This window comes from Lithobates pipiens, unplaced genomic scaffold (genome assembly GCF_037356315.1).
Source record: "Lithobates pipiens isolate NorthernLeopardFrog02 unplaced genomic scaffold, aLitPip1_a1.2 Scaffold_10, whole genome shotgun sequence".
Taxonomy (NCBI): domain Eukaryota; kingdom Metazoa; phylum Chordata; class Amphibia; order Anura; family Ranidae; genus Lithobates; species Lithobates pipiens.
In genome coordinates, this window is record NW_027507686.1 from 33,400,724 (window position 1) to 33,471,718 (window position 70,995).

Below are 70,995 nucleotides of genomic sequence, written 5' to 3' on the forward strand. Positions count from 1 at the left end.
AGTTTGTGTTATCATTCATTTTCTCTGAAAAATGGCCAAGAAATCATACATTTTGCCAGGGTATGTAAACTTATGAGCACTGTATAGATCACATTTCCTGCACATGTTCTCTTGCACTTGTTTCTTTTATCGTACATTTTCTTTTGTGTGTATTTCTATTATGTGTGCAGAAATCAAAATAAAGATTATACTGTATATAAAAAAAAACACCGGACCGTCCCCCATCAGCCAGTGCCAGAACCAGGTACTGATGTTGAATGAGAAACCTTGGCCGATTAGTGTTCAGTAAGGTTGTGGTCAGAGCTCTCTGCAGGACACTTGAGTTCCTCCACACCAAACTGGTCAAATATCTTTTGCAGCTGTAGCTGGCTTCACCTCTGGGAGGACTTTCCCCAATATTTTGAAGTCAGGTACCGATGTGGTATGATCACAATTGGCGTTCCAATTCATTCCAAAGGTTTTCAGTAGGGTTGAGGTTGGGGCTCTGTGTAGGACACGCCAGTCCTCGCTCTTTTCCTTCTTCACTGTTTAGTGCTTCCAGGACACACCAGAGCAATTCATTATGCAGGTACCGGCCAATCAGAATTGCTCTGATCTGTCCTGGAAGCACTGCACAGAGAAGATGGAGCAGAGCAGGGATTTTAAAATCCCTGGACTGGCAACATTGGCACAGACAGCTCAGCATCCCTAGAGGTTAGTACAGCAGAGACGTTGGGCGTGTGTATGACATTTGGTTTACCTTTTTACATTTTTTTTCTATAAAGGTGAACACTTTAAGTGTGCCATGAGCCCAGATCCTGTATACAACCACTGTACATACAAGATATATTTCATATCTTCCCATCGGCCAAGCAAAATGGAGCGGGTTAATCTTTTGTACAGGGTGTCCGAGAACAGCTTAATCTGTGTTATGTACAGTATGTTATTCCTGGATTCAGGTTCTACCTCGAGTTGTTTACCTGAATGATGACAGCTGGTCCCCTCCATCCACTGCACAAGCTGCCCTTTGTAAGCCGCCGTCTCCTCCTTGTACTGCAGATTTGTGACGTACGACCCTTCCTGACCCCCCCCCCCCCCCAGCCTCTTCCTACAGCTAGCTGTGTGGCCCTACACAAGCCCAGCTTGGCCCCCTAGCTGTTATAGATTTGCTCCCTATATGAAGTTATGCCATACCCTGGCAGCAGCGGTGTTTTTATGTGTGGTTATGCCATACCTGCTCTGCCAGCAGACGTTCCATAAACACCCCAACCGACGGCAACAGACACATTTCTCTAGCACAGTAAACATGTTTATTTCTAGAAGAGACATCAGTACATGCAGAGCTCAGCTAATTGGTTCTATTAACTCTTAAAATGTGTGTTTTCTTTAGTTTCTGATAGCATTGGGAAGGGTTATGCCCCATACACACGATCGGAAATTCCGCCAGCAAAAGTCGGATGTGAGCTTTTGGTTGGAAATTCTGACCGTGTGTATACTCCATCGGACTTTTGCTGGCGGAATTCCCGCCAGAAAAAGATTGAAAGCAGGTTCTCAATTTTTCGGTCGGAAAAATTTCCGATCAGAAAAAGTTCAGATCGGAAAATCCGATTGTCTGTATCAATTCTGACGTGCACAATTCCTGCGCATGCTTGGAAACAATTTGACACATGCTCGGAAGCTTTGAACTTAATTTTTCTTGGCTCGTTGTAGTGTTGTACGTCACAGCGTTCCTGACGGTCGAAAGTTCAGAGAACTTTTGTGTGACCGTGTGTATGCAAGCCAAGCTTGAGCGCAATTCCATCGGAAAAACCATCCAAGTTTTTTCCGACTAAAAATCCGATCTTGTGTACCGGGCATAAGACTCAACTTTTTACTACTCTGGTGCATAGATTTCACCCTCTCCGTTTCCTGGTGCCACCAGGACAGGAAGTGATATGAAATCCAAAATGTTACAGAACTCACCCGAACAGGAACAGAAGGGAAATCCTCTAGTGGAGGCAGCTTTTATTTTTTACTTGCATTGGAAAGATTTCCTCTGACTTCCTGTTATGTCTCTGGGACAGGAAGTGTAGGGAAGTCACCCCTATGGTGCACACAGCACAGATGGAATGAGAGCACCTCAAAGGGTTGTAACTCTTCCCTACATAATCGAAAAAATAATGTTTTGGCAATGCGTACACTTGAAAGTAGATCATATAGTCAAACATATACCGTATTTATCGGCGTATAACACGCACTTTTTTCCCCTTAAAATCAGGGGAAAATTGTGGGTGTGTGTTATACGCCAATCCCCTGCCATTTCTCAGCTTCTCTGACGTTCTCGGCGGCTTTTGGCTATTTTTGGCCGTTCTCGGCTGCACTCGGTGGCTTTCGGAAAGCTGCCGAGAATGGCTGAGTGGCCGAAAATAGTTGAGAGTGGCTGAGCGCAGCCGAGATACACAGGACATCCGCTCTGTATCTCGGCGGCACCATTTTTAAACGGCAAGCCGGGAAAGACGCAGACAAGGCTGCAACTGACTGACAAGGCTGCAATGGAAGGCTGGAAATGACACTGACAAGGCTGCATTAATGGACATTTAAATGTAAGTTTTTGTTTTTTTTTCCTTAAACTTCCCTCCTAAAAGTTTTTTTCTTTAAAATTCCTTCCTAAACTTGGGGTGCATGTTATACGCCTATAAATACATTACGTTCTTGTACATGTATATTAAAAAAAAACTTTCATATTTCTAAATGAATGCTACATAATAAAACACTCATCTATAAGCCCCTAATGTGAAATGATGTTATTTGTGCATAGACTGATCTCGTCTCACAAGAGAAGGAAAATTTTATTTTGCTGGGGAAAAAAAATATCTCTAAACTACATCCCTGTTTATAGAGGCTGAAACGATGGGCATTACCTATCTAGAGAGGCTGAAATAATAAGTGTACCCTATTTACAGAGAATAAAAAATAGCTGAGTCTATTCTGCAGATATTTTCCCTTTCTTCATCAAACATTGTGTAGATCATTTATTTTCACGTTTACTGTAACAGTAAGTAGTTTGGGCCAAACTGGTCCAACCAACTGTTTCCATTGCTAACTGATCCGGCTGCTGTCTGTTATACTATAATAGCATCCGCCACATACAGTATGTGGTGCTGTGTTCTGAACAGAAATAGAGATTCAGAAATAATCGCAACGTCATATTTGCTGCCAGAACTACATTGATTCGGGGCTTAGCGCTTCTCCCTCCCTCCCATTTACAGGTGAAATTTGGGATGTTAGCCACGTGCCTCTCTACCTCAGAGAAAGCCTTGTATTCACTGATTATATATTATAATATATATATATATATATATATATATAAGAGAGAGATATAAAAATACAAGGCTTCTACTGAATGGAAAAGAAACATTCAGGCTGGGTTCACACTAGTGTGAATTGGATGCGGATTTATCTGCATCCAATTCGCCTTAACAGGAGAGCGTGACCGGCTCTCTAGGTAGCCGGTTCACATATCTCTGGAGCAGCTTGCACAGGAGGTCCTGTGCATCTTTGGCTCAGTTTCAGGCAAAAATTCAGCCCTGATTTGTCCGTGAAATGGAGAACAGGGATGCACCAGACCCCCTGCTGCGATCCGCGGCCGTCTGCAGTGTGAATCCAGCTTCAGGCCAACTCAACTCATTTGTGGCAGCAGATGGAACACAGTACCGTATACTAGAGATGCACCAAAATTTCAGCGGCTGAAAGTTGTGTTTTTGGCCTTTTTGCCGATAGAGAAAAGGATGCCGAAAACTCGTGCAGTTTTACTGTACTGTTTTTCATAGGTCATGTGACTCAAAAACCGAACACAGGAGCGTTATTGATGTGTTCTTGCTGCATTTTCAGTGTATTTAAAAGGGAAGGTGAGTTTTGTTTAACTGACCAAAAATGCAGTAAGCAGAAGTGCAGCAAAACAGTGTGAAGACATACATAGAATTTAAAGGGATGCTTCATTTAATTTTATGATATGAATTAAAAAGTCAAATCTGATACAATTATTTATTTATTATATATATATAATTGTATTTTTTTTAACATACAACACTGTACCCAAATAAATTTTTTATACATTTTTTTACACACAAATAGAGCTTTCTTTTGGTGGTATCTAATCACTGCTGCGGTTTTTATTTTTTGCTAAACAAACCAAAAAAGATGGAAAATTGTGAAAAAAACAAAAATGTTTTTTATAGTTTGTTTTACAATTTTGCAAACAGGTAATTTTTCTCCTTCATTGATGTGTGCTTATGAGGTTGCACTGGTGATGAGGCACTGGTGGGCACAGATCACTCAGCGGTGGCTGTTCCCGTGATCGGGACTGATGTCCCTCTGACAGCTGCCAAGATCAGCTTTTCCCCTCTTTACGCTAGAAAAATATAGCCAATTACCGGCTCTGTTTACATCACATGATCAGCTGTCATTGGCTGACAGCTGATCACGTGCTAAGGGGTTGGGATCCGAACTTTCATTAGCTGAGTCTCAGACCTGATCGCAGATCGCGCGGGCCGCTCAAGCACAGGAGGATTTCATATAACGGCCTCCCAGCAAAGTAGCTCCCTGCTGCAGCCGTAAATTGGCTACAGCATGGAAGGGAAGGGATTAAAAAAAAAAACCCTGTCATTTTTGGTTTTGGCCAAGTGTATCCTGAATTTTCGGTACCAAAATTTTAATTTGGTGCACCTCTACCATATACTCTATGCAGCTGAAACTACTACAGTCCATTTTAGTACACACAGCGTGCTTATTAGTTGGTGATGAAAACAGTTTGTTTAACCACTTAAGCCCCGGAACAATTTGCAGCCAAAGGACCAGGCCCCTTTTTGCGATTCGGCACTGCGTCAATTTAACTGACAATTGGGCTGTCATGCGATGTGGCTCGCAAACAAAATTGGCGTCATTTTTTTCCCACAAATAGAGATTTCTTTTGGTAGTATTTGATCACCTCTGCGGTTTTTATTTTTTGCACTATAAACAAAAATAGAGAGACAATTTTGAAAAAAATGCAATATTTTTTTACTTTTTGCTATAATAAATATCCCCAAAATATATATAAAAAAAATTTTTTCCTCAGTTTAGGCCGATATGGATTCTTCTACATATTTTTGGTAAAAAAAAAAAACGCAATTAGCGATTATTGATTGGTTTGTGCAAAAGTTATAGCGTTTACAAAATAGGGGATAGTTTTATAGCTTTTTTTTTTTTTTACTAGTAATGGCGGCGATCAGCACGAAATTTTAAAGTCTAGCGATGCAAACAAAATTATCCTTCCTGTTCTTATTCAGTCCTTCATCCACCCCGCACCCTTCTGCCTGTAACTAGGTGATCCCGGAACGCACCTGTTGGAACACCTACTATTTGCTTCAGTCTAATTCTCACATGCAGAAAGCCTTAAAGTGGAACTTTAGTATTAGGAGCAATACTGGAGGCAGTTTACAACACACACTAATCTGGTAGATTATTAATGTGGAATGTATGTTCCTTGCTAAAGAACATTATTCAATTTTTTATTTTTATCAAGTTCTTATGGGTAAAGTTCCGCTTTAAAAAAATGGCACCAAGTTGTTCCTTTCTGCCACCACATTCAAACTTGAACTTACCGTAGTATATTTTGTATGTGAAAGCAGAGAGCGCCTACAGAGCACAGCCTCCAGGAAGTACTGGCCTTCTACTGACCCTGTGCGGTGGTCTGAAAATACCTGCTTATAAATGGGGGCTTGTCACTGGTGTATTGCAACCACAACACGCCCTGCTAAGACCGCTATTCACATTCTGCTCCAAGAAAACAAAACCCATCAACACAGTGATCTGCCAGCACATTGTTATAGAAGATCTGCCAATGTAACAAAGAAGGAAAAGCACTAGGACTTTTGCGTATAAAGTGAAGCAGAAAGCTCCCACCTGACCTCGTCCGCAGTGCCTATAATACTGCAGAGTGCGGATCACCCCTCTCCTCACCAGAGTCTAGAATGGGTACTGAGATACAAACAGAGTGATGGTAAAGATGTGCCTCCCGAGAAACCCCTGCCCAGACATTTCCGCCATCTCCACGTCCACCTGTATCTCAGCCGGTCCAGTCAGTTGTTTGGTCAGGATCAGTTCTCCCCGGTGTCTGCCAGCTTGCCGCACCTCCAGGCCACGCTGACCTTTGCCTCTTGTGATGGTGAAGCGTTGGCCATCTCCTGGAGACCGTGGTGCCGTCATGGTAAACAGGACTCGAGGAACCGGCAGCTGGGACTGTATGCCAATGTAGTGAAAGGAGATAGAATGGGGGGCTTCCAGGCATGCGGCACTGCCCACGTGGCATGGCATCCGTTCACACTGACTGCAGAAACAGGAGGAGACCGGGTGAGAGGACTGAGCAGATACAAGATGGAGGAGCACAGGCCACATACATTTATAATGTGATGTAATCACCCAGCCCCCTCCACCTTGTCCAATCAAAGAATGTCTTGTATTCATTGAGAAAAATGTGAATGGTGCCTGTGCTGTGCAAGTGACTCCTCTGTGTATATTATGCAGCTGCTCAGCATGGGACACAGAAGATAGTGGCCACTTTAACAGCAGTCCCAAAGGAATGTAATTTGCATATTTACATTCTAGAGGAGCATCACTCCCCCCTCTTTTTTTTTTTCTTTTTAACTCCCGGTTAGTTCTAGATTCACATACTCACCTGCCCAGTGAATCCAGGGTTGTCCTGCTGCAATCCTCTGCTCTGTTGCCACAGCCCAGGTCCTGTGCATCTTCTTCTGTGATGTCATTGGGAGTCGGCTGCCTCTTCTGAGTTCAGGCAGACAGTCCCTGATGTTGCACCCCAGCTCCACACACCGGCCACTGTGTGTCCCTACTGCTGCAGCCTTCAGGAATATGTTATGTGCCTATTCCAGGGGGCTACAGAGAGAAGGAGATGTAATACCTGCCTCCGCAAAAATGGTGGCAGGTGGGCAGGACTGGCTTAACAAGAACCCATATAGGTATAGGAATGCAATAAAACTTTGTGTATCTATTGAGTAAAAGTTTGCTTTTACCAGCCCTTTTAAAAACAATGCCCTCCCTGTGTCACAGATATCCTATCGCAACAGTTGTTAGGAGACAGGGTTATTGTTTTGAGCCCTGAGAGCTCCACCTAGAGGCCAATCCACAAATTTCTATTATTGTCATTATCACATCATATTCTCTGGCATTTCACAGCTAAACCACTATTCCTCTAAAGCGGGGATATGCAATTAGCGGACCTCCAGCTGTTGCAAAACTACAAGTCCCATCATGCCTCTGCCTCTGGGTGTCATGCTTGTGGCTATCAGAGTCTTTCTAGGCCTCATGGGACTTGTAGTTCAGCAACAGCTGGAGGTCCGCTAATTGCATATCGCTGCTCTAAAGGATTCCCCTTTCTAAACCCATCGTAAAATCTTTTTCTACAGCTACTCTACGTGCCCCTGTCCTTCGAGCCAAGGAATTCATTTATTTGGTTTCCTCCTGAAGATTTTCTAAGTCTTCCATTATCTGTAGACCTTGAGGAGAAAATCATACTCACTATGCGGAGGTCTTCATGTAGGTTGTGTTGTGTTTGGGTTTGGGGCACTCTGGGCGGACGCACGTGAAGCCGCCATACAGATTGACGCAGGTCTGTCCTCCAGCACAGGCGCTCTGCTCTGACACGCACTCATCGATATCTGAGAGGAAAGGAATCGGATGGTGAGGCGGTCATGTAATACCGGTCTGGGTATTTGTGTCATAGATGGAGAGACTTACCCTGGCAGCTGTTCAGTGAAGAATCCAATAGATACCCCTGTGGGCAGACACATTGGTACGATCCAGGAGTATTGACACATTCGTGGACACAAATCTTCACAAGTGCACTTCCACGAAACAAACTGCATTCATCGATATCTGTGGGGGGATAGAGGAGAAAAACGAATTTTAAAAACTTACGTTAATCCTATTATACCACAAAGTGTGTTGTTTGGGATTCACTGGGGGAATTTTGTTGAGCTTTGCTAAAACATACATAAAGCCAAAAGGTCCTTTATCTTTTGGATAGAATAGGTCTAAATGGTTATTTTGCTACCTATGTCCCATTTGGGAGATTTCTCTTTACTTCCTTGTAGGCACAATAGGAAGTGATGCATACTGTCACCAGGACAGGCATTTCCATTGGAAAGTGTCCCTCACCTCCAGTTTCATTGATAGACATACCATTTTAGATTGCCTATCAGTTTTTGTCAACAGAACAAGGTAGAGGGGCTCCCCAGTGGGAACACAGGCAGCAGTGAAAATCTGATAGGAGTTCTGATCCTTCCACACTCCATCCAACACTAAATATATTTCTTGTATAGACATGTGGTTTAATAACCCATACACTCTTATGCCCCGTACACGCGATCAGATTTTCCGACAACAAATGTTGGATGTGAGTTTGGTGGCGGAAAGCCCAACCGTGTGTATGCTCCATCGGACATTTGTTTTCGGACTTTCCGCCAACTAATGTTGACAAGCAGGTTCTCAAATTTTCCACCAACAAATTTTTGTTGGCGGACTTTCCGATCGTGTGTACACAAGTCTGTCAGACAAAAGTGTAAACTAGCGTTTATAATGCAGAATTAACGTTCGGGACGTGGCAAATTCTGAAATCTCCAAGTGCAGCGCACAATTCTCTTCTTCTTTAATGGAACAATAATGAAGCTGCTTTGCTAGTGATACTGATGGAGTTATTGCAAACTAATTTTCAAAGGCTTTTTTTTTTCTATTGATATCAAGAATAATAATAATAGCGCTAAATGAAAAACGCAAAAGGAAAAGCGCAAATCTACACTCACCAAACTTCTACTAACACAAAATTAGCAGAAGGAGCCCAAAGTCTGTCCTTGGACTTGGTTTCCATAATGGACAAATGCTATTTTGCTTATGCCTTTATACGTTGTATTTGTTTACATATTATCTATTTATAGTATGAATGCCTGCATCTATTGATACACCGCTGAAGAAGGAAGCAATTTCTGAAACGCGTTGGGTGTGAAGCCTGCATTTTATATTGCATGGTCTCAGGACCCTTACAACATCTAGTCATGTTGTCATGTAATTGTATTAACAATACTTTTCACGGCAAGTATTTGTATGTCATGTGTTTTTTTAAATCCTTTATAGCATAATAAATTTCTATTTGTATTTTTTACGCACTTTTGTTTGTGGGTGTTATATCACCACTAGGGCCTTTAAAATCCCATAAGAGGGAACCCTGTTCTCTGTATCCTATAAATACATTGTGTAACCAGGTTAGTGTGGAAAAACTCAACTGTTCTGCACAGAACCCTGACCTCAACCCTACTGAATACGTTTGTGATTTACCGGAATGCTGATGGTGAGCCAGGTCTTCTCATCCAATATCAACAACTGACCTCACAAATTGGCACACATTTCTATAGTCACCCTCCAACGTTTTGTAAAAAGTCTTCCCAGAAGAGTGGAGGCTGCTACAACCACAAAGGGGCAACCCCATTTTACTGGCCATGGGGTTGGGGGGCAACCCCATTTTACTGGCCATGGGGTTGGGGACAACCCCATTTTACTGGCCATGGGGATGGGGGCAACCCCATTTTACTGGCCATGGGGATGGGGGCAACCCCATTTTACTGGCCATGGGGATGGGGGCAACCCCATTTTACTGGCCATGGGGATGGGGGCAACCCCATTTTACTGGCCATGGGGATGGGGGCAACCCCATTTTACTGGCCATGGTGTTGGGGACAACCCCATATTAATGGCCATGGAGATGGGGGCAACTCCACTTTACTGGCCGTGGAGATGGGTACAACTCCATATTAATTGTCATAGGGATTTGGCAACTCCATATTAATGGCCATAGAGGGATGGGACAACTCCATATTAATGGCCATTGTAGAATGGGAGCAACTCCACATTGATGGCCATGATTTTGGAAGAGGATGTCCAACAAGCTCATAGAGGTGTGATGGTCAGGTGTCCATAGACTTGGCCATGTAGTTTATAAAGCAGTCTATATGTGATGACTAGATGAAGAATGGAAAGTGCCTAATAGTGGAGTGTTTCTGTTCCTACAAAGACCATGCCTTCCAAACTGCACTGCAAACATGATAAGAACATAATTGCTGGTAAACAAAACTAGCTCTTCTGAAAAAAAAAACCCTTCAGATCCAGTAATATGCTCATTTGCAGGTTTTGTCCCTTTTATCCTCTTATCCACAGTCCTCAAACTCCTGGACTGTCAATGAGCTTCTGTTCTAGAAGCTTTGAAATCCATGGATGCCAACATACCACGCCTGGCACACCTCCCGTCACTAAGACCTGCTCCACAATCTCCACAGAGCTGGCACAATCCCTGTGGACTTCTGTAGGATTGGAAATAAGCACAGGAGGAGATTGTAGAGCAGTGCACAATGGAAAGAAGTCTGTAGACTGGTGCCAGAGAGGGTAGTGTCACTAACACCATTACACTCACAATGCTCATCGGTGGGGCCAACCATGTTCTTCCTTAAGGCTGGGTTGACACATAATACCGATGCAGCTGCCAGCGGGGGTCCTGTGCAAATTTTTGGCTTAATTCGACCTGAAATGGACTAAAAGACGCACAGGACTCCTGTGCAAATTCGCACTGGAGCCACAGCGGAGATATGTGAACCGGGTCCTTGGAGAGCCGGTCAAAATCTCCTGCTATTGTGAATTGGATGCAGGGAACCCACCTGACCCTTTCATTTACTAGGTTTATCTTGTGGCCTTTACCAAGGGCTGTCTGCATGTAAATGCAATCTTCCTAGGAACACCCATGTGCTACAAGAATAGGAGGAACCAAGGAAGGTAAAATATAAGCAAATTAAACTTCATCTTTAAAGTGCAACTGTCATATACAAAGATATATAAAGTATCTGGAAGTATGCATCACAAAAGATGCCAGCTGTGCATCCTAGAGGCCCCAAACCTGGGCTCTCTCAGGAGGATGTATTTTTCAGCTTACATAATTCAGTTAATTTTTAGCCCATTAATTACCTTTTAATTAAATAACTCAACTTTGAGTCCACGTTGAGGGTTAGATTCCCAGCAAACCATGCACTACATTCTGAAAATTGAAGACCTTCCCTCTAATGCCGCGTATACACGACCGGACTTTTCAACATCAAAGGTCCGACGGACCGATTCCGGCAGACCATTCGATCGTGTGTGGGCTGCAGCGGACTTTTGATTTGCAAAAGTCTGACAGACTTTAGAAATGGAACATGTTTCAAATTTTTCCGCCGGAACTCCACCGGACCCAGTTCCTACCGAGAAATCCGCTCGTGTGTGTGCTAGTCCGACAGACAAAAACCGACGCGAGAGCAGCTATTGGCTACTGGCTATGAACTTCCTTATTCTAGTCCGGTCGTACGTCATCACGTTCGAATCCGTCTGACTTTGGTGTGATTGTGTGTGGCCAAGTCCGTTCATTTGGAAAGTCCGTCAGAACTCTGTCAGAACTCCGTCAGAACTCCGTCGAAAGTCTGTTGGACCTTGTCCCTCGAAAAGTCCGCTCGTGTGTACGCGGCATTTAACACACATTCTGTTTTGGAACATTGTGAGGGCACAGTCCTCTCTCACGCAGATTTGGCAGTGCGACCAATACTCACACATTACCCCTTACCACCACATACCCCCCCCCCACCCCCTCTCTTCCCCCACTGGTTACCCTGACAGGCGCCTCCTGCCTGGATCACATAGCCATCATCGCAGGTACAGTGCTGAGTCCCATGAAAGGAAGAACACTTGGCGGGACGAAGAAGGGTTGTGTTGGTGGCAGACGGTGATTCTGTGGACAGAGAAACTTGCATTGACACAGGGCATGGTGAGATTGTGTTGCAGCTGAATCATTAACAAACCAGAGAGACAACACCAGATATCTGTATCAGGGTCAGTCTGATGATGCAGAGATCTCCAGATTCCAGAGCACAATGCCAGAATATAATCCATGGCTGTGTGCCTACAACAGGGATCAGATGGAAAGCTTGCATGTACAGCCCCAAGCTCTAATGTCACAAAGTTATATATGGCTACTCATACATTTGGGGAAATGTATGACTTTTAAGATCTCCAAACACAATGTTACTTATTTAATGGAATCCAACTGGATATGCTATTCCGTGGGACAGAGGACCAGTATGACAGGCATTTTTTTAGAAGGAGGTCAGCAATGGCAGCGTACATATTTCTTTAATGACATGTTCATCTTAAGGATGCTGTCATAATCTTTTTCTAAAGAAAAATAATTTAGGGTGAAAGTGAGCAAGTTTGTAAACTGAAACAGGTTTTAAGTGAACATGTTTGGATGGGACTTTTTAAGCATTCAGTGTATCACAAGTATAAATCTATATCATTCACATTGATTGTGTGCCTTTCTGCTACCAATTTAATACTGTAGATTACAGGTAGGGGGGTCTCTTTGGCTTGATACCCCAGGATGGGGCGATTGGAGCAAACCTCTCCTCTGATACTCACACATAAAGGTATGGTGTGGTCTCTTTTTGGGCCATATATACCTTGCCCTTTTTTTCTGCTTTGTAAGGTATTTATACACATATACAGGTGCATCTCATAAAATTAGAATCTCATCAAAAAGTTAAGTATTTTCAGTTATTCAATTCAAATTTTTTTATAGATGGGTTACACACAGTGATATATTTCAAGCATTTCTTTCTTTTAATTTTGATGATTATGGCTTACAGCTACTGAAAATCCAAAATTCAATATCTTAGAAAATTAGAAAATGACAAAAGACCAATAAAAAAATAAAATAAAATAAAATAAAAGGATTTTTAATACAGAAATGTTGGATTATTGAAAAGTATGTCCATGTACAGTATAATATGCACTCAAAACTTGGTCGGGGATCCTTGTGTATGAATTTCTCCATCAATGTGGCGTGGCATGGAGGCGATCAGCCTGTGGCACTGCTGAGGTGTTATGGAAGCCCAGGTTGCTTTGATAGCGGCTTTCAGCTCATCTACATTGTTGGGTCTGGTGTCTCATCATCCTCTTGACGATACCCCATATATTCTCTATGGGGTTTCAAGCACAGCGATTCCATGATCATTAAACCAGGTATTGATACTTTTGGCAGTGTGGGCAGGTGCCAAGTCCTGCTGGAAAATGAAATCAGCATCTCCATAAAGCTGGTCAGCAGAGGGAAGCATGAAGTGCTCTAGAATTTCCTGGTAGAGGGCTGCACTGACTTTGGACTTGATAAAGCACAGTGGACCAACACCAGCAGATGACATGGCTCCCCAAATCATCACGGACTGTGGAAAATTTAGCATTTCATTTGGAAATCAAGGTCCCAGAGTCTGGAGGAAGAGTGGAGTGGCACAGAATCTAAGGTGCATGAGGTACAGTGTGAAGTTTCCACAGTCAATGATGGGGAGACATGTCATATGTTGGTGTTGGTTCATTGTGAAATTTTAGAGCCCTTCATGCTTCCCTCTGCTGACCAGCTTTGTGGAAATGCGGATTTCATTTTCCAGCAGGACTTGGCATCTGCCCACATTGCCAACAGTACCAATACCTGGTTTAAGGTTCATGGTATCACTGTGCTTGATTGGCTATCAAATTCGCCTGACCTAAACCCGATAGAGAATCTGTGGGTAGTGTCAAGAAGAAGATGAGAGACACCAGACCCAACAATGCAGATGAGCTGAAGCCCACTATCAAAGCAATCTGGGCTTCCATAACACCTCAGCAGTGCCACAGGCTAATCACCTCCATGTCACGCCACATTTATGCCATAATTCACGCAAAAGGAGCCCCAACTAAGTATTGAGTGCATACTATACTGTATATGGACATACTTTTCAGTATTAAAAATCCTTTTTTATTGGTCTTATGTAATATTCAGATTTTCTGAGGTACTGAATTTTGGGTTTTCACTAGCTGTAAGCCATAATCATCAAAATTAAAAGAAAGAAATGCTTGAAATATATCACTCTGTGTATAATGAATCTATATAAAATATATGAGTTTCATTTTTAAATTGAATTACTGAAATAAATTAACTTTTTGATGATATTCTAATTTTATGAGATGCACCCGTATACAGTATTTGTATCTTTTTTACATTTGGATTTTTTTCAGCTTTCTTTTTCTAGAGCAATAATTCCCTTTGTGTGCTGCACCTGCTCTACTTGTTCGGGACTCCATTAGGACCTAGACTGTGTGGCTGAGGTATGATCTTTTTATAGTATTGATATGGGAACCAGGAACATCATTTATTGTGGACAACTATTGAAGCATTTGGTGGGGGTTCTGGCAGTTAAACACAGGGCAAGATTGATGACGTCTCTATGTAATATTTATGGATATTGGAGAGTTTATTTTTTTGTATCCTTTTAAATCCACTCAGTTTGTTATTTGGATTGATGTCCGTAAGTTCTTGTGATGGATTGGACTTTATTATTATCACAGCTTCCGGATCAGGCATTCATTTCGACCCTAGCACTCTGGCGGTGTGTTTGTTTCACACTAAGCAGATATGCGAGTCTTAGCCCTTGTACACACGGTCGGACAATCCGACGGAAAATGTCCGATCGGACTGTGTTGTCGGATAATCCGACCGTGTGTGGGCTCCATCGGACTTTTTCCGTCAGAATGTCCGACCAACAAAGTTTGAGAGCTGGATATAACATTTTCTGACAACATGATCCGATCGGACTTTGCCCGATCATTTGTAGAGAATTTCGATCGGACAAAGTGCCACGCATGCTCAGATCAAATTACGAGACCAAAGCTATTGGTTACTAGCCTGAACGTTGTCCCGTCGTAACGAATGAACGTCATCACGTTCCGAACGATCGGATTTTCCGACAACTTTGTCCGGCCGTGTGTATGCAACACCAGTTTCGGATAAAATCCGTCTGAAAAAATCTGACGGATTTTGTGGTCGGAATGTCCGACCCTATGTACAAGGGCTTACAGGGATGACTATTTTATCCTCCCTGTATTTATATTTTTTCTTTTCTAATTTTTGTCTATGAATGGTTGATTTTGATACACTTACCTCTCCTTATAGATGTATCTTGCATCCACCCCTGATGATTAGATAGATCCCATGAAACGTGTCAGGCTTAACCTAGATGCAACGCACACATACTTACATGGTCTTTGGATCCAGGTTACAGTGCTTTTTTATTATTGAGGACAATATTATTGTATGTTATATTCATGCTTTTAACATGTAAATGATTTGGATACATGATTTGTTATATTATGTGCCACTATTGCAAGTATTGTCTGCTATGTACCTACTCAATCGTGGCAAACAAATAAATACTTGTTCATGTTTTCACTTTGACTCCTTCGATTAGCTACCATATACACACCTCATTTAAAGTCCCGACCCTCTTTCTTTATGTAATTGAATGGAGATGCATGTTATCATACGTCTCATTCAAAGTCTCAAAAAACCCTTCTATTGTGGAGAGGACCTTGATACTTGCTGGGGGGGGGGGGGGGGGGGACTATAGCCATTTAACATATGAATTGTTTTTTATGGCACATACCTATGTGTTGCAAGTTCATTATGTTGACCTGTGCCTATTTTGTATGTTTTTCAGTGCGTAGGAATTCTCTTCTCACACAAAGGCTAAAGAATATTTTGAAACGTGCTGGAAATAGTTGGTATGTACAAATCTCTCTATGACTGTATATTTATTTTTTTAGCCGTTGGGAGTTCTCTAATTTGTGATACCAATTTTTAAGTATTTGTTAATACATTTTTTTTTTTTTTATGGATGTATACTTGAATGCCTAAAAAATACCATCCAAACATGTTTACTTGTTGCAGTTTTTTTAAGGGATGTTGGCAATCAGGTTCTGGGTGAAACCACTCCCAAATACAATGTGTAACAATGGTTGTTTTAATATATATATATATATATATATATATATATATATATATATATATATATATATATATATATATATATATATATATATATATAGATATAGTATTAAAAAAAGAAAAAGGATTCCCAGAGCACTATGAAATACCTAAAGAGGCGGCACAGCAGAAGCTGGCTGGCTTTGTATGACTGAAACCTCAGATGGAGCAGTATGGAGGGATGGGGCAAGTCACTGATCTGGAGGGGGTGGGGGAGTTGCAGAGACTGTTCTGAAATGGGAAAAAAGGAGATGGAGTCACTGGCTGCATAGTCTTGTTCAGCAGTAAAGTCTATGATTATATTGCACACTCCATGGATGTGCAGTATACTCTAAAGTCATGCAGTACTGTCTATGGTCAGTAAACATTATGGTCATGCAGTAAACTTTATTGCCATGCAGTACAGTCCAGTCTATGGTCCTGTAGCACAATCTATGGTCATGCAGTACAGTCTACAGTTGTGCAGCCAAGTCAATTCTATGGTCAAGCAGTACAGTCTACAGTCATGTAGCACAGTCCATGGATGTGCAGTATACTCTAAGGTCATGTATTACAGTCTATGGTCAGTACATTTTATGGTTATGCAAGTCTACAGTTATGCAGTGCAGTCCATACGCACAGTCCATATGGCAGTTTATGGTCATGTAATATCGTCTATGATCCTGCAGTACAGTCTATAGTCATGCAATGTACTCTACGGTCATGCAGCATTCTCCAAGATAATGCAGTACAGTTTATGGTCAGTACACTCTATGGCAGGGGTACGGAATTAAAATCGGAGGTCCGGTTGGTAACATTTTCTTTCTGCAAAGGTCCGAATCTCATTCTTGTTCTAGGACTCAGGTCCTTTACATCACTGCCTCCTTTACATTAGTGACCTTAGTCCCCTTTTTCACATCACATCCCCCTTTAACATCACAGCCCCCCCTCCCCTTGCATCTCAACCCCCTTTCACATCAGAGCTTCCCCTCCCTCACATCACAGCCCTCCAACATCATAGCCCCCTTTGCAATCACAGACCCCCCCTTACATCACAGAGCCCTTGCAATCACAACCCTCCACCTCACCCCCTACCCCCCCCCCTCCGACATCACAGCCCCCTTTCAATCACAATTTTCCTCACATCAGACTCAAACCCTTCATTTTACAGCACCTTCCTCTCATATCACAGCCCACGCCTCTCACATCACAGACCCCCATATTACAGCTCCCCCCTCTCATCACAGCCCTTTCCCATAATCTTCCCCCCTTCACAGTAATACCTTAACACAGATTTTCAGAGGGTGGGAGGAATGGCAGGGTGGGCTCCTTCTGTATGTACACTCCTGCCTGCTACCGCCACTGCTGTTCAACTCACAGCAGGGAAGAGGGTGGGAGGCACAAGAAAGGTCTGCAGGAGCTGCCCAACTCTTCTTGTTAAAAAGTGAGTGACCTGCTTGTTAATATGAAAGGTTGGGCAGCTTCTGCTCCCCTTGTAGTACTGCAGGGTCACTGATGTAAAGGAGGCTTTGATGTAAAGGATCTGAGTCATAGAACAAAAATGAGATTCAGACCTCTACAGAATTTTTTTTTTTTTTTACCAACCTCAGATTTTGAATTCAGTACCCCTGCTATAAAGTGTATTGAGCATAGACTGTACTGCTTGATCATGGAGACTACTGCATGTCCGTGGAGTGCATTGCATGACCATATACTGTACTGCAGGAGCATAGACCATATGGCGGAATGCAGTTCAGACACGGACCGAGTGACAATCTTGTCCATACTTCAGCTGCACCACTTAGCAGCCCGAGTGGAATCCTCTTCTTTCGCCACTGCAGCAGGTAAAAAAGTCAGACACAACATTGCAGAGGGTGGGAGGAATGGCAGGGTGGACTCCTCTTCTGTATATGCACACCTATCTGCTGCTGCTGTTAAACTCACAGCAGGGAAGAGGGTTGGAGGCACGAGAAAGGTCTGCAGGAGCTGCTCAACTCACTTTTTAACAAGAAGAGTTTGGCAGCTCCTGCAGACCTTTCTCATGCCTCCTGCCCTCTTCCCTGCTGTGAGTTTAACAGCAGCAGCGGTGGCAGTCAGGCAAGTACCTACAGAAGAGGAATCCACCCTGTCATGCTTCCCACCCTCTGCAATGTTGTGCCTGTGACTTTTAACGGCTGCAGCGGTGGCAGGAGAGGAGTCCTCCCAGGCTGCTAAGTGGTACTGACAGGACTGTCACTTGGTCCGTGTATGGACTGTGGTCCTCCATATAGTGACACCTGTTCTATGGTCATGAAATACAGTCTAGAGCAGGGATATGCAATTAGCGGACCTCCAGCTGTTGCAAAACTACAACTCCCATGATGCATAGCAAGACTCTGACAGCCACAAACATGACGCCCAGAGGCAGAGGCATGATGGGACTTGTAGTTTTGCAACATCTGGAGGTCCGCTAATTGCATATCCCTGGTCTAGAGTAATGTAGTGTGGTTCTGTCCTCCGCTGTGCAGTCCTGCCTATGATCCATCTGCAGTCAGAACACTCTATGGTCATTCAGTATAGTTTATGATCATGTATTACAGTCTATGGACATGTAATACCGTAAAGAACAGTCTGGGGTCATGAAGTTATTCCAGTTCTGAAGGAAAGGAGCATAAAGATCAGCTGTTCTCCTGGAAATGTATACTGTGTGTCTGGGCTTACACCTGTCCGCAGAAGAGAAGTGTCCAATTAAATTTCCTTGGTCATTACGGGACACACAGATGCTCATAAAACACTTTCTGTATCACATATGTGTGTGGGAGTGAACGCAGCTTCATACCTCCTGGGAGAACTGGACAATTTCACTTCCAGTATTCTCCGACTCCCCAGACATTGTGGTCCTGCAAGAGCCAGCACAGCCTGAACATAGTGGGAATGCTGGGATTTACAGTTCACCATTAGCTGGTAAGCCAGAGGTTGTTTGCCAATGTTAACAGTTGATGTGTAAATATTCACAGAACCCAAATCTGTAAAATGTAAAAATGCAACCAGCCAATCAGAAGTGAGCATGTGCTATGATCCATACCTGTGCAGCTGGCTGCTTGTCCGCTCCAGGTCTGGTTGTCCAGACAGGTTCTGGTCTCAGAGCCGAGCAGGTGGAACCCAAAATCACACAAGAAATGAACCTCATGTCCTACTTTCAGCTTTCGGCCCAGCATGCGTCCATGACGAGGAGGCTTCAGAAGAGGGCAGTTGTCTAGGGTTAGAGGAAAGCAGGGTGATGGGGATAAATTAATACCCCATAAGTAGGTTTATGAGTGAAAAGGAGGGTATCAAACAGGTGACAAATACTCACAATGACGTTGAGCAGGTCAGTCAGAGCTAAACTGGCCATACACTATATAAACCAATTGTACAATTCCCTTTAGATTTGATACAAAGTGGCCTGTTAAGGTCTGTCCTCATTTTACTTCAGGACTTCTCCAGAGCCTCTCCCATCCTCTGGAACTCCCTGCCCCAGTCTGTCCAATCAGCCCCTACCCTGTCCACCTTTAGGAGATCTCTGAAAACAAATTTATTCAGGGAAGCCTATCCCACACCCACTTAACAACTACTGTCCCTGAGCCATCCCCATCAAATCATTCTCTGCAGCTATTACCTTTTGTACCACCACCCCCTCCCTTTAGAATGTAAGCTCTAGGAGCAGGACCCTCCTGTATCTTTTGTATTGAACTGTACTGTAATTGTGTTGTCCCCCCCCTATACATTGTAAAGCGCTGTGTAAACTGTTGGCGCTATATAAATCCTGTATAATAATAATATTACTATAATATATTATAATAATAGTAATTTTACATTGTTTCCGTAAATTCAACCCTTTACAACAGTAAGGCCGCGTACACACGGGCGCACTGTTCGCCCAACTTTGTCCGCTGAACAGTGTTTGGGCGGACAGTCCGCTCGTGTGTGGGCTTTCAGCGGACAGTTTCAGCGGACAGTTTGACGAACAAGGTTTTACGGAATTTCCGAAAAACTGTCCGCTGAAACCTTGTTTCAGCGAACAGTCCGCTCGTGTGTAGGCTTGTTCGTCAAACTAAGTTCCGCGCATGCTCAGAAAGGATTTACACGCCGAAAGTTATAATGCAGTGTATAGGACGTCGTATTTTTCGTCCCGTCGTACGTGCCGTTCACGTCATCGCGCACGGTTTCAGCAAACTGTTCGTCCGTCGTGTGTGGCCATGTCCGTCCATGCTAATTTTGAGCGGACTGTTTGCCGAAACTGTTTGACGGACAAAGTTAGGCGAACAGTCCGCGTGTGTGTACGCGGCCTAATATGTATTTATTTGGCTGTAGGGCCAGTCTTGTTCTGGGGAGATCTGCTATCAGTGTCATGGTCAACAACCAGTAATCATTAGCCAATAGAATGAATGCTTAATGACATTGCCAATCACAATGGTCAGGAATCTTACTTGCTGGCCTCGGCTATAAAAGGTTTAAAAAAAAAGATTGTAAAATCAGACCGTACCATGTATGGCCAGGTAATGTAGGGGTGTAGGAAGTAAGATAGAGGGTCCTCAGAATTGCACCCACCTTTCCCGTCTTCCTTCTGCAGATGGGTCCTCAGCTGGTTCAGCCTTCGGCTTAGGGTCCTCATTCCTCGCAGGTAGGATGCCTCATGGTCAGTGAGCAGCTTCTGGACCTGACGCAGAGTTCGGAGGGCCTCTCGCTGCTCTGAGCAGGTCTGGGTGGGACAAACCATATACCAATCATCACAGAACTCCAACAGCCTGGAAACCCCCTCCATGTACAAGAAGGGGGTGTGTGTGTGTGTGTGTGTGTGTGTGTGTGTGTGTGTGTGTGTGTGTGTGAAGTGTGTGTGTGTGTGTGTGTGTGAAGTGTGTGTGTGTGTGTGTGTGTGTGTGTGTGTGTGTGTGTGTGTGTGTGTGTGTGTGTGTGTGTGTGTGTGTTGTTAGGGCTCACCTAACCTCAGTCAGTAAAACTTGAGGGCTTTGTGCTGGGAGAAAATGTATAAAGCAGCAGCAACAGGTCTGGTTACAGGTCTCCATTGTAGATCTGTCTATTAAAGGCCAGTAGTGGCTGGTACCTACAAATGGAGCCCCCCAGCAGACATGGCTCCCCTGATTTCCGGCGGTTTCCGTATTAACCCGGTCTTCTTTCCGGGTTCAAAATCTTTGGCCTTCTGACGAGAAGCCAGAAGTGAAGAAGTGGCGAATATTGATTTGCTAAAAATCAAAAGTGGGAGGGTTTGGGGCGCAGAGGACAAATGAAAACAAGCCAATTGGAGCCTCTGGCCTTTTTCACACAGTATTTAGCTTGAATAAGACCGGTGTGAACAGCAAGCTTTTGACAAAGCAATTACAGAGCTTTCTTGAAGCTGCAGTTTGTAAATGCTGAACACAGAATGGGAGTGCTGATTGCCGCCACTGCCCCCCCCCCCCATCTCAACCCAGCGATGTGCAATGAGTGCCTAAGCTCTGCTTCCTCAATTGGCTAAGACAGCAGCAGGTGCCATCCGCACCCATGGCTGTCAATCACAGCCACTGAGCCAATCAGGAGAGAGAGGGGGCGGGCGGAGCTGTGGCTCTGTGTGTGAATGGACATGCAGAGCCACAGCCTGGAAACAATGAAGCTTGGGTGTCCCAATTGCAAGCTGCTTGCTCTGGGGGCACTCATAGTAGGAAGAGGACAGGAGCGCCGGTGAGGGACCCGAGAAGAGGAAGATCGGAGCTGCTTTGCACAAAACCACAGCAGAGAGCAGGTAAGAATGAATTTTTTTTTTTTAAAGGAGACTTTAAAATCACTTTAAGCAAGCTGCTAGCAGGTTTTCAACAAGCTTCAAGTGCTGAAGTCTGCTAGTAGCTTGTTTAAAGTGGCAATCGGCACTCCCATTAGGATCTGTGTTAAAATTTAAATGCAGATCCTAATGCTGACGCCTGCTAGCAGCTTGTTTAAAGTGGCAATCAGCACTCCCATTAGGATCTGTGTCCAACATTTACAAACTGGAGTTGAATGGTACTTTAAAAGCTTCAAAAAAGCTTGCGGAAAGCTCTGCAAATGCTTTGTCAAAGCTTGCTGGTCCCACTGCTCTTATACAAGCTGAATCCTGTAAAACCAGCGAATCTCATCCCTGAACCGATTCAGAAAATGGAAAACCTGCAACATTGTACAGATCTCTGAGGAGAAGGAAACATTGTATATGGCAATTTCTTTCCAGATACATAATAAAATAATTTCATCAGCTTTTTATTTTTCAGGCAAGTTGCAGACCCTAGGACTGTCCTCCTGACCTGAAACAAGCATGAAACCAGAGAAATCAGAACACCTGACTCACCCATGCTTGTTACTATGTAGTAAAGGAAGTCAGCTTCGGAGTCCACATCCAACAATTCGGAAGAGTGGCAGTTCCCATATTCCTGAAATAACATTGAAGGGGAACCGCCCGCTGTGATCAAGGTGAGGTGTGCCTGCTGTGATCAAGGTGAGGTGTACTCGCTGTGATCAAGGTGAGGTGTACTCTCTGTGATCAAGGTGAGGTGTCCCCGCTGTGATCAAGGTGAGGTGTACTCGCTGTGATCAAGGTGAGGTGTACTCTCTGTGATCAAGGTGAGGTGTCCCCGCTGTGATCAAGGTGAGGTGTACTCGCTGTGATCAAGGTGAGGTGTCCCCGCTGTGATCAAGGTGAGGTGTCCCCGCTGTGATCAAGGTGAGGTGTACTCGCTGTGATCAAGGTGAGGTGTACTCGCTGTGATCAAGGTGAGGTGTACTCGCTGTGATCAAGGTGAGGTGCTCTCGCTGTGATCAAGGCGAGGTGTCCCAGCTGTGATCAAGGTGATGCGTACTTGCTGTGATCAAGGTGAGGTGTACTCGCTGTGATCAAGGTGAGCTGCGCCCGCTGTGATCAAGGTGAGGTGCGCCCGCTGTGATCAAGGTGAGGTGCGCCCGCTGTGATCAAGGTGAGGTGCGCCCGCTGTGATCAAGGTGAGGCATCCCCGCTGTGATCAAGGTGAGGCATCCCCGTTGTGATCAAGGTGAGATGTGCCCGCTGTAATCAAGGTGAGGCGTGCCCTCTGTGATCAAGGTGAGGTGTGGCTGCTGTAATCAAGGTGAGGTGTGCCCACTGTGATCAAGGTGAGGTGTACCCGCTGTGATCAAGGTGAGTTGTACCCGCTGTGATAACCCGCAGTGACTTGGACTCACCTGGCTAGAGGAGGGGCCCAAAAGATGTAGGGCAATGCAGAGCAGCAAAACCGCCTTCACCATGGTGACAACCTGCAGGGAGGAAAGCAGAGTCAGATAACGGGTGACATCTACCACCCTCCCTTCCCCCACATAGTATTGATACAATATTTCATCTTCATAGACAAATAAAGAAGAATTTGTATAAAATGTCACAAATTTTGGAAATCGGAGGATCTCGGCGGTTGGGTAAATGTTACAATTACAACACTGTATGTAGCTCTCTCCATCCATTGAATTCCGTCTGCTTTATATCATAAAAACATTTCAGAATATCCAGCGGGGACTTCCGCCTCCATCACTTTCATTTTGTTTCAGGAAATAAAAATAAAATTAATGAAATTAAATAAAAATCCAAAAATCCAAAAAGTGGAAGGGGTGCAACATGCCCAAAAATTTTTTTTATATAAAATATTAAGGAAAGAGGAAAGAAAATCTGCAGATCTGAGCAGAAATCCACTGACTGTCCGGAGATCTGCAGATTATTCCACCTACATAGATGGACACTCCTTGTGGGGTCCCCCCAGTTTGTAGTGTGGTTCTAGCTCCCCCCCCCACCACCAGACACTTACCGTATGATGAGCTCTGCGATGATCTGGCTACTATGTGACTGCGCAGGATGTGTGCCGTGCAGACCTCATTACCTCCACATTCCTCTCCGGCCACGAGTCGCCTCCCCGCACAGCAAACACAGCAACAGGTCTTGTTTGTGAGGGGCTGAGTCAGTCATTCCTGCAGAGCATCGCACCGCAACAAATTAAAGAACATCACACTTCATCATATATAGATGCAGAGCATTGCACCGCATCACAACAACTTACAGAACATCATAGCTCATCATATATAGATACAGAGCATTGCATCACAACAAATTACAGAACATCACACTTCATCATATATAGCCACAAAGCATTATGCCTCATCATATATAGCTGCAGATCATTACACCTCATCATATATAGCTGCAGAGAATTGCATCACAACAAATTACAGAACATCACACTTCAATCATATATAGATGCAGAGCATCGCACCACATCCCACGTTATATATATATATATATAGCTGCAGAGCATTACACCTCATCATATACTGTAGATGAAGAACATCACACACTATATATATATACATATATATACATATATATATATATATATATATATATATATATATATATATATATATATATACACACACACACATACATACATATACATACACACACATACAGTATCTCATAAAAGTGAGTACACCCCTCACATTTTTGTAAATTATTTATTATATATTTTCATGTGACAACACTGAAGAAATTATACTTTGCTACAATGTAAAGTAGTGAGTGTACAGCTTGTATAACAGTGTAAATTTGCTGTCCCCTCAAAATAACTCAACACACAGCCATTAATGTCTAAACCGCTGGCAACAAAAGTGAGTACACCCCTAACCTCCATCCTCTAGATAGGACGCTGAGCACGTGCACTCAACTTCTTCTGTTGAACTTCCAGTGACCAGTATGAGAGAAGTGAGACCCTTTTCACACTGCTGGCGTTTTTAAGGGGCATCAGCGCTAAAAATAACGCCTGCGTAGCGCTTGAATAAAGCGGCTCCATTCACTCCAGTGTGAAAGCCCGAGGGCTTTCACGCTGGAGCGGTGTGCTGGTAGGGCGTCACAAAAAGTCCTGCCAGCAGCTTCTTTGGAGTGGTGAACTGACCGCTCCTCCACCGCTGCTCCCCATTGAAATCAATGGGGCAGTGCTGCGATATCGGCGGTGTTTTGAAAGGCGGATGTAACCCCTTTTGGGGGGGGGGGGGTCAAAACCGCCATGCTAGCAGCTGAATAGAACTGCTAAAACAATAGTAAAGTGGTGCTACAAATAGTGCCGCTTTACCGCTGACGCCAGTGGCGGCTTGGTGTGAAAGGGGTCTGAGAGCGATAACACCAAATTTAACACACCTGCTCCCCATTCACACTTGAGCCCTTGGAACACTAATGAGTCAAATGACACCGGGGAGGGAAAATGGCTAATTGGGCCCAATTTGGACATTTTCATTTAGGGGTGTACTCACTTTTGTTGCCAGCAGTTTGGACATTAATGGCTGTGTGTTGTTATTTTGAGGGGACAGCAAATGTACACTGTTATACAAGCTGTACACTCACTACTTTACATTGTAGCAAAGTATAATTTCTTCAGTGTTGTCACATGAAAAGATATAATAAAATATTTACAAAAATGTGAGGGGTGTACTCACTTTTGTGAGATACTGTATATATACACAGACACAGTATACACAGTACATACAGTATAGGCAGAGCATCACAACGTATATAAAGCTGCAGGGAATTAAACCTTATTTATATATATATATATAAATAGGATGTAATGTTCGGTGGATATATATACATATATATATATATATATATATATATATATATCCACCGAACATTACATCCTATTATATATATATATATATATATATATATATATATATATATATATATATATACAGAGAAGCACACTTTATATAAACACGCAGAGCATTTCTCCTCATCAGAATTATTTGGTGAAGTGTGATGATCTGCATGCATATATAAGGTATGATGCTCATTATGTATATACCTGCAGAGCATTACAGCTTATGATATATATCTGAAGGGTATCACAACTTATATAGAGGGTAGGTGACAAGGTGTGGTGCTCTGGATATATATATATATTTTTATTTTTGGAGTATGGATTAAAGGTTTAGCTCTGTAAAATTCTTTATAATAGATAATTATACCCCCCCCCCCCCCCCCATATCACATACAGTACACCTGAGCATAACAGCTCAACAGATAAAGACTTCAGAACATCACCAGATACATATTACACATTACTGGGTGAAAATGCTTTATGAAAATAATTGAGAATTGTGGGCCCCTGTAGAGGGGAAGAGGTCATGTTGGGAGTTGTAGTTCTTCTATGGAGAGGGGAGGAGGTCATGTTGGGAGTTGTAGTTCTTCTAAGGAGAGGGGAGGAGGTCATGTTGGGAGTTGTAGTTCCTCTATGGAGAGGGGAGGAGGTCATCTTGGGAGTTGTAGTTCCTCTGTGGAGAGGGGAGGAGGTCATGTTGGGAGTTGTAGTTTCTCTGTGGAGAGGGGAGGAGGTCATGTTGGGAGTTGTAGTTTCTCTGTGGAGAGGGGAGGAGGTCTTGTTGGGAGTTGTAGTTCTTCTATGGAGATGGGAGAAGGTCATGTTGGGAGTTGTAGTTTCTCTGTGGAGAGGGGAGCAGGTCATATTGGGAGTTGTAGTTCTTCTATGGAGGGGGAGGAGGTCATGTTGGGAGTTGTAGTTCCTCTGTGGAGAGGGGAGGAGGTCATGTTGGGAGTTGTATTTCCCCTGTGGAGAGGGGAGGAGGTCATGTTGGGAGTTGTAGTTCCTCTGTGGAGAGGGGAGGAGGTCATGTTGGGAGTTGTAGTTTCTCTGTGGAGAGGGAAGGAGGTCATGTTGGGAGTTGTAGTTCTTCTATGGAGAGGGGAGGAGGTCATGTTGGGAGTTGTAGTTCCTCTATGGAGAGGGGAGGACGTCATGTTGGGAGTTGTAGTTCCTCTATGGAGAGGGGAGGAGGTCATGTTGGGAGTTGTAGTTTCTCTGTGGAGAGGGGAGGAGGTCATATTGGGAGTTGTAGTTCTTCTATGGAGGGAGAGGAGGTCATGTTGGGAGTTGTAGTTCCTCTGTGGAGAGGGGAGGAGGTCATGTTGGGAGTTGTAGTTCCTCTGTGGAGAGGGGAGGTGGTCATGTTGGGAGTTGTAGTTTCTCTGTGGAGAGGGGAGGAGGTCATGTTGGGAGTTGTCGTTCCTCTATGGAGAGGGGAGGAGGTCATGTTGGGAGTTGTAGTTCCTCTGTGGAGAGGGAAGGAGGTCATGTTGGGAGTTGTAGTTCCTCTGTGGAGAGGGGAGGAGGTCATGTTGGGAGTTGTAATTCCTCTGTGGAGAGGGAAGGAGGTCATGTTGGGAGTTATAGTTCCTCTGTGGAGAGGGGAGGAGGTCATGTTGGGAGTTGTAGTTCCTCTGTGGAGAAGGGAGGAGGTCATGTTGGGAGTTGTAGTTCCTCTGTGGAGAGGGGAGGACGTCATGTTGGGAGTTGTAGTTCCTCTGTGGAGAGGGGAGGAGGTCATGTTGGGAGTTGTAGTTCTTCTATGGAGAGGGGAGGAGGTCATGTTGGGAGTTGTAGTTCTTCTGTGGAGAGGGGAGGAGGTCATGTTGGGAGTTGTAGTTTCTCTGTGGAGAGGGGAGGAGGTCATGTTGGGAGTTGTAGTTCTTCTATGGAGATGGGAGAAGGTCATGTTGGGAGTTGTAGTTTCTCTGTGGAGAGGGGAGGAGGTCATGTTGGGAGTTGTAGTTCCTCTGTGGAGAGGGGAGGACGTCATGTTGGGAGTTGTAGTTCCTCTATGGAGAGGGGAGGAGGTCATGTTGGGAGTTGTCGTTCCTCTATGGAGAGGGGAGGAGGTCATGTTGGGAGTTGTCATTTTTCTATGGAGAGGGGAGGAGGTCATGTTGGGAGTTGTAGTTCTTCTATGGAGAGGGAAGGAGGTCATGTTGGGAGTTGTAGTTCCTCTGTGGAGAGGGGAGGAGGTCATGTTGGGAGTTGTAGTTCCTCTGTGGAGAAGGGAGGAGGTCATGTTGGGAGTTGTAGTTCCTCTGTGGAGAGGGGAAGACGTCATGTTGGGAGTTGTAGTTCCTCTGTGGAGAGGGGAGGAGGTCATGTTGGGAGTTGTAGTTCCTCTATGGAGAGAGGAGGTCATGTTGGGAGTTGTATTTCCTCTATGGAGAGGGGAGGAGGTCATGTTGGGAGTTGTAGTTCTTCTATGGAGAGGGGAGGAGGTCATGTTGGGAGTTGTAGTTCTTCTATAGAGAGGGGAGGAGGTCATGTTGGGAGTTGTAGTTTCTCTGTGGAGAGGGGAGGAGGTCATGTTGGGAGTTGTAGTTCTTCTATGGAGGGGGAGGAGGTCATGTTGGGAGTTGTAGTTTCTCTGTGGAGAGGGGAGGAGGTCATGTTGGGAGTTGTAGTTCCTCTGTGGAGAGGGGAGGTCATGTTGGGAGTTGTAGTTCCTCTATGGAGAGGGGAGGAGGTCATGTTGGGAGTTGTATTTCCCCTGTGGAGAGGGGAGGAGGTCATGTTGGGAGTTGTAGTTCCTCTGTGGAGAGGGGAGGAGGTCATGTTGGGAGTTGTAGTTTCTCTGTGGAGAGGGGAGGAGGTCATGTTGGGAGTTGTAGTTCCTCTATGGAGAGGGGAGGAGGTCATGTTGGGAGTTGTAGTTTCTCTGTGGGGAGGGGAGGAGGTCACATTGGGAGTTGTAGTTCTTCTATGGAGGGAGAGGAGGTCATGTTGGGAGTTGTAGTTCCTCTGTGGAGAGGGGAGGAGGTCATGTTGGGAGTTGTAGTTTCTCTGTGGAGAGGGGAGGAGGTCATGTTGGGAGTTGTAGTTCTTCTATGGAGAGGGGAGGAGGTCATGTTGGGAGTTGTAGTTCCTCTGTGGAGAGGGAAGGAGGTCATGTTGGGAGTTGTAGTTCCTCTGTGGAGAGGGGAGGAGGTCATGTTGGGAGTTGTAGTTCCTCTGTGGAGAGGGGAGGAGGTCATGTTGGGAGTTGTAGTTCCTCTGTGGAGAGGGGAGGACGTCATGTTGGGAGTTGTAGTTCCTCTATGGAGAGGGGAGGACGTCATGTTGGGAGTTGTAGTTCTTCTATGGAGAGGGGAGGAGGTCATGTTGGGAGTTGTAGTTCCTCTATGGAGAGAGGAGGTCATGTTGGGAGTTGTATTTCCTCTATGGAGAGGGGAGGAGGTCATGTTGTGAGTTGTAGTTCTTCTATGGAGAGGGGAGGAGGAAATGTTGGGAGTTGTAGTTCTTCTATGGAGAGGGGAGGAGGTCATGTTGGGAGTTGTAGTTCCTCTGTGGAGAGGGGAGGAGGTCATGTTGGGAGTTGTAGTTCTTCTATGGAGAGGGGAGGAGGTCATGTTGGGAGTTGTAGTTTCTCTGTGGAGAGGGGAGGAGGTCATGTTGGGAGTTGTAGTTCTTCTATGGAGAGGGGAGGAGGTCATGTTGGGAGTTGTAGTTTCTCTGTGGAGAGGGGAGGAGGTCATATTGGGAGTTGTAGTTCTTCTATGGAGGGGAGGAGGTCATGTTGGGAGTTGTAGTTCCTCTGTGGAGAGGGGAGGAGGTCATGTTGGGAGTTGTAGTTCCTCTGTGGAGAGGGGAGGAGGTCATGTTGGGAGTTGTAGTTTCTCTGTGGAGAGGGGAGGAGGTCATGTTGGGAGTTGTCGTTCCTCTATGGAGAGGGGAGGAGGTCATGTTGGGAGTTGTCATTTTTCTATGGAGAGGGGAGGAGGTCATGTTGGGAGTTGTAGTTCCTCTGTGGAGAGGGAAGGAGGTCATGTTGGGAGTTGTATTTCCTCTATGGAGAGGGGAGGAGGTCATGTTGGGAGTTGTAGTTCTTCTATGGAGAGGGGAGGAGGTCATGTTGGGAGTTGTAGTTCTTCTATAGAGAGGGGAGGAGGTCATGTTGGGAGTTGTAGTTCTTCTATGGAGAGGGGAGGAGGTCATGTTGGGAGTTGTAGTTCCTCTGTGGAGAGGGGAGGAGGTCTTGTTGGGAGTTGTAGTTCTTCTATGGAGAGGGGAGGAGGTCATGTTGGGAGTTGTAGTTCCTCTGTGGAGAGGGGAGGAGGTCATGTTGGGAGTTGTAGTTTCTCTGTGGAGAGGGGAGGAGGTCATGTTGGGAGTTGTAGTTCTTCTATGGAGAGGGGAGGAGGTCATGTTGGGAGTTGTAGTTCCTCTGTGGAGAGGGGAGGAGGTCATATTGGGAGTTGTAGTTTCTCTGTGGAGAGGGGAGGAGGTCATCTTGGGAGTTGTAGTTCCTCTGTGGAGAGGGGAGGAGGTCATGTTGGGAGTTGTAGTTTCTCTGTGGAGAGGAGAGGAGGTCATGTTGGGAGTTGTAGTTCCTCTATGGAGAGGGGAGGACGTCATGTTGGGAGTTGTAGTTCTTCTATGGAGAGGGGAGGAGGTCATGTTGGGAGTTGTAGTTCCTCTATGGAGAGGGGAGGAGGTCATGTTGGGAGTTGTAGTTCCTCTATGGAGAGAGGAGGTCATGTTGGGAGTTGTATTTCCTCTATGGAGAGGGGAGGAGGTCATGTTGGGAGTTGTAGTTCTTCTATGGAGAGGGGAGGAGGTCATGTTGGGAGTTGTAGTTCTTCTATGGAGAGGGGAGGAGGTCATGTTGGGAGTTGTAGTTCCTCTGTGGAGAGGGGAGGAGGTCATGTTGGGAGTTGTAGTTCTTCTATGGAGAGGGGAGGAGGTCATGTTGGGAGTTGTAGTTTCTCTGTGGAGAGGGGAGGAGGTCATGTTGGGAGTTGTAGTTCTTCTATGGAGAGGGGAGGAGGTCATGTTGGGAGTTGTAGTTTCTCTGTGGAGAGGGGAGGAGGTCATATTGGGAGTTGTAGTTCTTCTATGGAGGGGGAGGAGGTCATGTTGGGAGTTGTAGTTCCTCTGTGGAGAAGGGAGGAGGTCATGTTGGGAGTTGTAGTTCCTCTGTGGAGAGGGGAGGAGGTCATGTTGGGAGTTGTAGTTTCTCTGTGGAGAGGGGAGGAGGTCATGTTGGGAGTTGTCGTTCCTCTATGGAGAGGGGAGGAGGTCATGTTGGGAGTTGTCATTTTTCTATGGAGAGGGGAGGAGGTCATGTTGGGAGTTGTCATTTTTCTATGGAGAGGGGAGGAGGTCATGTTGGGAGTTGTAGTTCCTCTGTGGAGAGGAAAGGAGGTCATGTTGGGAGTTGTAGTTCCTCTGTGGAGAGGGGAGGAGGTCATGTTGGGAGTTGTAGTTCCTCTGTGGAGAGGGGAGGAGGTCATGTTGGGAGTTGTAGTTCCTCTGTGGAGAGGGGAGGACGTCATGTTGGGAGTTGTAGTTCCTCTATGGAGAGGGGAGGAGGTCATGTTGGGAGTTGTAGTTCTTCTATGGAGAGGGGAGGAGGTCATGTTGGGAGTTGTAGTTCCTCTATGGAGAGAGGAGGTCATGTTGGGAGTTGTTTTTCCTCTATGGAGAGGGGAGGAGGTCATGTTGGGAGTTGTAGTTCTTATATGGAGAGAGGAGGTCATGTTGGGAGTTGTTTTTCCTCTATGGAGAGGGAAGGAGGTCATGTTGGGAGTTGTAGTTTCTCTGTGGAGAGGGGAGGAGGTCATGTTGGGAGTTGTAGTTCTTCTGTGGAGAGGGGAGGAGGTCATCTTGGGAGTTGTAGTTCCTCTGTGGAGAGGGGAGGAGGTCATGTTGGGAGTTGTAGTTTCTCTGTGGAGAGGAGAGGAGGTCATGTTGGGAGTTGTAGTTTCTCTGTGGAGAGGGGAGGAGGTCATGTTGGGAGTTGTAGTTCTTCTATGGAGGGGGAGGAGGTCATGTTGGGAGTTGTAGTTCCTCTGTGGAGAGGGGAGGAGGTCATGTTGGGAGTTGTAGTTCCTCTGTGGAGAGGGGAGGTCATGTTGGGAGTTGTAGTTCCTCTATGGAGAGGGGAGGAGGTCATGTTGGGAGTTGTATTTCCCCTGTGGAGAGGGGAGGAGGTCATGTTGGGAGTTGTAGTTCCTCTGTGGAGAGGGGAGGAGGTCATGTTGGGAGTTGTAGTTTCTCTGTGGAGAGGGAAGGAGGTCATGTTGGGAGTTGTAGTTCTTCTATGGAGAGGGGAGGAGGTCATGTTGGGAGTTGTAGTTCCTCTATGGAGAGGGGAGGAGGTCATGTTGGGAGTTGTAGTTTCTCTGTGGGGAGGGGAGGAGGTCACATTGGGAGTTGTAGTTCTTCTATGGAGGGAGAGGAGGTCATGTTGGGAGTTGTAGTTCCTCTGTGGAGAGGGGAGGAGGTCATGTTGGGAGTTGTAGTTTCTCTGTGGAGAGGGGAGGAGGTCATGTTGGGAGTTGTAGTTCTTCTATGGAGAGGGGAGGAGGTCATGTTGGGAGTTGTAGTTCCTCTGTGGAGAGGGAAGGAGGTCATGTTGGGAGTTGTAGTTCCTCTGTGGAGAGGGGAGGAGGTCATGTTGGGAGTTGTAGTTCCTCTGTGGAGAGGGGAGGAGGTCATGTTGGGAGTTGTAGTTCTTCTATGGAGAGGGGAGGAGGTCATGTTGGGAGTTGTCGTTCCTCTGTGGAGAGGGGAGGAGGTCATGTTGGGAGTTGTAGTTTCTCTGTGGAGAGGGGAGGAGGTCATGTTGGGAGTTGTCGTTCCTCTGTGGAGAGGGGAGGAGGTCATGTTGGGAGTTGTAGTTTCTCTGTGGAGAGGGGAGGAGGTCATGTTGGGAGTTGTAGTTTCTCTGTGGAGAGGGGAGGAGGTCATGTTGGGAGTTGTCGTTCCTCTGTGGAGAGGGGAGGAGGTCATGTTGGGAGTTGTAGTTTCTCTGTGGAGAGGGGAGGAGGTCATGTTGGGAGTTGTAGTTTCTCTGTGGAGAGGGGAGGAGGTCATGTTGGGAGTTGTCGTTCCTCTGTGGAGAGGGGAGGAGGTAGGGTTGCCACCTTTTCTTCAAGTCAAACCCGAACACTTTAGCGGCACACAGAATTATTATTATTATTTTTTATATAAACTATACATATATTTTGCTATTAAATAGCATTTCTAATCATATGAAGTTAATAACAAGAGTCCCGATTTACATCAGAGTCCACAGAGTTCTCCTTTTACATTTGAACTCGCAGAGTTCACTTTCCCTGTAAGGGGGGATTCTGCAGACTCTGATGTAAGGGAGAACTCTGGGGACTCTGACATGAGGGATGCTCTGGGAACCCTGATCTAAGGGGGAACACTGAGAACTCTGATGTACGGAGAGGACTCTGATGTAAGGGGGAATACTGTGGCTTTGGTGTAAAGGAGAACTCTGATGTAAGAAGTGCTCTGGGAACCCTGTTTTACCTTAGTGTACTCACTCAGAGGCAGGAGAGAGAAGGTGGGAGACTTCAGTCACAAACAGGGATGGATGGGGAGTTCATTTACCCCTTGGCAGTCAGCACCTTTCATCCAGATGTCTATGAGGCTGCTGGACTTCAAATTTCCAGCCCCCACTTTCCTTTTCCGAGGCACATCCCTGGGGACTGGAGTGTGGACAGAGGGGTAGGGGCGGGAGGAAGAGGTGCAGATCAAGCCCTCGCTCCTCTCCCATCTGTACGTGTATTTGGGGGGATTGTTAATATTGGCTTTGGGTGGTGTGAAAGAGAGTGTAACAGACACTCTCAGCTTAGACAACTGCAGCTAGCAACCCTTCTGGGAAGCCATAGTCCAGTCTGAATAATGTGTCCGGGTTTCAGGCAGGCTGAAACCTGGACGCATGATGCCAAACCCGAACTGTCCGGGTGAATCCTGGACAGGTGGCAACCCTAGGAGGAGGTCATGTTGGGAGTTGTAGTTTCTCTGTGGAGAGGGGAGGAGGTCATGTTGGGAGTTGTAGTTTCTCTGTGGAGAGGGGAGGAGGTCATGTTGGGAGTTGTAGTTTCTCTGTGGAGAGGGGAGGAGGTCATGTTGGGAGTTGTAGTTTCTCTGTGGAGAGGGGAGGAGGTCATGTTGGGAGTTGTAGTTTCTCTGTGGAGAGGGGAGGAGGTCATGTTGGGAGTTGTCGTTCCTCTGTGGAGAGGGGAGGAGGTCATGTTGGGAGTTGTAGTTCCTCTGTGGAGAGGGGAGGAGGTCATGTTGGGAGTTGTAGTTCTTCTATGGAGAGGGGAGGAGGTCATGTTGGGAGTTGTCGTTCCTCTGTGGAGAGGGGAGGAGGTCATGTTGGGAGTTGTAGTTCCTCTGTGGAGAGGGGAGGAGGTCATGTTGGGAGTTGTAGTTCTTCTATGGAGAGGGGAGGAGGTCATGTTGGGAGTTGTAGTTCCTCTGTGGAGAGGGAAGAAGGTCATGTTGGGAGTTGTAGTTCCTCTGTGGAGAGGGAAGAAGGTCATGTTGGGAGTTGTAGTTCTTCTGGTGGGGAAGGGGGCGGAGCCATAGCAGCAGTTTCCAGCCTCTCTCACACTCCTGCCAGTGTCTGCTTGCTCGCCCCGTCCCTTTCCCCGCCCCCCGATCATCTGACCCGCCTTGCTTTTAGTTGCATCAGCCGCAGCCTCGTTCCCGGGGAGTGACAGCCGGTTCAGGCAATTAGAAGCGGGAGCCGGCGCACGGCATCCAATCGGCGAGAGGGGCGGGGTCTGAGGTGTCAGGGCCGCTCAGTGAGCAGACAACGTGTAAGGGAAAGAACCCGCACCGGGGCAGGTGAGAGGGGGCAATACACAGACAGGGGGGCAAACAGAGGGAGGAGATGAATGGCCGCTGTCACCTTGCAGTAGAAAGAACTTACTCCTGAGGGAGGGAGTCATTACCTCACCCCCCCCAAGTCAGTGTTATGTTGTGTGCTGGGGGAGGTTCTGTTCGGGGAGAGGGTTATGTGCGGGGGGGGGGGTGTTTTGTCGGGAGAGGGGTATGTGGGGGGGGGGGGGGGTGTTTTGTTGGGGGTCTGGGGGGGAGGGGTATGGGTAGGTTTGTTGGGGGAGGAGATGTATGTGGGGGATGGTGTGATTTTTGAGGGGGTATGGGGGGGGGATGGTGTGATCTGTGTGGTGTGGTGGGGGGATAACTGGAGGTAAGTCCTCACATATACTGTTCTCCATCTCAGGTCACCATGACGACACCACTGAGCGCCGCCGCCATCCGGGAGAAGTTCATTGACTTCTTCAAGCAGAATGCGCACACCTATGTGCACTCCTCGGCCGTCGTCCCCCTGGATGACCCCACCCTGCTCTTCGCCAACGCCGGCATGAACCAGGTACCATCTGCAGCACATAACATTGGGTGGGTGGCCGGCCAGAGGTATTCTCTAGTGCTGTGCACGTTGCAGGGGGGTCGGGATCCACACCGGACCCTCATTGGTTGAACAGGCTGCTCTATGCGCAATGAGGGGAAACGTACAAAACGCCCATTTGAAGAGACGCCGGTCCCCACTACAATCAGACATGAGCGGGGTCTTAATGTTCCAGCTCCACCCACATCCTCCTGTATATTGACTTTCCTATGGTCGGTGTTTGCATAGTAATGAGCATGCTCTCGGGTGGGAGTGTCTGGGGCTGCTGATTGGATGCCCTGAGCATTGCATTGTGGGACTGGGGCTGTACCGCTTACGCTGACAACACTGTTAGCTTAGTGCAGACTTTCTTAACCGAGTTGTGTCGCCCCGGATCATCGGGAGAAATGTCCGTCAATGACGATGTCACCAAGAAATTCAGTCTTATGGAATTCAGCTTTTTTCCAAGACTCAGCAGATGTGTTGGTGCCGGATGTACACTTGATTGTGCGCCCCCAGCGCAGTGATTGGGCTGTCACTGACCTCTCTTGGTCTCAGAGTAACCATTCATAACTGGTAAAATCAGCTTCTGATCACATGCCCCACCCATGCCTTCTTAACCCTATTTTATTATTGTTTTGTAACTGTATTGTCTCCCTTTTTATATATAAGTGCTGCGCAGACTGTTGGTTCAATATAAAGCCTGAATGATAATCACTGTGATAGCCAATCACAGTGGTCGTTACTGTTAAAGCCCACCCCTGTACTGATCCTCCATTGCCAAGAGAAAGAGACATTGTATCTATGGGAGAAGTCTGCCAACAATTTTTAAAGATGGACTAGTTACATCAGGGCTTAATTCAGGTCAATGATCGGACTGCTTCACACGGGCATCTGGGGAGCAATACAAGCGGGTAGTCAAGCTGCCGTTTTACTGCCCACCTGGACAAGGAGATGCTGCTGCTGCTCGGGGCTGTACACATGGCACAGCCATGAAGCTTTTGTTCCCAGCCGCAGCAAAGATGAGATGGCATTGGCAGGTGACACCACCACCACCAAGCGTAACCTATGCCAATGAATAGGGGCTGTGCTGCAACTTCCTGAAATACACAAGTTTTCAGCACTGTGGGTCGGCATTTTTGGGGTTAAAACAGGCAGTGAATAATGGGGGGGACATACCACGTCCTCACCACCTGTCAAATGTAGCGAATCATTTTTCAGTGGGGCGGCAATGATGAGCAAACATTTTGACAACAACACTGTGACAGTTCATAAAACTATTTTGCCCTGAGTATGGTGAGACAGTGGATTATGTTGCAATATTACCCCCCCCCACCCCTCAGCATGCAGTACCTAGCTGGTTCCCACACCTCAGTTCAGTGTGGGAACCAGCTATGTAGGATACGATGGATTTTGCCTTGTCTTGTGGTGAGACTGCGGCCTTAGAATGCCATGCCTGCCGTTAGTAAGAGGCTGTTCACACTGTGCTGTGACCAGCATTTTTCACCACTGGATAAACCACAATCTCCGCTAGGTTACATAGGAAACAATTGTTTTCTTTGTGCCCCATTTAGACGCTGGTGTGATGTGCAGTGGAATACGTGCTGCAGTGAGTTGAATGGCACCACATCACTGCAACTCACTATTCTGCTGTGCGGAGATGTGTACGGAATGTGTCTGAGACACTTCAAATAAAGAAGAAGAAAAGTAAAAACTCGCATTGAACCAATCCCCCCGCCGGAGCTCACAGCAGCCTGCACGGTAAAAAGTTGTATTTTATTGTGGTGGATGGTCTGAATCGGGCCTCAGGCTCCATTCACACCTAAGCATACTGCAGCAAAACCTGCTGCCCTGAGCTTTGTTTTTTTTTTTTTCATCTTTTTGTGTTTGTGTGTTTTGTGGTGCATTTTTGGAGTGGCACCATTCATTTGAATGAGCCTCCCTCCGCTACAAAGAAGCTCATGTACCAAATTTTGGCACTGAGCCAGGCTTGTGGTGTGTGTGTGTGTGTGTGTTTTTTTTTTTTTTTGTCACGTTTTTGGTGTTGTCGCTTAACAATGTCTGCAAAATTGCAGTGTTTGGGGCACCATTAAGAAATAATGGCATCGCAAACGTGTCCTGTGATTTGCCGCAATTCTGGAATCACGGGCAGAATCGCGAGCTTCTGCCCACAATTCCAGTGGGCTCAAGTGTGAATGGAGCCTAACAGTATCTTTACTGATAATAAAAAAAAAAAAAATGCATGTTCGGGTACAACAAATAACTCACACATTTGTGGTATCTGCATACAGCTCAGTTTTTTGTTATGAGTGATAGAGAATATATTTTACACATTTTAGTTACTGTATTTCTATCTCAGAGTGCCATGAGGCTTGAGTCATTTTGTGTGTATGAGATATATATATATATATATATATATATATATATATATATATATATATATATATATATATATATATATATATATATATATATATATATATATATATATTATACACATTTTTTTTTTGAATGGTGTGTGTCCAGCAGGGCTGTAGGATAACCAGCTGTGTATGTTGTATTTCTTGCTTATCTTCCTCAAATGCTGATTTATGTTTGGCTGTGGTTGTTTTAAAAGCCCTGCCCGCACTATGTCATATCTGCAGCCTCCATGACACAGCATTCCTCCCCTCCTTACTCAGCATTTTCCAGCACTCCGTCCATGTGCTGATTCTGAGCAGCTTCAAACCTTCGCTGCATCTGCAGATCCCCAGACCTTCCCCACCGATCTGGCTGCAGTATAATAATAGTTGCTATAGTTTACTGCACATGACCTCACCCCCCCCCCTCCATTCCCTGTAGGTTATTTGCTGATTTGAGAGCGGGGGGGGGGGGGGGGTAGTGTGTAAGGGATTGCAAATGAGGGATGGAGGCAGTGTCCAGAGGAATGCAACAACCAAAAATAACTCCTCAGAATCTGATTTCACTGACAACTGTGGTGATCAGATCTCGGGGTGAGGAATCCTTTACTGGTCACTGCTCCAGCCCCCCTCCTGGATTTGGGGTCCTTCCTTCCTCTCCCTCATTCCCCTGTTATGTGCACTTGAACTATTGTATTTAAGGGGGAAAAAAAAGAATCCATCATGGAGGACCGTCAGATCACACCTGAGCCATCATCTATTCTCTGATTGCTATGGTAGATTTTATTCACTAAAATCTCAAGCGTTGACATAAGATTATGACCTGTTGTGACCTGTCTTATTTCTGCAGAAGAGAATGCAGATCGCTGCTAGGGCACATAGAATAAAATGTTTTCTATGTGCCCCAGTCACACTGCAACACTGATGTGAGCTGCAGTGCAATGTCATGCTGTTATTTTCCAAATCACACAGGATGGCACTGCATATTGCACTCTGCAGTGCAACGCTCTGTGGACATCTGAATGAAGTGACACTACAAATAAAACCTAAAGTAAAGCATTTCAGTGCATTTCACAGCTCCCTTTTTAGCTGTCGCACTGAATTGGATCACGTTCCAGAGGGCAGTTGATGGGCAGCTGGGGATGACATGTTGTCTCCTTGCTGCCTGTTTTAAAGTGACACTAAAAGTAGTTTTTTTTTTTTTTATAACATCCATACTTGCCTCCCACTGTGCAGCTCGTTTTGCACAGAGTGGCCCCTGAACCTGGTGTTCTGGGGTCCCTCGTGGCTCTCTCAGCTCCTCCCCCGCATCAGATAACCCCCTACAAGTGCTCTGCTGGGGGGGGGGGGGGTTACCTTGTGGGCGCGTTTTGGGCGTCCATAGAGGCCAAATGCAGGACTTGGCCCGGCCCCCCCATGTCATTGGATTTGATTGACGGGAGCCAATGGCTGCTATCATTCTAGCCAATCAAGAGCCAAGAACCATGGGCAAAGAAAGAGAGAGAGCCTGGGGATGAGTTTGAGGTTCAGGAAAGTAAAACGGGGGGGCTGGTCACTGACAGGTGTTTTTTCACCTTAATGCATTAAGATAAAAACACGAACCTTTACAACCACTTTTTCTAAAATCTCTGGTGATCCTGCCATGAAGGTCTTTGTTTAGGCAATGCCTGAACGACAATGCTCTGTCCTTGTCTTCCAGCTCTGGTCTTGTGGTGTCACCCTGTCATGTGGGCTTCCGATTGAAACTACAAGTGGCCAGTTCAACACACGTTATACTTTACATCTGAGGGGGTCTTGTTCTGTTCAAAAACATTTTTTATTTTGTATTTACTTTTTTCATGCTTTTTAGATTTTTCTGTTTCAATCTCATCACCTTGAATTTTTATGTTTAACCATAGAGAAGTGATGTGTAAACTGGTGACTTGAGTTCCCCTTTCCTATTATGGTACAAGTCATTTCCCAGTTGGTCCCCTACCCTGTGCACACAGTTGCTTGAGAAATGCATTTTGGGACTTGTGTCAGATTTGAATATCTGTAGGAAGGCAATGAGTATCTTGACTCCTATGTGTGTTTTTTCTTTAACCCCTTCATGCCTAAGGGTAAAACAAATCTTAATACCTAAGCACAACTTTGGCATGTGTTAGTAAAACCATAACATGCTGTGCTTCCCCCAAAAATAAGATTTGCCCTGAAAATAAGATCTACTGTTATTTTTCAGGAGGGCTGCAATATTAGCCCTACCCTGAAAATGAGCCATAGTTTAAAATGCTTGTAAAGTCCTATAATCCTCTCCATTACAGTAGTGTATATAATGTACGGTGTGTTCTGTAATATAATTGTGCCAAACACCTTTGGCACAGTGCCGTTCGGTGCTGAGCTCACCTCCCGCTCCTCTCCGCCTCTTTTCCCAGCTATCAGCGGGACATCACAGGTAGGGGATTCTCCAAATATGCAACCCCATGGGGAAAAAAGCCCAGTCCAGTGGGGCTGCATATTAGGTCGTCGTGAAGGGGTTAAAGCACAATAAAGCTCCCTCCCAGGTTCATAAATTGGGACCCTCACATTGGCATTCTGAGGTGCTGCAGCATGGGTGATGTGATCATCGTTTTGGAGGTAGCAGTGTCACCGCCAGATTTGTTTTGACAGATGTTGGCGGTTTAGGCCTCGTTCACATGGGTGTACTATAGCATATGTCTGTGCAAGGCTGTATTTGCACACTTGTGGATGCACAGGTGATTGTGCATCCCCCTTTGTCAATTGGGCACGGACACAGCCACAGCTCCCAGTTTGACAGCCACGTAGATGCATGGCCCGGAACCCACACTCCCTGCATTTGGACCCATGCTGCTGTCAGATTGGGAGCACTGACTGTGTCCGTACAGCTGCTGCATGTCAGTTAACATGAATGGGACACCTGTGCATTTCCACATGGGCATACACTATATTATTGCTATGTAATTGAGACCTGGAGGTAAAAGTGGAGTTTTCTTGTGATCATGACATAAAAGCCAATCAGTTGTTTGATTTTGCTTTAGGAGAAAAGAGACAATTCAGTTTGACGCATAACGTCTACCCCTAACACATGAGGATCTTGCATGTCTTAGACAGCTGTGTCCCTCTCCTGTCTGTCTTGTAACATCCTCTCTTCTGCAGTTCAAGCCGATCTTCCTGAACACAATCGACCCGTCTCACCCCATGGCCAAACTGAACCGAGCAGCCAACACGCAGAAGTGTATCCGAGCTGGAGGGAAGCACAATGACCTGGACGATGTGGGGAAGGATGTCTACCATCACACTTTCTTCGAGATGTTGGGCTCTTGGTCCTTCGGTGACTATTTCAAGGTGAGGCTGTCTGCGACATGTGCGGGTAAGACATGGTCTGTCTTGTAGTAACACTTTACTGCCTCCTGCAGGAGCTGGCATGTAAAATGGCACTGGACCTTCTCACTAAAGAGTTCGGCATTGACATTGATCGTCTGTACGTCACTTATTTTGGGGGCAATGAGGCTGCCGGCCTTCAACCTGATCTGGAGTGTAAACAGATCTGGCTGAACCTGGGGTAAGATATCTCATTCATACATATATGTTGTGTTGTGCATGATAATTACTGACCAACATTTCCAGGGCTCTGTTAATGTATGATGTCTTCGTCCAGCCTACCCGAGGGGAGAATATTGCCAGGCAGCATGAAGGACAACTTCTGGGAAATGGGGGATACCGGCCCCTGTGGACCTTGTAGTGAGATGCACTTTGACCGCATCGGTGGCCGTGATGCAGCCCACTTGGTGAACATGGACGACCCCAATGTGCTGGAAATCTGGAATCTTGTGTTCATCCAATTTAACAGGTAAAACACAGGAGACTTAAAAGACCTCAGATTCGACTTGGGGAGCTCTCCCACCTCTAGGACATACTGGCAGGTCTTGTCCTTCCTAAGAATTCACCAAGGAGACATGAGCTGCAGGAAAGGGGCGAAATCAGTGCAGGGATAGTGAGGACTTGGAATGCTAATGAGCACAGCTGGTGTGCAGACCCAGGACCCCAGTACAGGGATGGTGGGCACAGCAGGAGTTCAGACCCAGAAACTCCACACACGGATGGTGGGCACCCCTTACAATCGGAGCAACAGGTGTACAGACCTGGAAACTCAGCGTAGAGATGGTGAGAACCACTCATATTGGGCACAGCAGGTACACAGACCTGGGAACTCTGCAAAAGGGTGATGGGAACCCCTCATAATAGGCAATTAATAGCCATTCTGCTGCCAATCATTGCCCAGACTGAAAATTCTTTAGCCTCCTTCACCCTTACAGTTTTGTAGGGTTTCTGGTCCCTCTTGGGTGATCTTGCCAAAGCCTATATCACTACAGGGCATGGTATATGGCTGGTTTATGTAACCACGTCTCTTAAGGGGGACCAGGCATGAGACACTTTTGGAAGTGTTTTGGCTGCTGAAGAGTTCTAGGCAATAGTGTTAGGAGGCCCTGTTCATGAGAGCTTACAATCTAAAAGCAAGGGGCAGGTGATGCAAAATAGAACTGTTAGGGATGGGAGAAAGTAAAAGCTCAGTTGTTAGGTGCAGAGAAGGGATTTGTTTTCATTGATCGCCTTTATAGGGGTAGGGAGTTCCAGAGGATAGGAGGGGCTCTGGAGAAGTCCTGGAAACAAACTTGGGAGGTGGTAATGAGGGAGCTAGAGAGCAGGAGTAATTGGGAGGTGTGAGTGAAATGGATCGTTTGTGTGATATTTTGAGATGAAGCTGGCGATGTAGCTTGGGGCTTAGTTGTGGATGACCTATGTTGGGGTTAGTACTTTGTTTTATTCAGTGGGGGTTCAGAAGCCTGTGGAGTGATTGGCAGAGTGGTGTGGTGGACCCTGAGCAGTTGGTGAAGTGGATGAGTCTGGCAACCCCATTCATGATAGACTGAAGGAGAGGGATAGCTTGTGTACAAGTCGGCCATGGAGGAGGGATTATGCAACAATCCTGGGACTGCAGAGTATTCACTCTTTTTACAGACTCTTTAATAAGCATCAGTCACTGTAACACTCTCCACCATCCACTAAACACAGATTTTGGTTTTGAGTGGACTGACACTTTTAATGTGATGGATTGCTCCTGAATCTTGGCACTTCATCATAGCTGAGTCTTGGCACGGTCACCTCCTTTGTTTAATAAGCTCAAGAGCAGGGAAAGAACCCTATTATTAAAGTCACAACTTAAAATTGTGAAGGAGTAGAACCAAAACCTCTTTTGACAAATGATCATGCTTTAATTTAACTTATTGGCATTGTTAGTGTGTCCCAATCTATCCAGTACTTTAAAAAAATGCAGAGTGCACTTCTCCAAAAAAGCTAGGTCAGTTTCCTCTTGGGAGACCTGGGTGGTTGATGTGACTTACATTAGGGGGCGCCTCTGTTAGCATCAATCTTGGAATGAGAAAGCCAGGAAAGTTCAAACGCTAACATCATGCAACGAGTCCCTGCCTGATGCATCTTCCTCTTAAACACATTCCATCCACAAACTTGGGCTAAATTGTAGAGGACACATAAACTTATTAGCGGTTGGGGTAATCGTTGCTTGTCTGTCCAGAACAATAAAGTTGCCAGTGTTTGGGACTTTCCGGCTTTTTGATGTATCAAGTGTCTTGCTTATACTCTTCCTCACTGTATACAATTTCTATATGATTGCACTGCCCTAAAATATACATTGCGGTAGTCACACACCAGGTGCCACCTATTCACCATCCGACTTTTGCAGGGAGAGTGATGGAAGCCTGAAACCCCTGCCCAAGAAGAGCATTGATACCGGCATGGGTCTGGAGAGACTGGTATCTGTACTGCAGAACAAAATGTCAAACTATGACACTGACCTCTTCGTTCCATACTTCGAGGCCATCCAGAAGGTATGTGTCTTGCACAGGCATGTCTGAAGATTAATTTGCATGTGTCCCACCATAAGCCTACGTTCACACCGGGCAAATTTGACATGCAATTTTACACGTCAAATATCATGCTAAATCAGTGCCTATTGCCAGTAATGGCACCGTCTGAATCTTTTTGGGTGGATTCCCAAAAGTATTTTCTGTACTATTGGTGACTTAGGGATATATATAAAAAAATATATATATTTTTATTTTAATAAACGTCTGTGCATGAACCCACACTGATGTCTGTCAAATTTGCCCTGTAGTCTGACTGAAATGCTGGTTTGAAATCCTTATAGTTCAGCTGAACTTTGCATGATTTCAAACCCCGCCCTCTGTGTGAACGTGGGCTAAAAGTGTATGGGAGATATTGATGTAAAAATTATGAGTCCTTCTGCCAGATGCCAGAACATGCCACACTGCACCATTATCCAGGCAACACTTCATTTCTGTATCATAATGGCTTTCAGTGATGGTAGCCTGGCACTAGTAACATTCCAGACATTTTTTAGCAAAATCTGCCCTAAAGCCCCATCGGACTGACCCTACCTAACCCCTTGTTTGCATCACTTGCATGATGTAATCAATATCTTGTCATCGCAGGGCACTGGAGCCCGTCCTTACTCTGGAAAGGTGGGTGCTGAGGATGAAGATGGCATTGACATGGCATATAGAGTGCTTGCTGACCATGCCAGAACAATCACTGTGGCACTGGCTGATGGTGGACGACCTGACAACACTGGGCGCGGGTAAGAGTCCTGGTTATAGGATATCAGTCTGTAGACCTACTTAACAAGGTAACTTTTTAGTTTATCATTATCGGAGCTTATTACATTTTCATTTTTTATTTTTTTTTCTCTGTAGTTATGTCCTGCGTCGTATCCTCCGCCGAGCTGTCCGCTACGCTCATGAAAAACTTAACGCTTCTAAAGGATTCTTTGCTACTCTGGTTGATGTGGTCGTCGAATCGCTGGTAAGTGACGCCATGCACAGTTTCTATAAATTATCAGATGACTGTCTGGAATGTCAGGATAAGGAGAGGAAACGGAAACCAGAATTTCATGAATACAGGCTGACCGGTAAAAAGTTATTCTTGTATTTTGGTTCTTGTTACAATGATCTTGTATGGAAACGTGTTGGTCATATTGTATTCAGACCTAAATTATATCGCTCATTTTCTGTCTGGTACCATTCTCCAGTAGTGCTGTGTATGCTCTGCTTTCACACTCTGTTCTTTTATAGGGAAACGCTTTCCCTGAGCTCAGGAAAGACCCTGATATGGTGAAGGATATCGTCAATGAGGAGGAGACGCAGTTCCTGAAAACCCTCACCAGAGGCCGCCGTATCCTGGACAGGAAGATCCAGAGTTTGGCAGAGAATAAGATCATCCCAGGTAAGGGGACCCTTCTACCTCCTTCATTGAAGATGGGGTGAGGGAATCACAAGGGATTACACTTTAGAAATTTAGCAGCTTGCAGAATGGTAGATATCCAAAAACTACAAGTACCAGCATGCACTGGCAGCCATATGTTGGCCTATTGTTTCTCCACTTGTCCATTCTACATTTAATATTAGTGGTGCCCCTGGAGTATAGCATTCAATTCCAGACAGCAATACTATTTTGAGGTTGTACTGTCTCCGGGCTTTCTCTGTGTTCATTTGTATCCTGCAGAGGCTGTGCTTTCCTGCCACTAGCCATCCAAAGACAAACACTGGAGGGGCGTTAGAGTGCAGTCTACTCTGTGATGTGCTGTACAGAGAACACTGTTTGTCAGAGCTATATAAATTTATAATAATGATAGTGTGTGACTGTAGGGAGACAGAGTGTAAGCTCCTGTGGTGCAGAGTTTGCTGCAAATTGTTCAGTGTTCTCTGTACAGCACTGGTGTGTCAGTGCTGTAGGAATTGCTAAAATTATTACACTTCTTTTTTTTTTTTTTTTTTTTTTTCTGTCCACTCACTAGGTGACACAGCATGGCTGCTGTATGACACGTATGGTTTTCCAGTGGATCTGACAGGTCTAATAGCAGAAGAGCGTGGTCTGAAGGTGGATATGGAGGGCTTTGAAGATGAGCGGAAAGCTGCTCAGGTAGACCATATACTATACTATGTTTGTTATGCATGTTCCATAAACAGTTTTTTTTTTTTTTTTTTTTTCCCCTCCCCTGTAATGCTGTGATAAGTTAATCAAACTCCCCCTCCCATATGTGGGTCTTATTGTAGCACCTCCCTATCTCTGGGACTTGACGCTGCAGTATTGACCTGACCTCACTGTTGCATTTTATTGGCCATTCATGTATGTTGCCTTTTTCTCTAATTTGTATTCTTCGACCTCTTTTCTTGTCCTGTTTCAGCTGAAATCTCAGGGGAAGGGGGCTGGAGATGAGGACTTTCTGATGCTTGATATTTATGCCATTGAGGAGCTGCGTTCCCAGGGCCTGGCGCCCACGGACGATTCCCCAAAATACAACTACAAATCTAATTCTGAGGGTGTCTACGGTAAGATGCGTGTCTGGTGCTCTAGTGGCATCTTCTTGGTGGGAGGGTTCCATGTCTATTCTCAACCTTTTCAACTCTAGGAGCCTTCAAAATTTTCAGGTCTTGGGGAACCTTTGCTAAAATTCTTAGATCTACAGCTTCTGGTATAGTACATAAGCGTGATCAGTAAGTTGGTAATGGGTCAAGTGTGGAAGTGACCCCTTACAATGGTGGTGGCACCCCCTGCAAGATCCACATGTTTAGTGGTCAGTGTAGAATTGATCCCACTTCTCACATCGGTGGTCAGTGTCGGCAGGAGGTCTATCTTGCACTGCTCTCATGGGGCCCCTAGCAAACTCTGCAGAAAACTTGGCAGATAAAGCATAGTGTAGAATCTTTTGTGTGTGGAGGTGCATATAATCTGATGATATTATGTCCTCTCAGAGTTTGAAAGTGTGCTGGGCACAGTGAAGGCGATCCGCAGAGAGAAGACCTTTGTGGATGAGGTCAGCACAGGGCAGGAGTGTGGCATCGTCCTGGACAAGACTTGCTTCTATGCTGAACAAGGCGGACAGACTTTTGATGAGGGATATATGGTCCGAGAAGATGATACCAGTGATGATGTGAGTCCTGTATTAGTGTTCTGCCTGAAATTTCTTTAATGGACTGGGCTGATGTAACACCACTGAGCTTTTGATGGCTGCGATTTGTGTCTCTTACTTTGCTCTCCTATGTGAGTAGTTGAGGCCAGACTGGGATATGTACATCCCCATTGTCAACAGTCAGAATCTACACATCAAAATGTTGCGGCTGGAAAAGCGAAGTCTAAATTTATGTGCGGGCCAATGCTGTCTGATCTAATGTTCGACACTTTGATAAATGAGGCCCATTGTGTTGGATTGGCTTTTTTAAATAAAATATATACTCGCTCTATTTTTTTTTTTTTTTTTTTTTTTTTTATTTATTTATTTATTTATTAATTTTTTTTACATTCTTCTGCAGAAAACAGAGTTCACGGTCAGGAATACACAAGTACGAGGTGGTTATATTCTCCATATAGGGACTGTGTATGGAACCTTAAAAGTTGGGGATCGTGTACATCTCTACGTTGATGAGGTGAGTGCTGGCTTCTCCCTGAACCTTGTTGCTATAGGGTGAATCCTGTACCGATCAGTCACGTCACCCGTTTCCTCTATTCCTCAGCCAAGAAGACGCCCGATCATGAGCAACCATACAGCCACCCACATTCTGAACTTCGCCTTACGCTCTGTACTCGGAGAGGCTGACCAGAGGGGATCTCTAGTTGCCCCCGACAGGCTGAGATTCGATTTTACAGCTAAAGGGGCCATGACCACTCAGGAAATCCGTCAAGCTGAAGAGATTGCAGACAAACTGATCCAAGAGAACAAAGTGAGTGTGGCAATACCTCCCCTTGCGGCCCATGTAAAGAAGACCTTGGTCTTTGCAGTGCTTTACTCCCTCTACTGATAATACCTACGTTGACAGAACTTGGTTTATCTTATGTTGACTTTATTGTATCTTTTGTCTGTTGTATGGAAAAATTTTAGTAACTTTGAACCCACAGGCCATGACCTAGACAGGCAAAATGGAGTAACTGCTCAATAGGGTTTTTTGGGGTGCCTGAGCCACCTTGTCTCCCTATCCGTCACTGATCAATAACTGTTACATTATTTTCTGCAGACAGTCTATGCATTGGATTGCCCACTGGCAGCTGCTAAAGCCATTCAAGGTCTGCGTGCTGTGTTTGATGAGACCTATCCTGATCCTGTCCGTGTGGTGTCTGTGGGAATTCCTGTGGAGGACCTCCTGGCTGACCCCTCAAGTCCAGCTGGTTCGGTCACATCAGTGGAGTTCTGTGGAGGAACGTAAGTGGCTTATGGGTCAAGCTGCCCTAACTCGGGATGGGACATTTCCAATATTCCTCTCCAACATATGCACCATCAGTGGCTGGAAGTTTGGTTCTTTTAGTTATGCAAAAAAAGTTATGCAAAATTGTATCCCAACCACCAGTGTTATTTTTCCAGGCATCTCCAAAACTCTGGCCATGCTGGAACATTTGTCATTGTCACTGAAGAAGCCATTGCTAAAGGAATCCGCAGGATAGTGGCAGTTACTGGGGCTGAGGCACAGAAGGTGAGTTAGCACAGATCGCCATGGCAGTAAACAATACAACATAAGATCACACTGACTGTTATTATTCATCACAGGCTGTGCGCAGACAAGAGGCCCTGAAGGCTGAACTTAACCAGCTGGAGGCCAAGGTGAAGCAACAGACGTCGCCCAACAAGGATGTACAGAAGGAAATAGCAGATCTCAGTGAGGTATAATAGTCTCATGACCTGCATTTACACCCCCCCCCCCCCCCCCCCCAAATATCGGTACCCTCAGCCATTCTATCCTATCACCTCCCAGCCTCAATCTGCTGGAACCTTAACCCCCTCTGTGCTCATCTTCTTCTGGAACTCTCACCTCTCTCTTCTCCTGGCCCTCTGTCCTTACTCTCTTCTTCACACTCTGCTTCTGTTATCCTTCACCCTCTGTTGGGACTTTTGCTGTCTGTCCTCATCACCCTCTGTCCTTTCTCAGACTCTGGCCACTGCCGTCATCTCTCAGTGGCAGAAGGATGAGCTCCGGGAACATCTGAAAGCCTTGAAGAAAACTATGGATGACCTTGACCGTGCTGGCAAAGCCGATATCCAGAAACGGGTGAGGAAAATATGCAAACTAGGTTTTGGGTGTTTTTTGTGTAAGGCATGAAATAGCAGCAGTATTTCTACGACCATGTCTGGCAGTACAAGAAACCCAAGTAATACGTCTGGCATACAGTTCATGCACAACCTAGTAAGGAAACGGCTTGCTTCCTCAATGTTCCTTAAATATCTTTATTTGCCCTTCAGGTTTTGGAGAAGACAAAACAGCTGATAGAGCAGAACCCCAACCAACCGCTTCTCATCCTGGAGATGGAGAGCGGAGCATCCGCCAAGGTCAGTATTCTACTCCTTTTTGTTTATTGATGGACTTACTAGGGTATATCGGAGCACTGATTGTGTTCTCTCCTCTCAGGCACTAAATGAATCTCTGAAACTGTTGAAGTCTCAGTCTCCCAAGACTGCCGCCATAATATTCAGCGTGGATAGTGATGCTGGAAAAATCACCTGCCTCTGCCAGGTTCCTCAGGTAAGTGTCCACCTGGTGTGACCCTTTCCAGGGCTCCATCTTTAACATTTTTTTTTTTTTCATTGGCTTAAAGTGAAAGGAAAAGCAATAGGTCCACTCTAATGCAGACTTGCAGAGATTTATACTTGCATTTCTTTCTGTACTGCTTAGTACAACTGCTGGGGGTGCAAAGTATACATTGCCAGTTACAGCTCATATGGGCTTTGAGTTATCTTTCAGATTGCTCTGATTGTCCCAGTGCTGTTACATACCCCCCCCCCAGCCAGAAGTATTACCAGCAAGTTACTCTTCCAGCCTCCACCTAGAACTGAAATATTTTAGGGCAGACTGACCCTTACTTTTACTTGCCAGTAATTGAACATGAGACTAATCATTTTATTCATTGTACTTCATGCTTTTGAGTCTTTAATGTGATTGTCTGATCTGCAGGAAACCGCTGATAAAGGTCTGAAGGCCAACGAATGGGTGGCACAAGTGTCCGAACTAATAGGCGGGAAGGGAGGTGGAAAAGACACATCTGCCCAGGCCACGGGGAGGAATACCTCTTGTCTGTCTGAGGTGCTCAGACTGGCCGAAGACTTTGCCAAACTAAAGCTGGAATCCATGAAGAACTGAGTGATGTGTGACTTAACCCCATTCTGCCAGCGACAACAGGCAGGCTTCTTGTCATTCCGTCCGGGAGAAGCTGGGGAATCGGCATAGTGTTATGTCGCTGGCCATCCCGTGAATGTTTTCATCTAGTCCCATCTTCATCCCTCGCCGCCTGTCCCCTCCTCTCTAATTTGTCCAGACTAACACAACTATGTACGTTTCACTGGAGCACCTGGGACCTAGCTGCTAACTCTCCCTATGTGGTTCAAAATGGATTTCTAGTCATGGAAGGGTTAAGCATTGGGCTTGTCCACCCTTCTGTGTAACCTGTGTCTGCCCGTTTTAGCTACGGGGGATCAAGTCCCATAATGTTCACTACTCATAGCATGTAGTGCGTCGTTCATTGTTACAGAATTGTTTTACAGCCGAGGAAAATAAAAAGCTGCAGAGTTAAGATTTGACTTGTGTGCTGTTTGTATGGAGCTGTACTAAAAAAACAAAAAAACAAAGTGTTTGGCATAGCTTAGAGATATTACCATTAAAATCCATTTAGGGTGACAATCTAGGAATATTGACCATTTAATTTCCAGTTGGATGTCCTATGCCTCACCCAGTCAGATATACGCCAGTTTCATGATGCAAGAACTGTTATGGTATATGATTGTTATGGTATATGAGTGTTATATTGGTGGAGAGTCCATAAGGCATTTGCAATACAATTCTGGCAGTGTGGATTTAATTGGAAGTCTTGCACCAAATTTATGAAACCCCTGCAATTTTTTAATTGGCTGTATCGGATCAATTAATGAAGTCGGTGAGCTAATGGCTCATATTCTGCTAGATGGCTGAACAATATGAGGGTTGGAAGGTGCACAAATGTGTACAGGCACTAGGGAAGGAAAATAACTCTTGTAGTCCATAGTTACTTCCATCCTGAGCTGGAGTTGGGCCCCATCCACACCTGAGCATAGCATTTTCAGGCAGAAAATCGTGTTTTTTTTTTTTTTTTTTACTGCGATTGTGCGGCATTTCGCCGCTATCTTTGTGCAGGACAAAAGGTCACCAATGTAAAAAAAACGCCCAAATCTGCCCGATTCGAGGGACAAAAAATGGTTTGGCCGTTCGGCTTCAGGCCACTTGGAGTGGAGCTGTGAACCATCTCCATTGAGAATAATAGATTCCCCCCCCCCCCCCCTCCTGTAGCTTGAAGCTACAAAAACACTGAACGCTCAGATGTGAATGGGGCCTAAAGAGTCTGCAGCAGGCAGAGCTCTAAATGAGAAAATAAGAAATGCACTTTTTTGAAATATGGGTCTATTTATTTTTTGTGCAAAGGATGGAACATCGGTGTGATTTTTTTTATTGATGCACATGGTCTGCAACCTTTCTGTTTTGTTGTCCTCATTCTGACAGACCTTGTACAGCCATACTGCCATCATTCTCTCACTTTCCTGACTTGCTACTTTCCCAATATTGTACTTGCACTTCTTCAGTTCTATAGTGACATTGTACTATCCTCTTACTAACATCATATTGTTCCCACACTGACCTTGTACTGTCCTGGGACTGTCCTTGTTATGTCCCTGTGCTGACCTTATACTGACATTTATTCTGTCCCTATACTGACTCCCCCATGATAACCTTGCATTAGGCTCTGCCACTATAGGATGGCAGTGTCACTCCTCCTGTCAGCAGGGGGGGAAAGGAGCACCACCCATCCTTAAAGTGCAGCCAGGCAGGGTAAATCAGCAGTTTTTTGTAGTGTTCTAATACAACCTTGACAGATAACTGTCTTTACACATTGAACTGCAGAGCTGGAGTGGGCAGCAATGGGCCGAGCTGTGAACGGGGAAAGCTGCTTCCGAGTCCCAACTTGCCCTGCTTTCCTTCCATGCAGTACTGTGTACAGGGGCATCTTACTTGGTGGTGCAGGTGCCAAATGCTGGTCAGCCAGGTACAGTAAGCTGTAGTTTTACAAAAGGCTATGTGAGTTCATGCATATGTATATTTATATGCATGTCTATATCATGTCAATTGAGTTGCAGCGGCTGCACGGACAGAACCTCTGCTCCCATTTTGACATCCATATGGGTGCGAGTGCCCAAACGGTGTGGCTTCAGGGACCTGTACCCACACATGTCAGATTTGTGAACGGCAGCTGTATCTGGGCAGCTGCTGCTTTGTAACTGATATGAATGGAATTGCCTGCATAATGATGATGCATTGACCACCCGTGCATCTTCATTTGCTTGTGTGGGGGCGAACGTGGCCCTTGTGCAGGGGTATGCTTAAGTATGCCCATGTGAACAAGGTTTGATGCCCCATACACACGAGCAGAATTTCCGTCTGAAAAATCTTGGATGGTTTTTCCAATGGAATTCTGCTCAAGCTTGGCTTGCATACAAACGGTCACGGAAGTTCTCTGAACTTTCGACTATCAAGAACGCGGTGATGTACAACACTGACGACCCGAGAAAATTAAGCCAATGCTTTCGAGCATGTCTAATTGTTTTAGGGGGGAGGTGGAGTTTCATGCTTCCCCAGTCGTGAGGGTTAGTGTTGATACGGTTCTTTCTTGGTGGGCTTTCTTGGGTCCAACCCACTGGTCCTATGCTATAAAAAATGGGATGGGGGTCTGATTGAGGAGCGTGTAATACCGGACATGTTGCTGTTACTGGAATATGCCCACATAAGCCACTGCCAAAGCCGAAGCACCTGTGGATAGAACTACAGACACCACTGCTGGAATCCTGCCATAATAGACTGTATCCTATGCAGGTATCCTGGGGCAGTCATCGAGCCTAAGTTAGGACTAGGGATGCTAGGAAAAGACTTATTGTTGTTGCCTGTAATGACACCCTTTTTTTTTTTTTTTTTTTTTTTTTTTAAGGGGTTTAAGTAACTGTCGCATATAGTTTTCAACTTGGGTCAGTTAAACACATTGGGGTATGAAGACAGCAGTACAAGAGTTAATGTGGTACAGAATGCAGCAGCTGGTTACCAAGGATAATGAAGGTTTCTCTAGCAGCCTGTTTTGTGTACATGTGACAGGTGGGATAGCCTGTTGCATGAGGAGTTGTTGGCACTCAACTCCGTGAGTGGGCCATCTCCTATAGCAACGGGAGCAGATCAATATCGCAGAAGTCCTCAGCCTGTGCATAGGTATGGAAAAACAATTGTAAACCCTGCTATAAAAAAAAAAACACCAAGACAAAGGCATAATGAGCTAGTTAATAGCTCATTATGAATTGCTTACCCGAGAACGAAGCCCCCGCAGTCGTCCTCTCCCCGTCTGGCCGGCGCCATCTCTCTCAGTGGTTACTTCCGGATATCATGGCACCGGCGCTGTTATTGGCCAGAGCCGTGATGTCACTCCTGCGCATGCTCCTTGGGAGCCGAGCCATACGTGCCATTACTTCAGTTTTCCCCAGTGCGCATGTGTCGATGTCATCGGCACATACAGGGGGTGTCTCTCAAACAGTGCAGGTTTAGGAGATATCCTGGGTAGCTACAGGTAAGCCTTATAGTTGTAATGGGTTTACAACCACTTTAAGTGTGTGCGTACATGGAGTCTTTGTTCGGTGCCCTGCAGGACCCCATACTGTTACTGGGAGTGAGGTAGGGGAGATACGCTGGTTAGGTGGAGAGGGCATTGACTCCAATTGCCCCTCCTAAATGTACAAGTGACTTTTATGGTGGTTAACGAAAGTTAAGTTGGCCGTGCAAGTAAAAGTACCCAATGTGCCTAGCGTAGCCCAAAAGAACCGCGAGGGGCCCTCTAATTTTCCCAACCCTATGTCCGCTTGGATGATGGGGCAACCGCCTCCACTTACGGCGCAGGCGCCGTTCATCTTCGGAGATTTTCCGAAGCCTCTTCTGCCCCGTACTGCACATGCGCAGTATGGGGTGGACACTATATGATGGCAGGACACTATCTGCCAGAACACCGGCAGTAAGCCGTGAAAAAACTGATCAAACTGCACATGTGTCAAATTCCAGGCATGCGCAGTAGAAGCCGCAAAAATTCTGATTTAATATGGAATTGGCTCCTTTCCACCCATGGCCATTAATATGGAGTTGACCCCTTTCCCCATGACCATTAATATTGAGTCGACCCTTTCCCCATGACCATTAATATTGAGTCGACCCTTTCCCCCCATGGCCATTAATATAGAGTTGACTCCTTTCCCTCATGACTAATATTATGGGGTTGACTCCTTCCCACCATGACCATTAACCACATGCCTACAGGGCCAATTCTGACACTTCTCATGTACATGTAAAAATCTACTTTCCTAGAAAATTACTTAGAAGTCCGAAAAATATATAAATATATATTTTTTTTAGCAGAGGCCCTATAGAATAAAATGTTTTAATCATTTTTGGAAAAATACACTTTAATTTTATTGAACACAATATAATACTCACTTTTTTCAATATAAAAGATGATGTTACGCTGAGGAAGTAGATACCTAAAATGTCATGCTTTAAAATTGCATCCGCCTGTGTAATGGGGACCTAAATTCTCCGTAGGCAATGCTTTAAATACCTTTATGCATATTAATGGCTTAGATTTGGAATGGGATGTCCAACAAGCCCATAGAGGCGTGATGGTCAGGTGCTCATATAGTGTACTATTAATGTGCATCTATTGGGGGTGAAAAATCATTGAAGGTGTTTTGCGTTTTTTCCCCTCAGACCTCCATGTCAAATGAGATAGTAACAGATTCCAGGACTCCTCCAGCTGGACGGCCTCTCCCTACACACTGGGCGTTCTGTAAATAATTGTCGCCTGGTTGGCTTGGGCCCGCTAAACGCGATTCCATATACTTCAAAATCAACATTCTGTAAACTCCATTGCAAATGACCACAGCTTCAATATCAACAATGGAAAATAGTTACAAGTTCATTTGTAGCAGCTGGAATTCAGCCATTTGTCTTTCTCATCCTTCTCAAGTTGAAACAGAATCCTACCCGTACTGAAGAAACAAGATTTGTCTTACTTTGACAAGGTAGCGGAGCTCTGCCTTAAAGCTGAACTCCAGTCTAATCCCCCTGTACACACGGTCGGACATTCTGACAACCAAATCTGTTGTATTTTGTCCGAATATCCCCATACACACAGTCGGACAAAGTTGTCGGAAAATCCGATCTTTCAGAACGTGATGACGTAATTTCGTTACGATGGGACTACGTTCAGGCTAGTAGCCAATAGCTTTGATGTAGGAATTTGATCTGAGCATGCGTGGCACTTTGTCCGATCGGAATTCTCTACACATGATCGGAGTATGTCCGATCGGACCTGTTTGTCGGAAAATATTTCCAGCAAGTTGGAAAATTTGGTCCGACGGAAACAGTCCGATGCATACCATACACAGTCGTATTATCCGACACATTCCGACGGAATCTCCGACCGTGTGTACAAGGGCTTAGTCTTGAACAGTTGTACAGGCTTCTCTTCTGGACTAAAATTGCTTACTCTGGTTTCGCTGCACACTGTGAGTTTCTCACAATGTGCATTAGAAACTGAAGCAAGTCTGATAAATCCCACCTCATTTCTTGGCTGGAGGACATCCATCCTGATTTAGTCCTTTCCTCTCCAGCCCAATTGTCCTTGGCCCGCCCCTTTCATTCATTGGATTTAAGTTCTTTCAATCATTGAGGCTCAGTAGGAATGCCCACTCCACAATGAGGACCACTGATTAAAGCATTTTAATAACTACATAGCTCCTCCCAAAAGTCAGCCCCCTGCTTGCATCAGGGCTGAGGGCTCTTAAAGTGGTTGTATAGTCAATTTTTTTACTTTTACCTACAGGAAAGCCTATAATAAGGCTTACCTGTAGGTAAAAAAAAAAATCTTCTAAACCTGTACGGTTTAGGAGATATTCCCCTCGGTATGCGCCGCTGACTGCAGCGGCGCATGCGCACAAGGGGATTCTCTGCTGAAAGCCCGGCAGTCGCCGGACCCTGCCGGGATCAAGAGAGACGCTAGGGTCACCAGAGTGAACAGGGGTCACAAAGCCTTTGGGGGCATAGGAACTCTGGAGGCACAAGTTTCAGAGTCACTGGAGGCACAAACCCAGCAGCACCCAGGCACTGGAAAGAGAATTTTACAACTCAGTGAGTCTGTGAGTACTGTATATAAGTGACTGAATGATGGCAAGCGGTTCAGATGTGCATAGGGGGTCACAAGGTCATTGAAGGCACAGGAGCTCTGGGGCCATTGGGTCACTAGAGTGCACAGTGGGCCACGGGTGCTCTGGGGTCACCAGACACAAGGTTCACAGAATCACTGGAGGCACAAGAGCTCCGAGGTGACTTTAACATACTGGGGGTCACAGAGCCACTGACTGGGGTCACAGCAGCAGGTGGGCTTGGCTTAGGCATAGCAACCTGTTGCCTGAACGCCAAGCTGCATGTTAACTAACCATTTAAAGACGAAATGGCCGCGGCGCCAGACGCTGGTGCTCCGGGTGGAGGAGGCGCCCGGGTCTGAGACAGACAAGTGGTTAAAATTGTCTGTTAATTAAGCTTTGTGGATTCTTGTATACATAACACAACATTTCAACTGTAGCTTTAGCTCATAATTAGCATCCTAATTTGCATCTTGACTTGCAGGAAATGACCCCCTAATATCCCCAGGCACATAAAATAGAGATTGTCCCAGTCTGGGTGAGATTGATTGATATATATATATATATATATATATATATATATCAATATATATATATCAATCAATCAATCTCAATCTGCCTTTATAGGTAACAGACATAAGTGAGGCCTGAGGATGACCTAGGGTTGCCACCTTTTCTTCAAGTCAAACCCGAACACTTTAGCGGTGCACAGCAATTCTTTTTGTAAATAGTATAAACTATACATATATTTTGCTATTAAATAACATTCATATGAAGTTAATAACAAGAGTCCCCTTTACATCAGAGTCCACCTTTTACATCTGAATCCACAGAGTTCCCCTTTTACATCTGAATCCACAGAGTTCCCCTTTAACTGTAAGGGGGGACTCTGCAAACTCTGATGTAAGGGAGAACTCTGGGGACTCTAACATAAGGGATGCTCTGGGAAACCCGGATTTAAGGGGGAGCACTGAGAACTCTGCTGTACGGAGAGGACCCTGATTTAAGGGGGAATTCTGATGTACGGAGAGGACCCTGATATAAGAGAGAACACTGAGAACTCTGCTGTACGGAGAGGACCCTGATTTAAGGGGGAGCACTGAGAACTCTGATGTACGGAGAGGACTCTGATGTAAGGGAGAACACTGAGGCCTCTGCTATAAAGGGGAACTCTGATGTAAGGGGTGCTCTGAGAACCCTGAATTACCTTAGTGTACTCACTAAGAGATAGGAGAGAGAGAAGGAGGGAGACTTCAGTCACAGACAGGGATGGATGGTGAGCTCACTCACCCATTGAAAGTCAGCACCTCTCATCCAGATGCATCTGGAAGCCATAGCCTGGTCTGAATAATGTGTCCAGGTTTCAGGCAGTCTGAAACCTGGACGCATGATTCCAAACCCAAACTGTCCGGGTGAATCCCGGACAGGTGGCAACCCTAGGATGACCCCATTAAATGGAGATCTTAAAGACCTTTAATTTATGGGATTGTCAGGCTAAGCCTGGAATTATCTATATAACCTCCACCTTCATGTCAAATGGAAATATGAGAGCTTTCTCCAAAGCCAAATTCCTTTCTGATGTCCTTTATGAGGCTGACACGGAAACGTATTAGTGCAGACATCAGGTCAGAGGAACATTTTATGTTACCGAAATCTTAAAGTGATTGTAAACCCTCGTTTTTTTTTTTTTTTTTTTTTTTTTTTTAAATAACAAACATATCATACTTACCTCCACTGTGCAGTTAGTTTTGCACAGAGTGGCCCCGAACCTGCTCTTCTGGGGTCCCCCGGCGGCGCTCGCGGCTCCTTCTTTCATCGGTAAACCCGCTGGGAGAAGCGCTCTCGCTGGGGGTTACCTTGCGGGTGCGCTCCCGAGTCCAGCATTTACGTGCATAGACACAGAACGCCACGTCACTGGATTTGATTGACATCAGCAGGAGCCAATGGCTGCGCTGTCAGAAGTTTTTTTTTCACCTTTCACCTCAGATCCTGTCTCATACAACTTGTGATGTGTGTTTGTACTTACAGTTTTAATTCAAACTTCATCACCAGATTGTCACCTGCCACACATTGTGGATTGTCCCTTCCTGCGTCCCAGAGTGAAGGCGGGGAGCAGAGAGATGATGTATGGTGAGCGGGCGCCGAGCCCCTCACAGTGGGATAAGCAGCGGAGCGGGCTGGTGGGTGGGCGCCGGGCCCCTCACAGTGGGATAAGCAGCGGAGCGGGCTGGTGGGTGGGCGCCGGGCCCCTCACAGTGGGATAAACAGCGGAGCGGTGGGCGGGCGCCGGGCACCTCACAGTGGGATAAGGAGCGGATCATGATCCCCGTTTCTACTGGTGAACTGTTCCTGAGTCAAGACTTTAAAATTTGCAAGGAGGGTTTATCTTGGTCTTTGCCTCTTTGCATTTTTCTTCAAGCTACTGAACTTTGGGGTAATTAGAGTCCGTCACACAGAGAATAGAACATCCACCGTGTCAAGAATACTTAATCTGTTTTTAGGTTAAAGACTGCACTTCAGCGACGCATACCACTAGGTGGCATGAGTCGGCGCTGCTAGTACGGTTTTATAGAAAAAAAAAATAAACGGTTTTAGAAATTTAAGAAGTTTTAAGGGTTAGAAAAGAGAAATCCACGGAGATTGGTGGAATTCTGCTTTCTAACAGTTAGGTGTAAATTATTGTACATATGTTTTTCTTTTCCAGGATTCACCGGAGAGCATCTATCAAGACACTGGAGAATGGGTGGGCTGGATAGACAGGCTTGGGTGGTAATTGTAATGTAATATAATTCTGTGTTGCTGCAGTGTGAAAGTTTTACTGTTGCTTTCCTTCCCTTTTTCCCTTTCCCACCCCAACTCGGGTACTCTAGTTTTTATTTTTTTGTTTTTTTATAGGACCAGTTGTTAGTTCTGGGTTTTTTTTTTCCTGCCTTTCCCAGACAATGGGGACATTGTCTAAATAAGCAGGGGGAGTGTGTAGCGGCGGGCTCCTGAAGAGCATGCGCTATGTTTTTCAAAGTTAAAACTACAGTTTGGTTTGCGTCTATTTGTCTAAATTTGACTTCTGTTTCAGTCTGACTGGACTGTAAGATGTTCAGCCTGGCCACAGGGGGCACTGACTTTGATGGCAGGCGTGGGACTATGGTCAGGCGCTTAAGTTGCTCTCTTTCGGAGTCAGGTAAGTGGGAGTGGCCCTCTCGCTGTGCCCTCTGGGAAAGGGTATTTAAGATACGGACGTCACGTGGTTCGGGGTTCCGGTCCAGTATGAGGTGCTGATTACATGGTCCTGGTCCTCCTGACCAGCCCCCAGGAAGGCTATGGCCTGGGGTGCGGATCCGACCGACTTTGATGTCTCGGGGCTGGCTAGCCCAAGGCATGGAAACTAAGGAAGGATTCTGAGGTGGTTGGGTGCCGTCTCCGGTCCAGGAGAGACCTATTGGACTTCGAGCATTCCAGGGGAGGACTCTTTAGAAGAACACCATGTGTGAGATTGGTTTTCTTAAAAAGAGCCTGGAAGGGCTGAAGTAACCAAGAGACTCCGGTCTTGTGGATATCACCAAGCAGGCTGAAAGATCCAGGTATCCTACAAGAGTTCTACAGCTTAGTTTCCTACGTGTTCTGTAACAACGTCTGTGACAAAGACTTTGTTGGCTGCTAGGCCTTGTGAGAGAGGGACTGTCCAACCTGAGTGTTCATCCAGCTGCGAATGGCTATTCTCTGGACGCAGTCAAAGTAAGCAAGTTCCTTAACATTTATAGACATTGACATTGAGAGTACCCGAATTCCTTCCCAACCCTCTGATCCCAAGTTAAAAGACTGTTTAATGGTTGAAGTTGCAAATAAAATCCATTCAAGTGGATCTATTGTCAGTCTCAAGTTACTGGGCCACCTACCAGGGGACATCCCCTAGACGTGCAAAAAGATGAAGCGGAAGGTAACGGTAAGCCCAAAAATAACCAGCAGCTCCTTCAGGGGTTAGTGCTACAAACATAATGCACATGTGTTAAAGCAAAGGCATGAGAATGGACAGGCGTGAATGTGTTTGGTTATTTATTTATTTATTTATTTTTTTGAAGGTGCTGAAATTCTCCCACATTAACTCAACTATACATGCATCTGGTAATATAGACTAAAGGAGACGGTTGTTTTTTCTTTTCTCTTCTTCACGTGGTCTATGTATGAGCTGTGTGACCTGTATATGGGCAGTGAGTACCGGTATATATTGCTGCACTGGAGATATGGTAGTTATTGATAACTGGCAGATCATAGTGTAATATGTTGTGTAGACAGATCTTCATCTTTTTTTCGTAGAGTGGACCCTGGGGGCTCCTATATCTTGTACTGACAGATGTAACGGTTTTGGATCTTGCATTGTTGATCATTCCAGTTAAATCCTGAACTGGCTCTCATCTCTACACAGTTCCCAGTCCTACAAAATATCAAATTAATAAACCTATGCAAAATAAAAAAATATAGATCAGATGATTTAGAACAAATGTCAAATACAAGACCCACAGGCTGAATTCGGCCTGCCAGGCCTTATGTGGCCCTCGCACCCAGTTTTGCAGGCGGAACTCCATTCCGCCACCTCCAGCTCTCACCCTCCACTCCCATAAAAGCCGTCTGTGTTCACAAGGGCCACCTTTGCTTGCAGAAGCTCCTAGATCTAACAGATTTTTGTACGCACACATGATGAAGAATGGCAGGGACAGATCTCCCGTATCAGGGAGAGGGAACAATCTCCCTGTAAGGCAGAGCTGCCTAGACACAAAAGTCTAAGAGCTGCACCAAGCATGAGAGAGTAGAGATGCATGGAAGCTTTGCACTCTGTACATGACGCACCCCAGAACCCTGAACTGTGCATGTAGCACACTTCCCAACCCTGTGCTCTACACAGCACAATCCTGAACTCTGTACACCGCATACTCCTGAGTTCTATGTTTCTGAGTGGATACAGTCTTACAGATACAACCGGCCCTTTTAAGGGTAATCGCAATGCATTGCTGATGTGGCCTGCAATTACATTTTAAATTTGACACCCCTGATTTACAGCGTACAGTATGTCTAGGAAAGCGAATATATTCAGTACATCTCTGCAACACAAGCACATTGCCCCCAGTGCTCTTTACAAACACTTTAAAGCGGCGCTCCACCCTAAAGTGGAACTTCCGCTCATTGGAACCCTCCCCCCCTCCGGTGCCACAATTGGCACCTTTGAGGGGGGTACAAATACCTGTACAGTACAGGTATTTTCACCCACTTCCGGCATAGATATCCACAGAATCTGCGGATATTTACGCCACTTCCTGCGGGTCCCCCGCTGTCTGCTGGGAAACACACGGATCCCAGAGAGAGCGGGGACCATCCTTATAGCACAACTTGCGCATGCGCAGTAGGGAACCGGGAAGTGAACCCGCAAGGCTCCACTTCCTGATTCCCATACCCAAGATGGCGGTGGCAGCACCCGAGAGACGATCGAGAGACACGGTTTAGGAGATATTTATCCGAAGACAGCCACCACTGTCTACGGTGCATGCGCCGTAGACAGTGGTGGGCAGACCGCAGATTGCGGCGATATGCCGTGAGTGTTGGCTTCCGTGCGCATGCGCGGAAGTGACGTCATCGCGGCTCCGGCGAATCACAGCGCCGGAGCCGCGAGACCCGGAAGTCACTCTGGGATACATGGCAGCGGCGAAGAGGACGACGGAGGACCGCTTCGGGGCCTTCGTTCTCAGGTAAGTTATTCATAATGAGCTAGTATGCTATGCCCAGAGGGTGCGTTTTAAAAAAAAAAAGCTTTGTATTTAGCACTCCCAAAACACTCTGCCCATTGGAATGAATGGGCAGTGCTTTCAAAGCGCCGCAAAACTGGACTTTGTACCTTATTTTTGGGCTAAAAAGTGGCGCTGAAGCACTGCTAAAATGAGTGGCGCTTTAGCGCTTATGGCTGGCACTTTCAGTGTGAAAGCAGCCTAACAATGCACTGACAAAAAACAATGGTGCACACACACTTGTGTATTGCGATACCTTACCAAAAGATGATCTTTTCTTCTGGCAGTACACTGGAAGTGTTTTTGCTCGCAACATTTAAAAAAAAAAATTGGCAGCACACAAAGGGTTTGGGTATGTGCCCTTTTTTGGCAGTGCATTGGGGTGCCAGACAGGATGCCAATGCATGTAACGTTCATGGCTGCACATTGTGGTAAACCATGTATTACTGCCCTCTTCTCTTAGGCCCATTTACAATGGGTTAATGCATGTTATGTATCACATTAATATGCATTGCATTAGGAAATTACATTCAAATTTATGGGCTGCCAACGCACCAAAAAATCTAAGTTGTATTTTTTTGTTTTTCTGCTGCAGTACATTACTGCACCTTGTGCCACCCTCAAAAATTGTGCATTGGGGCAGGGGCAGACTGACCATTCGGCCACTCTGGCACTGCCCGAAGGCCCCGGGCCACTAGGGGGCCCCATCAGGGTTGCCAGCCTCAGTAAACCCAGGGATGGTGTGTAAAAATCTTTTTTTTTTTTTTACATCTGTCTCTGAAATGTCCCTTACCGACATCCTTTTGGTCTAAAAATCCTGAGATTATAGCTGCCCCACCTCTCCAGTACCTTCTCAGCCAATAGAAACATGTCTGTGTATACTGTGCCATTGTATACTGTGTGTGTGTGTATACTGTGTGGTCCCATAATCTCCGATTGCCCGGGGGCCCCAATCTCCGATTGCCTGGGGGCCCCATAATCTCCGATTGCCCGGGGGCCCCATAATCTCCAATTGCCCGGGGGCCCCATAATCTCCAATTGCCCGGGGGCACCATAATCTCCAATTGCCCGGGGGCACCATAATCTCCTATTGCTCGGGGGCCCCATTATCTCCTATTGCCCGGGGGCCCCATTATCTCCTATTGCCCGGGGGCCCCATTATCTCCTATTGCCCGGGGGCCCCATTATCTCCTATTGCCCGGGGGCCCCATTATCTCCTATTGCCCGGGGGCAGTCCGCCCCTGCGTTGGGGTATAATGCAAAATGAATGGAGCAGTAACGCATTTTGACGTGTATTGCGGTAGTATATGTTACCACAATGCGAAGATGTCAATGAGCACTAAGTCTGGGCAGCAGAAGTCTTGTCAGCACAGTGCTCTCACCCAGGGTTGTCCGGTTGTCCCATGGAAAAGCTCTGGAAGATCAGGGGCTCCCCGGAGTCCCAGCGGTAGGAGGTGAAGCCCATTTTATATGTCAGGCCTGAAAGCAAAGAGCATTATGGGTAAGGTCAGGAATTCCCCAATCGCACCAGGACTCTCAAATGAGTTGGAGGGTCTAGAGCAGGGATGGCGAACCTTGGCACCCCAGATGTTTTGGAACTACATTTCCCATGATGCTCATGCACTCTGCAGTGTAGTTGAGCATCATGGGAAATGTAGTTCCAAAACATCTGGGGTGCCAAGGTTCGCCATCACTGGTCTAGAGGGTTCTCACCAATCCAGAATTTCCATTTCTGGGGGTCTCTGTCCATCACTTCATTCGTATTTTCCAGACGGGCAAGAAAGAACGCCAAAATGTCCTGAATTCTCTGCGTAGGTATCTGAGCCAGAAATCCCCCCGACCTCTGAAAAACATGAGGGGACACACAGGCTGCATTAACGTGCGCATTCAGGTCTTTTAATGCATTAATATTGATTTTTAAAATCAGAATTGCATGAGTGTAAAGCCTCGTACACACGATCGGATTTTCAGCAGACAAAGGGTCAGACTTTTATCCGAAGGGCAGGTGCTTGAATTTTGTCTTGCATACTAACGCCACACAATTGTCGGCCAACAAACACAAACGTAGTGACGTACTACATGGAATTTCATCTCTTTCGTCCGTCGCACAAAAGTTCACGCATGCTCAGAATAAAGTACGAGCCGGAAGCGTTCGGTCTTGTAAAATGAGCGTTCGTATTGGTGATATCACGTACGTCTCGAACGTCACTATGTTCGTAATTGTTGGCCAACATTTTTTTGTGACCATGTGTATGCAAGACAAGTTGAAGCCAACAACCTTCAAAACAAAAATCCACAGTTTTGTTGTCGGAAAGTGCGATCGTGTGTACGGGTCATTGGGCCGCTTTAACACCTGGGTGTAATGAATCGCAGGCAGGATTTGCCATGACTCTGCTAGCGATTTCAGAACGCTCTGCTAAAAACTGATGAAGCGTACAACGCAAATTTCAGAAAGAATTCATTTTAATGGCAAGAAAGCAATGTGGTTCTGCTGCAATAAATCGCACTGCAATCTCGGCAAACTGCATAGCGTGAAGCTTGTAGCTCAAAAAAGGATCAGGAGCTTCTTTCTGGGCGACAAGCTTTGCGCCTGCGTTTTTAGGTGCCAATAAAATGAATGGCATGTGAAATTTCCATTGTGTGATTTGTCATTTTAGCAGAGCGTTTTGAATTTGTGAGCAGAATCACGGCGCCCAGGTGTGAATGCAGCCGGTTCACGCTTATGTGAATTCAATGCGGATCAGATAAGATCTGAAATGCATATATTTGCATGTCATCTAAAAAAAAAAAAAAAAAAAAAAAAAAAGCAGCATTATTTCCAGTGAAGGCCATTTACATCGATGTGGTGCGATTTTTGATCCGGTTAAAAAAAAGGGGTGCTGTGTGAGTTTAGTGCAGGTGCGGTGCTATCTTACTCTCCAGCTATGTGCAGTCACCTCAGAAATCGCATTATATTTGCACCTGTCACAACAGAAATCGCATAGTGAAATTGTATCAGATTCGCACCACATCAGTGTGGCCCAAATGGCCCGTACACACCATCTGAAAAAACGGATGACAGAAAGTTGTTGTTTTTTTTTGCATGCTAGTCGCATATCGAACAACTGTACTTATTAAACAAAAATCGTCCAAGAAAATTTTTCGTGTTTGTCCATTTTGGATAATAAATGGATGAACTGTCATGATCGGCTCTGGAAAGCTCTGTACCAACTGTAGTAATATAACTGAACCAAAGTGACTCCATCTTGAATGATTATAGGTTTATATGACTTTAACTTAAAATGGAAGTAAACCCTTCCAAACAACTTTGACCTACAGGTAAGCCTAGATTAAGGCTTACCTGTAGGTCCAAGTAATATCTCCTAAACCTATATGGTTTAGGAGATATTTGCCCGAAAATGGGCACCGCTGTCTACGGCGCATGCGCCGTAGACAGCGGCGCGCAGGCGCACTAAATGCGGCAAGTCCAAGAATGGATTTGCCTAATTTGTCGACTCCCGTGCGCATGCGCGGGAGTGACGTCATCGCGGCTCCGCCGAATGGCAGCGTCGGAGCTCCGAGACGCGACTCCCGTGCGCATGCGCGGGAGTGACGTCATCGCGGCTTCTCCGCTGTCATTCGTCGGAGCTGCGAGAGACGCCACAACCAAGATGGATGCGGCGGACTACAGGTGACAGCGGCGACTTCGCTGGCTCCTGTGTCAGGTAAGTGACACATAATGAGCTACTATGCGATGCATAGTAGTCCATTATGCTTTACCTTTGCAGGGAAAAAAAGAGGAAGTAAACCCATCAGGGTTTACTTCCTCTTTAAGTTAAGGTCTTGGACTTATATAAAGGTCTTATAGCTTATTCTCTATTTCCAGCTTTGTAACCGCATTTTGCAGGAGCACACAACAAAAACAGCCTGCATAAGCATATTGTGGTCTAGTCTGCCTTTCCTGTGCCTTGTTCCTTGTCCTGGGACAGGAAAGTATGACTTATGAGTCATGGCCAGATGGCCTATCTACTTTTGTAGCCTTATGTCGACTATGTTTTTAGGGGTTATAAGCCATATATTGCTTAATTATATTCATGATATTAACCACTTGCCTACCAGGCACGAACACCCCCTTCCTGCCCAGGCCATTTTTCAGCTTTCAGCGCTGTCGCGCTTTGAATGACAATTGCGCGGTCATGCTACAATGTACTCAAACAATTGTTTTTTATCAATTTCTTCACACAAATAGAGCTTTCTTTTGGTGTTATTTAATCACTGCTGGGTTTTTTATTTTTTTTTACAAAAAAAAAAAAAAGACCAAAAATTTGGGGGAAAAAACGTTTTTTTTACTTTTTTTTCTGTCAGTAAATTTTGTAACTAAGTAATTTTTCGCCTTCACTGATGTGCGCTGATGAGGCGGCACTGATAGGCTGAACTGGTGGGCATTGATGAGGTGGCAGTGATGAAGAGGCACTAATATGCCGCACTTATGGGCACTGATAGGTGGCACTAATGGGCACTGATAGCTGGCACTAATGGGCACTGATAGCTGGCAGTGGCGGGCACTGATGGGCATTGATGGGTGGCACTGACAGGCATTGATGGGCAGCACTGATTGCCAGCACTGACTGGCATGGCTAATGGGCACTGATTTGTGGCACTTGTGGGGACTGATCTCTGCCACTGGTGGACACTGATCACTGGCATTGGTGGGCACTGTATTTTTCACTTTATTTCTTTATTGTAATCAGGGCACTGATGATCAGTGCCCCGATTACTTCCCTAGCTGTCCCCCGGTGAGGAGGTGCCGCTGATCGGCTCTCCTCTCCTCACTCTGTCAGTGTGAGGCGAGGAGAGTCGATTACCGGCATCTCCGTGTTTACATGTGACCGGCTGTGATTGAACACAGCCAATCACATGGTTAAAGAGCCACGGACGCGGCTCTTTACACAGATCGGGGTCGTGCTATGTCCTAGCAACATGGCGCGGCCGTGATTGGCGCGCTGCGTGACCCCGTGAGAGCGGCTGTTCTGGGCCGCGTCACCAGAACAAGAGCTGCACCGCCCCGCCGCCATTTGACAGTGCGTGGGCGGCAAGCAGTTAATGATATTCAATATAATCCTTTACTAACCACTCCCCCCTCCCCTACTGTGATTGGTAAGTTGAACACACACCCAATAAAAGGCAGACACCTTTTGAACTCACTCCTTGTACTTGTGGTCATTGGGTTGTCTCACGGTAGCGGGGGTCTTTGGTAGTCTGTAGCATTAACCCTTGGCTGGTCTGTCATGTACCTGGACCAACGATCAGATTATCGCACAATCGCTCTGAAATCGGTATTACGATTTTCTGATCGTGTGTACCAGGCTTAAAGGGTTTCTTTAATTTTTCTGACATTCTACAGTTGTCTATGACATGAAAAGGAAGACGGAATCTGGTACTCATACTATCTAGGTGTAAAATATTGTGCGGACATGTTGGCTGGTTTACCTGACAATCCTTTTTAGCTCCATAATAGGAATGAAGATGTGAGGAGATTGTAAAGCAGAGTTCATCACTCAGGATGTCACAGGATGGAGCAGATGACTGCAGCTTCTCTGTAATGACAGACAGACGGATATCGATTTGATATATTTACAATACAAGGAGATTACTGTGTATTCATGAAGCCAGAGTGGGGAAACATTCATAGGAAGTCCAGGAGACACAAGTCCTCTGCATGTTACAGATGAATGGGCTGAAAATGCACTGCACTAAAATCGCACAAGAACTCAAGTACAACCTGCCCTGCTAGTTTGGGAAAAGAATCATAAACTTAGAATTCAAGAGCCATTCAGTCCAGGCTATGGCATGTCCATCTGTAGCCTGTCTGACATTTTATAAAGCTGTGGGATAATCCACTGTAAACCAAAAGAAAAAAAATGATCGGTACTGCTCCGGATCCTAATCCGCATGTGGCGGCCAGGACAGAGCTTGTCCCGGCTGGCTCCAAACATCAGTGTACAGTAAAACCTTGGTTTGAGAGCGTTTTGCAAGACAAGCTAAATTTTTTAATCAATTTTGACTTGATATACAAGCCATAGGCGTGCGCACAGGGTGTGCCTGGGCACACCCTAATCACCCCATGCAGTGCCGATTCCACATGCTTCCTGGTGCCCCCTGCATCCTTACTGCAATGCTGCCAGCTTTCTCCTCACCTGTCCTGCCAGCTGCTGTGGGGAATGTTTCAGGATGGAAAATATTTAATTTACCCCTTCCTTTTCTGGATCAACACAGCGAGTGATCTGTACTGATCGCTCCTGTGTTCATTCTTAACTGAAGCATAGTAAACTATGTTTGTGAGACATCAGGGGTCTCTTTAGACCCTTGATATTTCACCAAAGCCCCCCAATGGGGCTCCTACAAAAATGTTTAAAAAATAATAATAATAATAAAAAATAATTTCAAAAATAAAATGGTAAAAAAAAAAATATATATAACAAAAAATTGTAAAAACTTCAAAAATAAAATTGTAAAGAAATAATAAAAAACTGACACCATCCACTGCCCTACTAGCATCAATCTCTGCTCTACTCACACCTTCCACTGCTCTGCTGATATACACACGTGTATTTGTGCTCTGGGGTGCACACCCTAATACAATAGGCTGCACACACCAATGATACAAGCGATGTCTTGATATACAAGTGTAGCGTCATCTCACAACTGTGTATAAAAGAGAAGAGAGGCGCCTCCAAGTGTAGCAATATGGTTACATTTAATGAAGGTATAGCATTTAGCAACATATTGCTACACTTAGAGGCTCCGCTCTCCTCTTTTATACTCTGGAGCTCCTGCTGGATTTTGCTTCTTATTCCCTTGTGGAGGCTTCCATTTGTGGATGGAAATTTTATGGTTACACAACCTATCACATTGCTATAATCTTTTTATATGGACTATAAACTGAAGGACATATGAATAAATGGTTGTGGAACGAATCATTTGAGTTTCCATTATTTCTTATGAGGAAATTCTCTTTGATATAAGAGTGCATTGGATTACAAGCATGTTTCTGGAACAAATTATGCTCACAAGCCAAGGTTTTACTGTATTTGGAAGTAAATGCCTTGTAAGCGGCACATCCCTGCAAACCCTGTATGAGATTATTACAGCCTCAGCCTGAGCTCCAACCAGGCCACGCCCCCAACACATTTCACTCTGCCCCTGGAGCTTAGTCATGGGGATGCCCCATCTCCATGACTAAGGCCTGGGGGCGGAGTGAAATGCGTTGGGGACATGGCCTGGTTGGAGCTCAGGCTGAGGCGGTTATACTCTCTTACAGGGCTTGCAGTAATGTGTAGGATAACGACAGTTTTTTTAGTCGACTATTTTGGAGTGACTCAAATCCTGCATTTTATATGTTGGCATGAAGATGTTTGAGATTTATTTACTACTGTCACTTTTATTAAAAATAATCCTTGGAGATCCTGCCGTGAATTTTCTTTATCAGGCACTTCCTGTTATAGGGTGACAACGTTCTGTCCCATTTACTTTCCAGTGTTGTCACCCAGACTTCCAATGGAAGCTGCAAGTGGCCATTTATCACACATTGCACAGGCATGGGTCACTGTTGTTACGTCAGGAAACCTGAGAAATGCCATTGATGGAGCGAGTATAGACAGGAAGTGACTGCAAAGAGTTTGCACCAGATCAGCAACAGATGAGGAAAAAATAAAATTGTTTATGGTACATGGTGCACAAAACAAAGTGAATGTCACGCAGTTCAGGTTTATAATACAGCAAGTAGGTGGGTTGTTGTGATGATCAGGGCCCTTTGTATATGGTTTATAACCAGCAATCAGTGGTCTTTGTACAGTGCCGGGGGCTGCCAGTTACTGTCACCTGTCCAGTTTAGGATCTCACTTACTCACATGGCTCAGGTCATACACGTCATGTGTTACCTGTACATTCTTCTCCTCCGTATCCAGCTCTGCACACGCAGGAACATTCATCTTCTCTAAACCGACCGTGTACACAGCGTGACCCGCACCGCACTGCCAGAGACACACAAGTATCATCAGTCTACAAATCCTACACTTGTGATTTCCTAGATTCTCACATTTCAATAATTACTAAACAGACAGGAAGCCCTTTATTAAAGTGTATCCCAAGGCAAAATTATAATTTTTTTACTTTTCCATTGGATAGAGTGATTAGGGGTTGGAGCCTCTGCCTGTGTCCCCGCTGGATAGACTTAGGGCCGGTTCACACTGCAGGCGAGGCGACTCTGACTTGCCTCGCCGCGACCTGCCGCGACCTCAGCGGCAACTTGCAGATGACTTCTGTATAGAAGTCAATGCAAGTCGCCCCGAGGTCGCCCAAAAGTAGTACAGGAACCTTTTTTCTGAGTCGGAGCGACTCGAGTCGCTCCTCTCAGAACGGTTCCATTGTACAGAACGGGGGCGACTTGCGAGAGCGAGGCGAGTCGTGTCGCCTCGCATCGCCCGCTGTGTGAACCGGCTCTTACCCTCTCCATTTGTCCTGGTGTCACTGGGACAGAAGGAGAGTTCCGAGTTGTCACCAGAACCGACATTGAGGGGAAATCTTCCAATGGGGGATACTTGTTTGAGTGACAATTATTTAAAGGGGGAGTAAACCCGCTGACACTTTTTTTTTTCCTGACCTGCAAGGGAAAAGTCAGAATGAGCTAGTATGCACCGCATACTAGCTCATTATGAAATACTTACCTTAGAACGAGGCCCCACTGTGAGTGGCCGGAGCCGCGATATCGTCACTCCCGTGCATACACGCGGGAGATCTCTTTCTGGCAGCGTGTGCCGGACTTTCAGCCGAGAAGCCCCAGTGCGCATGCGCCGCTGCAGTCAGCAGCGCATTTCAAAGGGAATATCTCCTAAACCATACAGATTTAGGAGATATTTTTTTTACCTACAGGTAAGCCTTATTATAGGCTTACCTGTAGGTTAAACTTCTAAAAAATACTTTACTACCACTTTAAGCGGGGGATTTCTTTCCTGAGACAAATAGGGAAGAAACAACTTTCTCAGACAGCCAAAAAAAAAAAACTGACAGAGGTTATAGCCGTTCTGTTCTCTAACAAAGTGTTTTGGCTTTAGATACACTGTAGACCCCATACACACTATTCGATTTTTTTTTGTCTTCAGATTTACCAAAACCATATAATATGAGGTCAAACCTTAAGAGTTTCAATTTGTATGCAATCAGACAGGCCCTTGCACTACATGGTTTTGGTAAATCTGAAGACAAAAATCTGCAGAAAATCTAATAGTGTGTATGGGGCCTTAAGCTTTCATTGGAGATGTGAGATTTCCATCCTTTGTATTTTATAAGTCATCCCCAAAAATTTGCTAGTGTAAAAACTGAAATGTGTTCTGACGACAGGATGTGGGTGCGTCCCATCCTTTGCACAAATTTTCTTGGAGATCCTTTACTTCCTCCCCAGTATATCACTCACCTTGGCAGTAGAGGCCGGTGTACCCTGGAGCACAGTGACACTGGCAGTTGGTGGTGTTTAGGCGGCCATAGTTCCTACAGCTGATCCGGCAGGGATTCCGT

General features: G+C 45.7%; 3 protein-coding genes and 1 long non-coding RNA gene across 4 annotated transcripts in view; 2 read left to right on the forward strand and 2 right to left on the reverse strand.

The window, feature by feature from the left end:
* Positions 1–5,804: 5,804 nt before the first annotated feature.
* LOC143929478 (fibulin-7-like) lies at positions 5,805–23,836 on the reverse strand. The gene is made up of 8 exons (XM_077453419.1): positions 23,719–23,836; positions 23,108–23,179; positions 20,480–20,630; positions 18,975–19,145; positions 11,693–11,812; positions 7,753–7,890; positions 7,535–7,673; positions 5,805–6,325 (listed from the first exon to the last, which is right to left on the reverse strand). The coding sequence occupies exons 2-8, from the start codon at positions 23,168–23,170 to the stop codon at positions 5,965–5,967; spliced, it is 1,143 nt and encodes a 380-aa protein (XP_077309545.1). The 5' UTR covers positions 23,171–23,179; positions 23,719–23,836; the 3' UTR covers positions 5,805–5,964.
* On the forward strand, positions 14,133–22,443 carry LOC143929494 (uncharacterized). Its single transcript, XR_013262541.1, has 3 exons — positions 14,133–14,217; positions 15,606–15,669; positions 22,165–22,443. It is a non-coding gene; the product is annotated as an uncharacterized LOC143929494 (long non-coding RNA).
* A 10,390-nt stretch (positions 23,837–34,226) lies between the features above and the next one.
* Positions 34,227–49,992, forward strand: AARS1 (alanyl-tRNA synthetase 1). Its single transcript, XM_077453420.1, has 21 exons — positions 34,227–34,383; positions 34,784–34,933; positions 40,501–40,689; positions 40,761–40,906; positions 41,003–41,194; positions 43,106–43,250; positions 43,875–44,020; positions 44,136–44,244; positions 44,514–44,664; positions 45,236–45,360; positions 45,626–45,770; positions 46,194–46,372; positions 46,752–46,865; positions 46,953–47,159; positions 47,451–47,635; positions 47,795–47,903; positions 47,978–48,091; positions 48,357–48,476; positions 48,668–48,754; positions 48,834–48,947; positions 49,377–49,992. Exons 2-21 carry the CDS (start codon positions 34,790–34,792, stop codon positions 49,560–49,562), a joined length of 2,907 nt encoding a protein of 968 aa, XP_077309546.1. The 5' UTR covers positions 34,227–34,383; positions 34,784–34,789; the 3' UTR covers positions 49,563–49,992.
* Positions 49,993–59,711: 9,719 nt separating this feature from the next.
* The window catches only part of LOC143929521 (C-type lectin domain family 18 member A-like), a 29,033-nt gene continuing 17,749 nt past the window's right edge, over positions 59,712–70,995 (reverse strand). Inside the window, exons 6-11 of the mRNA XM_077453421.1 lie at positions 70,895–70,995; positions 69,363–69,455; positions 66,913–67,019; positions 63,157–63,286; positions 62,826–62,922; positions 59,712–60,101 (exon numbers count right to left, since the gene is read on the reverse strand). The exon at positions 70,895–70,995 is cut by the window's right edge and continues 7 nt beyond it. Coding sequence (XP_077309547.1) covers positions 60,002–60,101; positions 62,826–62,922; positions 63,157–63,286; positions 66,913–67,019; positions 69,363–69,455; positions 70,895–70,995 — 628 coding nt within the window. The 3' untranslated portion in view covers positions 59,712–60,001. The remainder of the gene's footprint in view (positions 60,102–62,825; positions 62,923–63,156; positions 63,287–66,912; positions 67,020–69,362; positions 69,456–70,894) is intronic.

Excerpts from the sequence above, each read along its gene's own strand:
- LOC143929478 (XM_077453419.1), bottom strand. The coding sequence starts at position 23,170 with ATGGTGAAGGCGGTTTTGCTGCTCTGCATTGCCCTACATCTTTTGGGC. Across the intron at positions 20,631-23,107 it reads TGGGCCCCTCCTCTAGCCAG|ACCTGCTCAGAGCAGCGAGA; the intron begins GTGAGTCCAAGT and ends TGTCCCACCCAG. Across the intron at positions 7,674-7,752 it reads TTCACTGAACAGCTGCCAGG|ATATCGATGAGTGCGTGTCA; the intron begins GTAAGTCTCTCC and ends CTTTCCTCTCAG.
- AARS1 (XM_077453420.1), top strand. The coding sequence starts at position 34,790 with ATGACGACACCACTGAGCGCCGCCGCCATCCGGGAGAAGTTCATTGAC. Across the intron at positions 40,907-41,002 it reads CAGATCTGGCTGAACCTGGG|CCTACCCGAGGGGAGAATAT; the intron begins GTAAGATATCTC and ends GTCTTCGTCCAG. Across the intron at positions 47,904-47,977 it reads CTGGGGCTGAGGCACAGAAG|GCTGTGCGCAGACAAGAGGC; the intron begins GTGAGTTAGCAC and ends TATTCATCACAG.